Below are 72,089 nucleotides of genomic sequence, written 5' to 3'. Positions count from 1 at the left end.
AATTATGACCTCCTTCAATAGGGCGCTGAGTAGGCTTTGGAAAGCCATGTGGTAGTCACTCATTATTTTGTATTCTCTCTTGGAAAACATCCTTGACTTGTTCCAAATCTTATGATGGGTCTTTTAATGGTGGTTATTATACTTTCTCATTAGGGGAGAAATGGGGTCTCAAAAGGGCCTCCAATTAGTGTTTCCTAATTTCAAGGGATTAGAGAGGGATTTGAGGTGTACCAATGAGAGTTCTTCTTTGTGTGGGACACTGGTATGTTGCGTTGTACAAGAGGACATTTTGAGCATTTATGGTTGGGGAGACCTCTCACCCATGATTTGGACCCATGGTCCTCACTCCTAGCCATTGATCTCATCTCCAATCCAAGGTTTTCATTCAAATTTATGGTAGAGCACTCCCAGCCATTAGATTAATGGGTAGATCCAAGGAAGGGGATGAGGGGAAAGGGTGCTTCAATCTGGTCCATGGATCAAGGGGTGGATCCAAGGGAGGAGATGAGAGTAAAATGCACTCCAATCTGGTCCATAGATCAAGATGTGGATCCAAGGGAGGGGATGAGTGCAAAAGGCGCCTCAATCTAGTCCATAGATCCAGGTTTCTTAATCAATTCCTTATGAGGCCCTTTTGAGACCCCAATCCTCCCCTAATGTAAATGTGCTAAGAATTGACCTTCTAGCATTTATATGGGACAATGCTTTTCATTGGTCTAAGATGATATCCATTTTGGGAGGTCCTCTGGTGCATGGAAAAGGCTAATCGTTCATCCATGTTTAGCATCCATCTCTGAGACATGTTATATATATTAATTTTTATATATTTTTCATGTAGTTGTATTGTACTCAAAGGTTCAATGGGTAGAGACATTTTTTGATGCCACGATGTGGTGCAATTATTTGTATATCACCCTTCTTTTTCCCACACATCTTTTGCTAGGTGTTAACTTTATGTCAACATAGACTCAAGCAGTACTAAATGTGTGTGTGGAGTAGTGGCAAAGCTTCGCTTATACTTGCATATGGCTAATGTGTCAGTATGAGGCCGTTGCCTTGCTGTTTTACATAGAGATGCTTGTAGCAATTCGATACTATTTGCTAACTCTATGCATACCGCTATTTCATGATCACATGGTAGTGCCATTTAGTGGTGAAGTTTACAAAGAATGCTGCCAATAGCACTTGGAATAGATGGAGAGGTCATGACTTCCTATAGAGCTGGTAAAGAGTACTTATTGTTGTTTTGATCAAGGCAGGAACAACTATTTTGTATAGGATTTTGCTACCTTGGCCAAGTACTACATGCAACTCCTTTATGCAAGGGTTTAGGGGAAGCATAGGAGTGAAAGAGGAAGAAGGTGTAAGAGCATGGGGGTGGGGGAGAGAGAGGAGGAGGAGAGGGAGAGGAGAAGTTGCAAGGCTGGAGGAGAGGGGAGAAGGAGACAAGGTTTGGAGGTTTAGGGGAAGCATAGGAGTGGGAGAGAAAGAAGATGTAAGAGAATGGGGGTGGGGAAGAGAGAGGAGAAGGGAGGAGGAGAGGGGGAGGAGAATTTAGAAGGTTGGAGGAGAGAGGAGAAGGAGACAAGGTTAGGACATGCTTTTGAACGTGGAGTGCAAGGACATATGGACACTTGGAGACAATTGCATAGAGCACCAAAATAGAACTCTACACAATGCCTCAAAGAGTGTGGGCATTCCATCATGAGGTATTTATGGACAAAAAGCCTTGGAACCCTACACATCCTACTCATCTTGCAGAAGCTATAGGATAGAGCCAACATTTGGTGCCGTTGTCGGGGAGACTCATGTTTTAAGTAAAAAGTAGACATACGCAAGTATGTGTAAAACAAAAATACCACGAAATATCAAGGACATATCATGCAAAGGCTAGGAGAGTAATTTTTTTTCCAACTTAGCCAAAAATAAGAATCCCAAGTAGAAACCTTTGATTAGTAGCTTAAGCAATTTCATATTTCTTAAAAAATAGCCACTTAAAGAACAAATCAGGCCATGTAATGGACACCAAGTGTAGAGCTCAAAATTCTAATCATTTTTTCTTTCTACAGAAAAGCAATTTGAGAGAACCATGGATAGTTATGCACATGGGAAGGTTCTAGGGTTTAACCCTAACCCTAAACCCCTCCCGCCTCCATTCCTATAAAAACCCTCTCCACCCCTTCATTTTGCTTCCTCCACATCTAGCATCGATCCTCTTGCAACGTCCGAGTCCCACGAAGACCCTCCTCCCTCTCCATCAAACGGCATCCTACTCCCATCCTCATTGTCAAGTTTGCTTTGAGCCCCTCTCACTGCGATAACCTAGCCATCCACCCACCATCCATTGTCACCCTCAACAATCCCGTTACACCAACAAAGATTTGGGAGAGAGTTGTAGGTGATCATCTCCTCCTCCCTTTCAAATTTTGTTCAGTTTTTAGTCTACCAAGTTTCCCTTCCCCCCCCCCCCACCCCCCCAAAAAAAACCCTTTTTTCTAGCACCCCCCTCTCTCCACCCCGCCTCCCTTTTTCGTCACCCCCCTCCACAACCCTCTCCTTCACCTCGACCCTGACTTTCACCCCCTCCACCACCCTCCCTCCACTACCCCCACCCTTCCTCTCCATCCCCAACCCCCACCCCTCCTCTCCACCCCACCCTCCCACCACCCTTCTCCATCCCATTCCAACCACCCTCCCCCCCTCCCCTCTCCCCCCCCTTCAGGCCCTCCCCACTGTTCAAGCCTCTCCCCCCCTTTCAAGCCCTCCTCTCCCCCCCCTCCCCTCCCCCTTCAAGCCACCCCCCCCAGTAGTGCGAGAACTATCTTACCATCCCTTCTCTCTCCTCTCCCTCTCCCCCTTTCCTCCCCTCTCTTACCCCCCCACCCTCTCTCTCGAAACAACTACAAAAATTAGCGCTCATAGATTGGCAAAAAATCTTATCTCGCAAGCTCTTCACTATTGGTTGAAGACCTGCAAGCAAAGAGACCTCTCCACAGTTAGTTCAAGACACAAACAATTTCCAATTATATAGATTTATGAGAAAGCACTTGTATGCTTTTTTTTAATGTAATACTTTTGGAGAAAATTTAGCTATTGCTTTTGCACTTGCATCATAAAATAAAGCTAAATAAATTCACAACTTTAGACATTCACGATTGTGACAAATAAATTCAGGTTGACAATTATTTGAGCTCACCGTATAAAGCCACCATGTCAAATGAGAAGAGTAGAAAAACAAGTTTGATGCTGATTGATATTAGTAGGAGAACATTCAGCACATAAAATAATACAAGCACCCAGACGTCTTCGAGATGAGTGGAAGAGGGGCGGTGAGAAGTAGAAATCACGGCGTCAGCAGTATCATCCACCATCTCCTATTAAGCTGCACTTCGCAACTCCACGTCTTATTGCATCGCCTATCTTTTCTTCTTCTTTTCTGTATCGAGAATGTTGGTGCAATTTAAATTTCCTCAGTTCCACAATCAGCTGATTGTTAACGCGCGCAATCACCAGATTCGTAGGCTAATCGTCCGATCTACTTGAGTCGCATGGCTGCAGGAGTAAGGTGCGCTGGGTTGTCCATTTTCCCTCGTACTTGTTTCCGACGTTATATGTGAGAGGGTTAGTACAGCGTTGTCTAAACTGACCAAAGTTTGTCTCCGCAGTGCTAGCGCAATTGACATCCAAGAAGAGATACGTCGAGTTCAGGATGACGTTCAGGTCCACGTCACTGCGTTGGACGAGGTAGTGAGCGTGAACTCCTTTTTCACTGTTGCCGTGTTCATCGGACTGTCTTCGAGTCATCAGATCAGTCTCGTGTCCCAGGGAGCAGATGATCCTTGCAACGCATCTGTGAATGTCGTCAGGCGACTCGTGCTTTTCGAAGTGATCTCCTTCAGTTGCTTCCTCATGTCCAGTCTCATAGCACAAGGCTTAAAGCTTCAATTGATCATCTCATGCAGCGCCAGGAAAGGCCTCAAGAAACAAGGGTCACTTGCATCAACAAGCCCAAGGTCGCTTCGCCTGGGAATGCTTGCGACTGCGTTCGGATCTGTGGCAGGGTCGGTGTTCCTCATGATTTCTATAATCAACATAATCCAGCTGCGGCTTGGGGTACTGGTTTGCGGAAGCATTTGGTCGAAAGTGGCCATTGTCCCTCTCGTCGTCTTGGTCCCCATTGGTGTGGCAGTTTTTATCTCTACAGTCGTCGTCGCTTTCCTACGCTAGAGTTAGCATTCAATTAATAGATAATAAGATTCAGATTTTCCAAATAGCCGGGCAGTTAGTTGAGCATGTTTATGAATTATTTTCTTATTTATTTTCTGCATTAGGTGCTATCCTTTTTGCTTGAAATACCTCAGCATGTAAGCATTGAAACTATGAGCATGCACATTATAGTGATCATAGCTAGTGTTTGCTAGCAAATTATTACAAGTACAATCCAAATTGACTAGTAAGACGCTCACATGAAGATCGCATCCTCTTGTGAGCTCCCACTCACATTCACTTGTTGTCTTTCCAGTGCTCTCAACTTTGATGAAGTGTTGAGATTTAGACATAAGGATGATTAGAGGCCCGAGGGTCAACGTTTGCTAGGGTGTAGCCAATCGCGAAACTATTTTTGGGGCCACTTTGGGGTTGCGACGTCGCTATGGTTATGATTCTAGGCGCATTATTCTTCTGAAGTACTATGCAGAGATGCTATAGGAAGCGCTAATTCTTGCCTTTAAGTTGCTTAAGGACTTTATTTGACTTCTTTATTGTCATGAGGCTTTACTCATATACTGTTAAGAAGGATGTTGAGAGCATGCTATTTTGATTACTCTAGAAGAAGTAAAATGCCAAGCTTTTATTAGTGCTCATCTAGATAGCCTTGATTTAATGATTTACACTCAAGATTTCAAAGCATAATCTCCTTCTCTTAATTGGATTAAACATGTATTCCTTATCAATACTTTACTTAGTGGCCTTTGACCATAGTCTTAGATAAATTCCTTATATTGCTTTCCATGGTGGCCTTTTGGCCATTGGAATTTAGAGAGATGTTGGACTATTTATAGTTGGTAATTTTATTACTCATCATATGATCATTGCCTTTGATTATCCCTTGGTCTATTTTTTGATGCATAATATGTTAGTCATTGTATTTCTCTCAATTTATGATGACTATACATTTTATTTTGATCATTTTTTAGACAAGGGCCCTTCAATGGTAATTATGTCCATACAAGAGAACACAATAGGCCCTTTGCTAATGATTAATCATTTGAACATAGTTTACTTTAGGCATGACAATAGAAAAGAGTATAATGGTCCCTTTTCTTAGGATGGGTTTGGAATTTAAATTTTTTTGGTGGAGGGAGATATTGCATATGCTATCAAGATAAGTGGTACTAACAGTTATTGATGAACCTCTTGTAAAAAAGGAAAAGCAAGAGGCTTTCCCCAAGACATTCTTTACATTCACTAAGACATTTTATGGGATTTTGTATGACATTTCATGTGGTCCCCCATTGAATCCCACTTAGGAGAATTCAAATAATTGAAAGGATAGAGAAATGAACATACTTTATGCCCTTTTCTCCTTTGCATAAATGGATTTAAATGCAAGTTGCTAATGATAACATTTCACAAGTACCCATGGAAGTTTGAACAAATGGCCATTAAGATGACATCACAATGTATTATGAGTAGAACAATCTTAGACCATTTCTTTTAAAAGTAAATTTGTGCCCTATATTATAGATTGTCCACGTGAATCATAGGATTGTCTTTGGTATGACAAGAGTGAAGACATGTTTTATCCTTTGGTTCTATATAATGGTTCTTATGCATCAATTTGGGTTCTGGTTTGTAGGCCTATTATGCTTCAATACCATGGTTAGTGGAGAATCGATCAAAGGGCAACATGGCCTTTGATTAGTCTATTTATTCCATTGAGAATTACTCTAACATTTTATAAGCATTTCATTATCTGACTGAATGCTAACTGCTGATTATTTTCAAACACTAGATTGCCAAGATTTAATTATGCTAATCTAGATAGAGTGACATGAATAACAACTGTGTGTCAGCATTGAAGCCTGGTTACCACAGATTGGATAAATTATTCTAACTTTAATTTGGTTGTGATGGTGCCAGGTGAGTCAGCATACCTCTCCATCGGATTTGCACTTTTAAAATCTTTGGTGTGTCTTGATGGACTTAAGATATGGCATTGGCAATTACGACAAGTACTTTGCGATGGGTTTTCTCTAGCTACTGTATAACAGGATTGAATGTATTGTTAGAGAATAATCTTGACTATCTTGGTGTAATTTAGACACTTTATTAATATCTCATTAATATGATTGGGGATATTCATGTTGATTATCACTTTGATGTTCTGTTTGAAGGGGTTGAATAAGAATGGATTACTCCCATTTGTTGTTTGAAAAGGGAAATGACATATGATTGCATTTGATGTACTTGACCATTTGAAACTGGTCTAGTAGTATAAGTTTACATTTTTTGATAGGAAAAACACACATTGGTATATCCATTATAAGCTAACAAAAATCTTGCATCTAGACTCTAATGGCTATACTTGATTTGAATTGTTTAAGTTTTAGGCCTGTTTATGGCATGGGGATCATAGGACATGGTATGTAATTGAGAGGATCCATACCCTTTTGAGATCTTTGTTATTCGAGAAAAGGCTCAATTTATCAAGGATGTTCTAGTTGTATAGCCAGAGCTTTAATTTTAATTTGAATATCAAGGATGTTCTTTGGATACTTTGTACTAATATCCTAAGCAATCTGGGTGACAGACTATCACTTGATACACTTTACTAATATCCCCAACCAACTGTTCTAAGGGCTTTTCCATGATTATGGATACTTGGCTACCCTCCACCAACTGGTGGGAGAGGGTTGATACTTTCATTACTTTTCAATTATTGGCTAGAATTAACTACCAAGGATAATGGGTATAAAGATCACCCATAAGAAATGGCTATTATACTTGCTTTGTGATTGTGACTGATAATTTATCATTTCATTTTTTCTTAATGAATATTACTTAAACTAGGGCAGTAGTTCGACCCAATCCATTGTGATGGGTAGACTGCTACCCTCACTTAGATTGTGTGTCAGACCTGCAGGAATCCAGTCGATGGGAAACACACACACACACACACACTTCCCCTTGGGGTCCCTTCTGATTTTTGGACCATGTACTATGCTATGGTTTATATAAAGAAAGTGAGATATATGGACTTAAAAACCCATGTGGATGTAGGCATTTTATATATGTGACTTGTTTGGCCATGAATTGACAACTTGTAAGTCTTGATACAAATTCTTTTATACCCTTTTAGGAGAGGATGCACATGTTATGGATTTACAATTATGCATTAGATCACTAAAACATGTCTCTAGACTTGATACTCTTATGCTTACCTGATTGGTGGCCACATATCTAAAGGACCACCATATGTTTTAGAAAGGAACTCATGAGAGAATGAACCTTTATACATATGGCACATGTGGAGTGAAAGGACCCCTTGCTCCTTGGGAATCCCTATGATCCTAAGGTGTGAAAAGGCCACTAGGGTCATCTAATGGACTATCGGGAGTCACAAGACTATATATGGACCACCAGGTTCATCTAATGATGGGGGATATTATGCAAGAGGACGCCATGAAATCAATAGAATTTCATGAAATCGATAGAATTTCTAATCCTATGGTTTAGCCATTACTATTTATATGCTTGATAACTTGGGGTTCCCTAGAATTAATATTGATTGGGAAACCAAGACTTAATATTGACTTCTCCGAGAAGGGGTAGATTTTTCCTAAGAAGAAAGATGTAACTATGCTATTTTGGTCAAGATTTTCTTTATTTGCTATATTGGATGAGATTTACTATGAGTTAGACTTAAGAGATCTACATGGGTTGGTCTACTCTCTCTCTCTCTCTCTCTCTCTCTCTCTCTCTCTCTCTCTCTACACATGCACACACACACACCTCTACTTATGATGACGTTGTCATACGTCAAAATTATGGACGTGATATATAAGCAATAGAAGCTTGGCTGGATGTTAAGAGCGGGAGAAATATGGATGCCATGTTTTTTAAGTTATGAATGGGCACCATATAAGGCATGTAAAAGGCCTTAATGAACCTTATAGAGGATGGGATAGAGGGATAAGTATAGATGACTAGATGATTTTACAAAATCCTTTATATAGAGGGTTTAACTCACACAAGGAATGAGGACAAGTTCTTGTACTTTATATAATCAAGGGTGGATGAAACTATGGTTTTGAGGACCATGGTTACCTTATTGTGAATAAAATGAAGAGTATGGTGAAAATATATTGACTATAGTTGGCTATTATGGTGCTATACAAAGCTTGCCATGCAAACCTTCCCACAAACTGGTAGAATCAATTTTCTCAGATGTCTACCTTGTCTCACGCATCCTGTCTTGTTTCCTCTCTCAGCACGGCCCATGCAATGTTGGCAATTCGACCAAGAGAATATATATATATATATTAATAGACTTAATAACCACTACAAAGAGAATATATATATATATATATATATATAAATTTAAAAGAGACGCCCTTTTTTATTACCTTAATTTATAAGTTTTCTTACCCATGCAACGTTGACCAAGGTATAGCATGCATCACCGACTGGTCTCATGAAATGGCTAAGTATTTGCAATCAGAATAATTGACCAAGTCATCCTCAGCTTGACGGATCTAGTATATAAGGCCATTGTGCTATTTGTCTCCTGAACTCGCTCGTTCATCTCTTGATTTGAGGATCGTCTACTTTTTATGAGGTAATCTATGCTACATAGCTCCTTGGATCCTTGGCTGCCACACAATACACTCTGAGTGTTAAACGTGTGATGGATTCTTCCTCTACGACTCATATGAGGATCAGCTGCCATATTCGGGACCAGTCTAATGAACAGCTTCCCGTATTCACTACTATCATTGGTAGAGGAGAGTTTGATGTCTTTAGCAAAGTTTATTGTCACTAAGGTACTAAGCTATGATCGGTGTTGACTCCACTTATACATCCTGTGGAATATGATGCCAGGGATGATTGTCTTAGAGTGGCCTTTTTAAAGGAGCATACATTTTGCATATATATGATGCCTGCAAATCAACGCTTACAAAAGAATTCACATTACAAAGTCGATGCCAAATCAATCTATTGGTTGTAGAAAGATCCAAATCGACTCTCGCAAAGCAATTCATCTTACAAGGTAGGGTATGCTTATATAATGCATATTTTCATACACATATGCATGTGTTGAATAAGACCTTTTATACGTGGCAAGCTATTTTATCCTCCTTAAAAAGATGATCCATCGAGGCTCTTGTATACCAAGGCTCGTCTATAACTAGGCCATAAATTTTAAATGACCTTGCATCTTTATAGATATATGTATGGATGTTTAAAAAGGACATAACTACCTTCATAGAAGAAGGCAAGGATGACTTTTTGAGAAGAAGCCACTATGATTTGGACTTATGAGGATAATCCTATTGCTACCAAAAGCATGATGATCATAGGATAGGATTTTTATTCTCCACTTTCCATTGTTGATGGATGATAAGTTTCTTTTGACCCCGTACTTGGGGTAACTTGTAAAATTTTGATTCAGGAAAGAAGAAAATTTTGCACCATATACATGGTGCATTTGGAAACCTATAACTCAAATTTTGGGGTGCCACATGATGCACCACCATCCAAGACTAATAAGATTTGCTATTATAAATAGCTTATGTTGTTGTCACATCGATAACAAGTGAAGCTGTGCTTTGAAGCCTACAATACCACAATTAAAGGTTCTTGTTCTAACTTTCCTTGTTGTGGACGGATGCAGGTGAGTGGAGCTCCTTCCACATCATGTCGTAATTTTGTATTGCAAATTGGGTTTTTATATAAGTTTGTCTTGTGGCTTCTCATCTTGAAAGGATTAAAATGGATTATGTTTGTCTTGAAATATCCACACACACACATGGGGGGATGGAGAAGGGAGGATAACCCTCGTCTATTTCCATCCATAATATTTATCATTTTTTCCTTTTATGTCCAATTTATAGGACTATATATGGATGGGAAATTTGGACCTCGTACTAGCTCCATCAACTGGAATCCAAGCCTTTATACAAAGGCTTTCAAAAGTCATTTAATTTCATATCTAATGGCAAGTCACAAGACGATGATTGTAAAAGGAAGTCTGATGGTGAGTCACAACACGTTGACTCTTATGGATTCTACAGAAATAATAATGCCAAAAACAACATATTTTTTGATCCCCAGCTAGTTCATCCATGTTGGATAGAATGAGACATGGAACACAAGGTATAACTTTGAAGAAGGAAGTAGGGTTTCCTATAGGACTACTCCTATTGAGTAAGATGATCTTGTTATTTAGGTATTTTTTTGAATACCAAGTCACAAATGTATCACTCTATCAATAGCCTGCAAGGAGGATAGACCTGTTTTATGTGTATATATTCTGATCATCTACTTTGGTAATGACACAAACCACAATTGTATCACTCTATCAAAGCATGGAAGGGAGATAAACCTTCAAAGCTATACTTTATTTGTATGCTCTTAGTTTATTCCAATCACCTACAATAGTAATGATGCAACAGAAGCTTTGATCAAGATATAGGATTTATTAATGGTTGTCTAGTTATTGCTCCTCTATGTGTACTAGTGGGCACCATGATATCCTCCCTACAAGGGGACATGGTGACCCTTGTAGGTGTGTACTTGTGTGCAGGTGGATGGTTGGGTGCACACACACACACACATGTGTATGATGATGTTGTCATACGCCAAAATTATGGACGTGATATATAAGCAATAGAAGCTTGATTGGATGCTAAGAGTGGGAGAAATATTGATACCATTGTTTTTTAAGTTGTGAATGGGAACCATAAGGCATGTAAAAGGCCTTGATGAACCTTATAGAGCATGGGATAAAGGGATAAGTATAGATGACTAGATGATTTTACAAAATCCTTTATATAGAGGGTTTAACTTCACACAAGGAATGAGGACAATTTCTCTTACTTTATATAATCAAGGGTGGATGAAACTATGGTTTTGAGGGCCATGGTTAACTTATTGTAAATAAAATGAAGAGTCAAGTGGAAATATATCAACTATAGTTGGCTATTATGGTGCTATACAAAGCTTGCCATGCAAACCTTCACACTAGACCAGTAGAAGCAATTTTCTCAATGTCTACCTTGGCTCAAGCATCCCATCTTGTTTCCACTCTTAGCACAACCCATGGAATGTTGGCAATTCGACCAAGAGAATATATATATATGTATACATACATACATACATATATATATATATATATATATATATATATATACATATATATATATATATATATATATAAAAACCTTAATAACCACTACAAAGAGAATATATATATTTATTTATTTTAAAAAATTTAAAAGAGAGCCCCTTTTTTATTACCTAATTGAATTCTTACCCATGCAATGTTGACTAAGGTATAGCATGCATCACTGATTGGTCTCACGAAATGGCTAAGTATTTGCAATTGGAATAACCGACTAAGTCGGCCTGAGCTTGATAGATCTATGTAAGGCCAGTGTGCTATTTGTCTCATGAACTCGCTCGTTCATCTCTTGATCTAGACTACTTTTTATAAGCTAATCTATGCTACATAGCTCCTTGGATCCTCAACAGCCACACAATACACTTTGAGTGTTAGATGGGTGGCAGATTCTTCCTCTATGACTCATATGAGGATCGGCTGCCATATTAAGGACCATTCTAATGAATAGCTTCCTTTATTCACTACTATCATTGGCAGAGGAGAGCCTTTAGCAAACTCTATTCTCTGTGTGTGTGTGTGTGTGTGTGTGTTTAGATTTAATAATCCCATCAATAAATGAACCATACAATTAATTCAATCATTTGGATAGTTATTAAAAAAAGCGTATGAGAAATGGATTGAAAATCTTTAAAAAAACTAAATTGAAATAACTTTTGACAACATTATAATCCATAAAAATGGGTATGGAAAACAAGAGGATTGGTAATAGAATTCTTATTTATATTGAATTTGCAAACTTAAGCAAAGAATCAGTACAATAGTGTTGAATCTATCAGGTAGTCCAGGCTCCGAGGTCAGGGTCTACTTACCTTACCACTATCCAAACCAACCATTTGTTAGAGCAATATAGTTGAATTTGGGAAGACAGGTAATGCCTATATTCCCTAGCTTGTTATCGCTTTACCTAAGAGTTTGAATAAACCTTTAGGATTCTAGAAGGAAAGTGAAACAACTTCTTAGAATACCAAAAAATTTAACAAAATTTAAGATCAACAAAAAGGATTATTTTAGAGAGAGGAGTAAATAGTGAGGGTACTAAAATATACATAAATTAATTGAGAAAGAATTAGAAAAGGGGTTAGTCCATACCTTTAACCAAATAATTATTTAAGAATTAAATGGAATAGACAAGGGGGATTCCATACCCTTAGAAAATTTCCATATACATGACAAAGGAAACTAATAAATTTCATGAAAATTTGATTGAACTCATAAGAAGTATTAAGTAAACAAAAAAGGGGGGTTGGATAATTATGAAATGTTAAAAAAAAAAAAACAAGAAGTTTAGTTGTGCTACATAGAGTTTCATATGTTTATATATATATATAATGAGAAATAAAAAGCTAGAGAGACATAATATATTAAAGCAATCTTAAATTAATGAAATAAAAAAAAGGGGGGGCTAAGAGACAATTTTATATTAGAAAAATACACTTAAAGGCAAAAGCAAATAATGAGAAAATAAAAGAGGTAATTGAAATAACTTAGCAAGGAAATGCTTACTCATTGAGAGAGAAGTGCAGAGATGCATATAAACAATGAGACAATTTAAAACTTAAGCAAATAGATTGAATCAAGAACCATGAAAAGTGAATGTCCTAGAAACAATGTAAACAAGTTACTAATCTAAGAAAGGCAAATAGATACATATATATAATGCCAAGAAGAAATTTATTTAATCAAGTTATTAAGAGACTGTGCAACAAAGCCCATCAAGGCACCAAAGCCATCAACAAAGCCCGTCAAGACTATACAACAAATATAAAAGCTTGTCTAGGCAACAAAGTTTTCAAGAGACTGTGTAAATGTTTTAACGGATCAATCATAGGGAATGCATCGAGCTGGTAACAAAGCCATCACGAGACATTGATAGGAGGCAAAATTGAACGGAGGGGAAGTTTACATAAACCAAGGGAGACGGGTAAACAAATAAATTTTGCATGCACTATCAAACTGGCACGACGTATGAAAGACACATGAAAGGGCACACATCTAACTAGAAGATCAAAGAGAAGCTTGCAATCACATCGCACTCACAAAACTACAAAAAATAAAGCAAGCTCAAGAGGTGGTGATGAAACTTGAAGGATGGAAGCATCAAGCACAAATATACTTACCTTAAGTTGTACAAAAATATCATTTATCTTTATTTTATAACATAGATACGTATATTTTTAAATAATATTAAACATATTTGTCACTATAGAAGTGATAATTGTTGAGATGGGTTAGAATATACTCCTTGTGCAGATTGTGGCATATATATATATATATATTTCTTTATTTTTAAGAGGGAAAATCCTATGGTATATGCCACTATTTGAGTTAAGACAGAGGTATGAATCCTAGGGAAAGCTATAGCATGTCGAGGGAAACAGGCATTAGCTATCTACCCTTCTAAAACCAAGTTGCTCTAACACCTGGTCTTATTTGGATGTGGCAAGTAAGTTAAACCCAACCTTGGAGCTTGGATTATCGGTTGTGTACTCAGCACGTGAAATGATTGGAAAATATTTCTATACCTGACTTGTGTGATTTTCAATGACCATTGCTTAGCATACTTATACTTGGAATCATTATAAATTCTACCACTACTTTCTATGGGATATTATTTTCCACCTTTATTTTCTAAGCAATTTGGAATGGAATCAATATTATATGTTCTACCTTTATTTTCTAAGTAAGTATATTATTTGATAATTGTTGTGTAATCCAATTGATTAAATTGACTATATGGTTCAAGTATCATGGGACAAGAAATTTAAACGCACACACACGCATGCATGCACACACATATATTAAACACTGTATTCATTGACTTTGGACTTGTGCACTCTCCAAATTCAATTTTATAGTAAAAAGACCAAAAAAATAAGTTTTTTGAGGCTTCAAACATTTGATATTATGAAATTTAATGTAACATTACATCCTGCCTTGTTATATGCAAGAGTAAAAACAAGTTTGCGATGTTACTTATGCCTCATTATATGCCATAAGAATAACTCATAATTCATTTAGATTTATAGCTTGTAATCATGTGCAAACTTCCTCCATGGTATTTTTCTTATTGCTAAGTATATGAGATAGGAGGGAGTTAAGCATATATGCATGGCTTTGCACTGCTCTAGAAAATTGAGATATAACCATACTGAACCAAAAAATAAATGAGCATTAGTTCATTACAGTCAATGAAAATAATAAAGTCAGAAACCAAGAGAAAGTATGTATCAAACCTGAGTATGACCATCATTACTTTATCACTAACCTCTCTCATGGGGTTAGAGAGGATCTGTATCTCATCTGTACCAAGTGGGAAGTATTGATGCTACTGTGCAAGGACAAACATAATGTCAAATGGGCTCCCCATTTTCTCTAATGAAATTGAGTTGGTTGAATTGATCTTAGTGATAGCTAAACTTCTGTCCCTTTCTTTCCCTCCCTCTTCCTTTGTTGTAGTAATAAAGGAGGTGGCAATAATTGATTTTGGAGTTGAAGACAAATTATGTAAAAGTGTAAGAGAGACTGAAGTAGCTACATAGTCTAACATTTCCAAGGGCTCTTCTATAGTCTCTCAAAGAAGTCTTAAATATTTTTGCAATGATTTCTTCATCCTCATCCTTGTTCTTGTCCTCATCCTCATTCACCTACAAACCAATAGAAAAATGCTTTACATATTAATTATCTTAAAAGAAAATTCAAGAGATAGCAAAATATAACATAAAGTAAAAGGCTTTATACTCGTAGACAATTTCGTGGTCTTTCTTTCATCCCATATGATGCAGCATCACCCTCTTCATAATTGTCCTCATCCTCACCTTCCTCTCCACCTTGTTCATCAACCTCTAATCATTAACAACACCCACCTTGAGTCCTTCACCATCCTCTGGCTCCTCATCATTAGCATTGCCTTGCAATGCTGTATTGAATCAGATTGTCACATGAACAAGCACTTCAACGTGTGGCATGCATGCTATTTGGTCAATAATATTCATGTGATGTCCTTTCCTTATCAAGGCTTCCCATAGATATACCAACATATAGTGACCTCCCATCTTGGCAGCTATAAAAATTATATCATATCTAATATAAGACCTGTGGGGGTTAAAGGTCACTGTGCCTTAACCCTGGTTATGTACAATACTCAAACACATATATAAATGAATGAAAAAGAAGATTAGGGTGGTTCTACACCCACCAAACTTGTGTGGCTCTTTGTCTCTCTCTCTCCTTCTTCCGTTCTTGCTTCCGTTGAGAGCACTCTCAACTGGTATCAGAGCCCGGATGATCTAGCTAAGCGTGCGTGAATGCTTAGAAGCTCAGCAGCTCTGTGGGAGGAAGGAGAAGCTTTGTGGGAAGCTTTGTGGGCGACTTTACTTGCATCCGAGTGTGTAGAGACCTTGGAGGAACATTTGGAAAAGTCACTTTGGCTTTGCGAAGTGGTTTTGAGAGCCTGTTAAGAGCTTTCAAAGAAAAAGTCGTTTTTTGAGCTTTTCCATGTTCCGTTCGATGACAGAGACTCCATATTGACTTGTAGAGGCAACTATTGCTTGCTTTTGGTGTCCACATTACTTCAGGAGCTTGGAAACACCTTCATTCTTGAATCTGGGATCATTTCATTGGATTTCTGACTCACTGTGTCAGTTCCTGCGTTTTTTGCCCGAGTGTTGGAACTCCAGTTTGGAGCAACCATTTGCAGATCTGTCAGTTCCGGTGGACTCAGGAGGTCCTAAAACTTCTATGTTGCTCATCATTCGCACTCCGATGGAGTTTACAGATAGCTCTGTTTCCAAAAACGTTTTTTCAGTCCGTGTGTTGGACCCAGTGATTGAGACCACGGTTTCCAAAACCGTCTGTCCCATTGCGTTCCGGACGCCCAAAAACCCCTACCTATCAGTTCTTGTGTGATTCGGTGGAGGAATTTCAGAGTTATAAATCTCTGTGTATTCGATTTCGTCTCTCTGTTATGCATTTTTTTCATACTAAGGTTTTGAAACCTTAGATTTATGCCACATGGCAGTGGATAAGTGTTGACTCCCATTTCTCACTCATCGGTTGGGATTTTGGAGTTCTGGCAGAAGAGAGATATTTGCAAATTTTCTTGTTGAGTCCGATTATGCAATGGCGCCCATGTTTTGAGGCATCTCAGGTTCTATTTTCAGTAGCGCTCATTACCGTGGGACTATGATTTCTTGAGCATACCTTATGCAGATCACTCTGGTTGCAGTTTGAGCAGTGTTGTGCGCTCATTCGTGGTATGCATTGGGTTGTAGTGGATGATTTATAGGCCATTTGGATGCATTGCGGTCGTTATTGGATGCGCTGATAGGCCTAAATTGCCTTGCGGGATGCTATTTTTATGGATGCTTTGCACATGGATGCTATTTTAAGCTGAGGGACAGCTTTGACACATTGCAGGTGATGCACTGATAGTGCTATGCTCTCTTGGATGAGATATTATTGATGCATATGCCAGTGGACGGTGTTTATGCTTGAGTCATTTGGCACTTATTGGCATTTTCTTTTGGGCCAGATTTGCTCATATGGATGCATAGTATATGCACATGAGTCACATGCATCTTTTGATGCTTTGAGCTTTGAGTTTTGGTAATATTTCACTCTATTGTGGCATACACATTTGGGTGCACCTGGTATTTGGTGTAATTCTCTCTTGCAGGCACTAGCATTTGGGATTTTGTTTTATTTGCATCATGGCATCCTCTTCCATGTCTGAAAAGGAGTTTTTCAGCATTAAAAAGTTTGATGGGACAAACTTTTCTTTGTGGAAAGAGCAGATAAGGGATGTGCTTATTCAAAAGAAGCAGCTTAAACCCTTGGCAGGGATTGAAGCTAAGCCTGCAAATATGTCTGAGGATGATTGGAATGAGTTGGATGCATTAGCAAAGTCTACTATTAGACTTCATCTTGCAGAGTCAGTTTATTTCACAGTAGTAAATGAGCAGACTACGGAAGATTTGTGGAAGAAACTGTGTGCCACTTATGAGAAGGAAACTGCCTCTAATAAAGTTTACCTCATGAAGAGGTTGTTTGAGCTGCAAATGAAGGAAGGGGTCTCCATTGCTTCTCACTTGAATGAATTCAATATTATTTTCAGCCAGCTTCAGGCTCAGAAAATGAATTTTGATGCGGAGACTAAGGCAATATTTCTCTTATGTTCATTACCATCCTCATGGGATACCTTCCGTACAGCTGTCAGTAACTCTGCACCTGGTGGAGTACTGAAATTTGATGATGTTGTGGGTAGCTTGTTGGCCGAGGAGATTAGACGGAAGTCTATGGATGGCAACAAGCAGGATGCAGCCTTAAATGTGCAAAGGGGCAGATCACAGTTCAGGGGGAAGTCCCAAGAAAGAGTGAAGTCACGTAGCAAATCCAGGGCACGGAACATTGAGTGTTACCATTGTGGCAAGAAGGGCCATATGAAAAAGGATTGCTACAAGCTGAAAAGAGAGCAAAAGGATAAGAAAAAGAATGCAAATTGGGGTGCAAATCAAAAGGAAGAGAGTCCAAGGGAGGACAAAGGAAAAGTGAAGATCGAGGAGATCAGTGCAGTCACACGTGATAGTGACAATGATGTTCTCTTCATGTCTAGTTTATCTGCAGAGTTGCTTACCACTTCAGATGATGCATATTCCCAAGATTGGATTTTGGATTCTGGTGCTTCATTCCATGTTACTCCCCATAGGGAATGGTTCTCCACTTATGATAGTGGAAAGACAGGTTGTGTGCATCTTGGAAATGACTATGCATGTGACATAGTGGGAGCAGGTGACATAAAGTTTTCTTTTGCAAATGGGTCTACATTTGTTTTGAAACATGTGAGACATGTGCCTAAGCTAACCAAGAGTCTTATTTCAGTGGGTCAGCTAGATGATGCTGGTTTTCACACCACTTTTGGCTTTCAAAGTTGGAAAATTCAAAAGGGCTCTATGCTTTTGGCCAGGGGTGCCAAGTGTGGGACTTTGTATCCCTTACATGTATCAGGGGTATTTGATCATGTTGTTGCAATAACCGAGCAGCCGAGCACTTCTTTGTGGCATTGCAGGTTGGGGCACATGAGCCAGAATGGAATGAAACTCTTATGCTGTTTGGGTTATGTACCGCATTTGAGTTTCTCTGATTTTGAATTTTGTGAGCATTGTCTCTATGGGAAGCAGACTAAATCAGCCCATAAAAGAAGGGGAAAGAAAGAGTTTGAAAAGCTTGATTTGGTGCATTCAGACGTATGTGGTCCCATGCCTACACGGTCATTAGGCGGGGCTGAATACTATGTGACATTCATTGATGATGCAACTAGGAAAGTGTGGGCTTATGCTATAGCTCGGAAGAGTGATGTGTTCGAGGTATTTCAGAAATGGCTGGCCTTGGTTGAGAATCAGTCAGGTAGAATGCTTAAATGCCTACGGACTGACAATGGTGGAGAGTATCTCTCTCATGACTTTCAGCATTTCTGTGATACACGTGGGATTAAGAGGGAGCTCACATCCCCTCATACTCCAGAGAAAAATCCAGTTGCAGAAAAGATGAATCGTACCATTCAAGAAAGGTTGCAATGCATGCTTTCCAATGCAAGTCTTTCTGGTGGTTTTTGGGCTGAGGCAATCAAGACTGCAGTGCATGTGATCAATAGATCACCTAGTAAGAGTTTGGATGGTGGTATTCCTGAAGAGGCATGGAGTGGCAAGAAGCCCTCTTACTCTCATTTGCGTATATTTGGGTGTGAGGCATATGCACATGTGCCAAAAGAGCTTCGAAAGAAGCTAGATCCTAAGTCTAGGAAATGCATCTTTCTGGGTTATGGTGAAAGTGGAGAGATGGGCTATCGTCTCTGGGATCCAGAAGTAAAGAAGATCATACGCAGCCATGATGTGGTCTTCAATGAGAAGAAGATGCATAAGGCACCCATGAGGGATGTGGAAATGAGGAGAATCACTTTCCAGGATGTGAATCCACCTGCATATGTTGATAGACAGCAAGCTATCCATGCACCAAATGTGCAAGAAATGGTGCCACCAAGTACTCCCACAGGTATACAATCAAGGGTAGATGATGGATCATCTATTGGTGGAAATGATGAGCCAAATGTGGCTGATATACAAATGGGACAGCAAGCTGAAATGCCCTTGAGAAGATCATCTAGAGTGTCTAGACTGCCTAATAGGTTTGTTCCAGGGGTAGACTATGTGATGCTTACTGATTGCGGGGAGCCTTCTTGCTACAAAGAGGCTATGATGCGTGAGGATCAACGCAAGTGGGAGTATGCTATGCAATCAGAGATGAGTTCACTTATGAAGAATAAGACTTGGGACTTGGTTTCTTTGCCACATGGAAAGAAAGCATTGCCATGTAAATGGGTCTACAAAATGAAGGTCACGGGTGATGATGTGCCTAGGTACAAGGCCCGATTGGTTGCTAAAGGGTTCAAGCAAGAGAAGGGTGTGGACTTTGATGAGATATTCTCTCCGGTTGTGAAGATGACCACACTTAGATGCATGCTTGGACTAGTGGCATTAGAGGGATATGGAGCTTATGCAAATGGATGTCAAGACAGCTTTCTTGCATGGGGATTTGCATGAGGAAATTTACATGGTGCAGCCGGAAGGCTTTGAAGAAAAGGGCAAAGAGCATTTAGTTTGCAAGCTGAAAAAGAGTCTCTATGGTCTTAAGCAAGCACCTAGAGAATGGTATCAGAAGTTTGATGCTTTCATTCGGTCCCAGGGTTTTAGAAGGAGTGAAATTGATCACTGCCTCTACACTAAAAGGGCTAAGGATAATAGCCTGATAATCTTGGCACTATATGTGGATGATATGCTATTGGCTAGCAAGAATACTTATGAGCTAGATGCATTAAAGGCCAAGTTGCATGAGGCCTTTGATATGAAGGATTTGGAACTTGCAGGTCATATTCTTGGTATGCGCATCACGCGTGATCGGAGTACAAAACTCCTTTGGCTTTCACAAAAAGAGTATGTTACAAAAGTATTGCAGCGTTTCAATATGGAGGGGGGGAAGGCAGTGAGTACTCCATTGCCTCCATATGTGAAACTGAGTCATACAGATAGTCCCAAATCAGATGAGGAGAGGGCCATGATGGCCAAGGTTCCTTATGCATCAGCAGTTGGGAGTCTTATGTATGCTATGATAGCTACCTGACCAGACATTGCATTTGCAGTGGGAGTTGTTAGCCGGTATATGGCTAATCCAGGAAAGAGGCATTGGGAGGCAGTTAAGTGCATCATGAGGTACATGAAGGGTACCAAGGAGATGTGCATTTGCTTTGGTAAAGGAGACATGCGTGTACTTGGGTACACAGATTCAGACTATGCAGGGCATGTGGATAGTAGGAGATCCACTTCTGGTTATGTGTTCACCTTTGCAGGTGGTGCAGTGTCGTGGATGTCTCGTGCACAGAAGTGTGTTGCTTTGTCTACCACAGAGGCTAAGTATGTTGCAGCCACAGAGGGTTGCAAGGAGGCTATATGGCTTGATCGGCTAGTGGGAGATTTGGGGATTCATACAGGTGTACCAACATTGCATAGTGATTCCATGAGTGCTATTTAGCTAGCACGGAATCCGGTCTTTCATGCAAAGACCAAACACATTGAGGTCAGGTACCATTTCATCAGGGAGGTACTTGAGGACAAGCGCATAGAGCTTGTCAAGGTTCATACAGATGATAACCCTACAGATATGCTGACGAAGAGTCTACCGAGTCAGCGGTTTGAGTATTGTCATGTATTGATGGGCATTGGATAGTATGCTCACTAGTTGTTCTCTCTTAAAGGCACATTGTCCTTTAAGTGGGAGGTTGTGGGGGTTAAAGGTCACTGTGCCTTAACCCCGGTTATGTACAATACTCAAACACATATATAAATGAATGAAAAAGAAGATTAGGGTGGTTCTGCACCCACCAAACTTATGTGGCTCTTTGTCTCTCTCTCTCCTTCTTCCGTTCTTGCTTCCGTTGAGAGCACTCTCAAGACCACCACTTTTGCATGGGCTTACATGGACATTTGGTGTATTTAATGTTATTTCTAGGGAATTCTTGCTCTTCTAGCATGAGGCACAGCCTCTTATCTGGTCCTCATATATTTCTCTTTAGATTAGGGTGTGAACTCTGCATCAACAAGATGGACTCAAGATTTCTAATCTTTAAGCAGCCCTCTCACTTGTCTCTCTTTGTTGCATAAACACCCTTCTAGAGCTTCAGTTCTTTGTCATCAAGACGTCCCTTTAAGGAAAGAAGCATGTCTTCTTTTACCTCTTTACTAACAAAAATGACAATATTATAGAGTTATACTCTAGTAATGGTGGTATCCAATATTTTATTGATGAAAACTAAAATATCAATAGGATGTATTTCATCGATAAAAAAGAGTTGTGGCCTCTCCCACATTGTATTATCATGTAGAAAGTCATCATATGAAACTCCCCTAGAGCTTGTATACTTTTCACCTTCTAAAATTATCTCAATATTGAATTTGAAGCCATTGTGGAGTCCACTGAGAGTCCACTTTGTATTCTCATTTGATAGTCATTGATTAACTTTTGTGCATATGTCTACACCAGTTGTGGGATGTCTTCACACATGCTCAAAGTGACCTCCCCCCAACCCTCACCCACTTGTGTTGTGTCCATGCCTTCTTGCATGCTCAAAGTGACCTTCTTCTTGCGCCCTCACCCACTTCTGTGCCCATGCTTTTTCTTTAGTTGAGGATAAACCCGTTATTATCTACTTCACAAAAGTATTGTCAATATTGTATAGATTTAAGAGCAAAAGTTTGATTACGCTCTCTACTACATCGTGCTTCACTTGCCAGTTGATGCAATCCTCCATGTTGTCATCTCTATACATTTTTCCAAAGAGCCATTCATTCTTTAGAATCTTCTTGGCTACCATGGTTACATAGTTATTTGGCAAGTGCCTCATTGGCCTCCACATCTTGGTAGTCACCTCTTTTTTTTTAGCCTTCTTGACCTTTTTTGGAATGAACAAAGGGTCTTCATATGTGATGTCTCCCTTCTCACATGTAGTGCATATAGCTATGACCCATTCAAGCACTTCATCAAGATGAAAAATGAGACTTGTGTAATCTTGATACCTATCTCTTACCACCTTGAAAGTAGTCAGCATCTTAGCCCGTTCTTTCTTTGCCCTTGGAAGAACCGCACTTAAGCAAGTGTAGAATCGAACGAGATTTTTTGCCTCTTCTATTGTGGTGATTCTTTGTAAAGTCCTTGCGGGTTGCCCACATGTTTTCCATATGGTCCTCACTTTCTTCAACATCTCAAAAATAGAGCTAATCTTTTGAAGAGCAACTTGATCATGATTGAATCTTTTACACTCAATCAGATATTCGTGCTCACTTTTGAAGATGCATATCCTTGTAGTGTAGTATTGAAATTGGGGTATCCTATAGAAGATCTCCCTCTCAATTATTTTCTATTTGATTTCCCCTCTGGCAAGTTCATCGCAAGCACATGCAAAGTGATGACCATATATAGGATCAAATATGTAGTCGAGTAAGAAATCTCTCCTTGCATCTTTCAATATGTGCCCTTGTTCCCCAATATTGGTTCCTTGTCCCATGGCTGACACTTGTTCCAACGAAGTTAGTGAACTCTTTCTGAAACTCGAGGCCCATGGAGCATGACCATATCCTTCCAACTACGTTTGTTCTATAGATATCTGATTGGATGGAGCACTACATATAATTGTACTGGCTTCTTTCCATCCACCAAGGTGTCAAAAATCTAGTTCGTATAGTTAACATCCAATTGTCTGCTATTTGTGAAGATGCTTGCTTTGTCTATAGAGGCAACTTCCAGAGGATAAGGCTTATACCTCCAAACATATCTCGGGTTATCTTTTGTGACAACCTCATTAAGACAAAGAGTCAGGCTTTTTAGTAAAGTTATTTCTTCTTCTTGTATAATCTAATCTTCTTATTCTTCCTCTTCCTCTTCTTCTTCTTCCAATTTTTCTTCTTGGGGACCTTTTTTTGTAGAGAGTTGACCTCTTTTTTGTGTACTTGCAAGTGGAGCCATGGCTCTTGAAGTACTCACCCATTGCATTTGACGTCTTGGTTTTATTGGGAGGGGTTGTATGATGAGCGCATTGGATCATCCTTCTTCTTCTTTGTCTGTCCTATGCAATTGATGTGTAGACATGGCTTTCTCATCTTGATGTTTGTGGGTGGCATCATCCATTTTTATAGGTCCTTGTGGCAACGCTACATGTATTGTTTCACATACAGGTTCTTGTGAGCATGCATTGATCTCAAAGTATTCAAGCATAACCTTTGAGTCCATTCTTGATGCTTCCATGATGGGAACTCTTTCCATAGATCATTAAGAGCCACCAATGCAGGCATCAAGTCAAAAAATTTCAAGGGTTTCTAGAGGCAGAGTCACAAAGTGTTTGGCATTCTTCACTCACAAAGCAAATTTAAAACATTCCATGGAAGGCTGGGTATAGTTTGTGAGAATTGATAATTCTGCACTCATTTAGCACAATTTTGTTCAATTAGTATTCCCATCACAAGGGTTCCATTCACATCCTCTTTTGAGAAGGGCACATTCCATAGCTCATCATCTCTCTCTTTAAAATTACTAAAAATAGAGTCTATTTCTTGCCTACTAAGAACTAAGCTTTCTTCTTGGCATTAACAAAAGTCCATTGTGTGAAGTTTGTCACGGCATACTCAGTCTTACATAAAGTCAAGGTGGCATTATACTCAAATCAACATTGTTGCCAGAGTGCTCCATAGTTTATATTCCTACAAGAAAATATAATAAGGATTTGAGATAGATACAATTCATTTTATATGAACATAATAGAAAAGCATAAGGTCTTGTTTAAAAATTTAAGAAACACAGGGTTAGGATGAGTTTTGTTAATAGATGGTGTCCATTGACAAGGTAAGAAAGATTAGATTGTAGTTGTCTAAAATAGTGGAACCACCATCGGCATTGCCTAGTGCAATGACTCCTACCCCATGGTGGTGGTAATCTGTAAGTATTGGGAAAGGATTTATCCAAAGGTTGGGATTCCTTACTGATAGAAGAGCATCAACAAGGCACTCTCAATCTCTAGGGTCGAGATGAGTTTCATGATAGAATGATTGGTTGACCCAGTATGGTTTCCATATAGGGAAGGTCTTTATCCGAAGGGTTCTAGTCTAGTGGTTGAGACAAGTTAACAATGTCTAGAGTTCGTAGAAATATACTTAAGGTTACGGAGTGGTTTCTATTGTAGTGGTTGTCGGAAATAGAAAGTAATAGTGTTTAAAGTTTAAAGAAATGTACTTAACGTTACGACCTCGGTTCTAGCTTGTTGTTCCTAACAAGTTAACAATGTCTTCAGTTTATAGAAATCTACTTAAGGTTACAGAGTAGGTTCTATAATAGTGGTTGTGTAAACAAGAAAGTAATAATGTCTAAAGTCTAAATAAATGTACTTAACATTAAAGAAATGTTTGAGACAAGTTAACAATGTCTAGAGTTTATAGAAATATACCAAAGGTTACGTATTGTAGTGGTTGTCTAAACCGAAAAGTAATAATGTCTAAAGTTCAAATAAATGTATTTAACATTACAATTATAGTTCTAGCTTGTTGTTCCAAGCAAGTTAGCAATGTCTAGAGTTTATAGAAATACACTTAAGGTTATGGAGTGGGTTCTATCATAGTGGTAGTGGGTACCAGAAAGTAGTCATGTCTAAATTTTAAAGAAATGTACTTAAGGTTATGATCTTAGTTCTAGCTTGTTGTTCTAGACAAGTTAACAGTGTCTAACACACACACACATGCGTGCACATACATAGTTTAAAAGTTTAATTATGAAAATTTTAATTAAAATTAAATTAAATTTACTTTTTAAAAATAAAAAAGTTTAGTTTTTTCTCTCTCTTCTCCTTCCCCTTATTGTAGTCTCCCTTCTCTCTCTATACTTGGCTACCATAGTAGCAACCCCTCTCTCTTATCTCCCTTATCTCTATTCCTTCCCCCCTTCTCTCTCTCTCATCATTCCCCTCACCTTACTCTTTCTTCTCTCTCTATACTCAACTTTCACAGCCGCAACCAACCTCTCTCTCCTCTCTCCCTTCTCTCTCTTCTCCTTCCCCTCACTCAACCCTCTCTTCTGTTTGTACACTCTGCACTCAACCCTCTCTTCTCTTTACATTTGGTTGTTGTAGGTAGCCAAGCCCTTTCTCCTCTCTCCCTTTTCTCTCTCCACCTTCCCCTCACTCAATCCTCCCTTCTCTCTCTACAATCAACTGTCGTGGCAGCCAACTCCTCTCTCCCTTCTCTCTGTCCTCCTTCCTATCACTCAACCCTATCTTCTCTCTCTACACTCAGCCGCCGTGGCAACCAACCCCTCTCTCCTCTTACCAACCCCACCTTCCCCCTTCCATGTCCTCTCCTCTCCTACTCTCTTCTCCTACTCCCCCTTCCATATCCGTCTCTCCTCCTCCTCCTCTTCTTACTTCTCTCATCCTCCTCCTCCTTCCCCTTCCCTCTCTCTTGGCTTCCCTTTAGCCTCATGGCTCCTCCTCTCTTCCTCCTCTAATCCTCTTGGTTGTGCAACCTAGCTGCTCCTCCTCCTCCTCTAATCCTCACCGCTTCTCCTCCTGGCCGTGCAGCCTTGTTGCTCCTCCTCTAATCCCCCTTCTATCCTCCTCCTCCTCCTCCCTCTTCCCTCTCTCATGTCCGCCCTTCATCATGATGTCTCCTCCTCCTGTAATCCTCTTGGCCACATAGCCTCGTAGCTCCTCCTCCTCTAATCCTTGCCACTCCTCCTCACTATGTAGCCTTGTTGCTCTTCCTCCTCTAATCCTCATTGCTCCTCCTGCTGATCATGTAGTCTTGCTGATCCTTCTCCTGTAATCCCCCTTCTCTCCTCCTCTTCCTCCCCCTTCCCTCTCTCCTAGATGCCCTTCACCATGGTGGCTCATCGTCCTCTCTACCTCCTCTAATACTCCTAACCACATAGCCTCACTACTCCTCCTCCTCTAATCATGACTACTCCTCCTCCTAGCCATGTAACCTCATCGCTCCTCCTCTAATCATCCCTCTCTCCTCCTCCTCCTCCCCCTACCCTCTCTCCCAACCACTACACAACATTCCTCTCCCCTCGTCCTCCCCCTCTTCCCTCTCCATTCCTCCTTTCCTCTCCACTCCTCCTGACTATTTCCTCTCTTTCATTCCTTAATCAAAAGCATAAATTTCTAGCAATCAAGCTTAAAAAATTTTAGAGAAAGATAGATGCTTGGACTAAGTGGAATGGTGAAAAGTGTGTAAGAAAATAATACGTCTGTGCTCAATAGATAACAGGATCTCATATGCAAGAGAGAAAAACAGATAGTATGGAGAATAAAAAATTTGATTACTATAGAACTGATACAATAGATGGCGCTGCCTCCCAACCATGCGCTCCTGTGAGAGAAGCTTCGATGGCATGCTGGAAACAGTAGAGGACGGAGGCTGAATGCTAAGGAATCAGGGTTGCTATAGCCAGTGATGAAATGGGCTTCACGGGCTTGCTCTTATATAGCCACTAGTTGTAGTCGGTTAGACCCAATGTGGTGACCGACCCAGTCTACCCAAAATGGTCGACTGGGGTTCAGTCTCAAAATAGGCCATCGACCACACGATAGAACCGGTGTGCAACATAGAGCAACTAACCTACGTTGTCCGTTCGGCCCACAACCATCTGGGATCATCTGGGACTCCAAACGAGCCCCATAACCTGAGAGTGTGCTACCTTGGGAAATGCTCTGTCTACCCTTAGTGCGGTCAGTCATGGGATGCCTTCCCGCACTTGCATGTAGCCTAGTTGGTAGTGTGCCAACTCCATCCAGCCATCAGGCCACACATGGCCCCCAGCTGGTTCCCACGTAGTTACATGAGAGTGGAGCATTGATATCTAACACCCCCCTCAATGTCCACCCGCAAGTGAACTTACTTTTTTGGCCCAATGCCAAGTCGATGAAGATGCCTCTCCAGCAAGTCTCTTCCAAGAGCCTTCATGAAGATGTCCGCAGCATTCTCTGTAGTCGAACAGTACACCAAGTCAACCTCTCCATCCATGATGAGCTCGCGTACAAAGTGATATTGAACCTCAATGTGTTTTGTGCGAGTGTGGAACACAGGGTTCTTTGCAATCACCATGCAACTCTGATTGTAACATGATAACTGCGTGGACTTGTTTTGCACTGCACCCATGTCCCCCAAAATCCTCCTCAACCACACTACCTCGCAAGAAGCAAAGCATGCTAATTTGTACTCAGCCTCGGTGGAAGAAAGAGCAACTGTAGGTTGCTTCTTGTTGACCCATGACATAGCTCCAGATCTAAGTGAGAAACAGTAACTTGTCACTGATCTCCTATTGTCCACGTCTCTTGCCCAATCTGAGTCACAGAATCCGGTCAAGATGTTGCCCTTGGTATAGGTGATGCCATAATCAAGTGTGCCTTTGATGTATTTCAGCACCCACATCCCTACCCTCCAATGGTTCCCCCGGTACACCAGTCGCAAAGCTGATGTCCAGCCGTGTGCTGCACAAGTAAATCAAACTGCCCACAAGCCTTTTGTACTTCGCTTCGTCCACCAGTGATGATGAATCCTCTTTTGAGAGCTTCACGTCAACCTCCATAGGGGTACCAACTATCTTACACTCAACCATGCCAAATGCCTTCAGTATCTCTCCAGCATACTTTAGCTATGAAATGAAGATCTATTTCGGCTCTTGCCAAACTTCAATCCCCAACAGAAATGCATCAATCCGAGGTCTATCATTTCAAACTCTCTTCCTAGCAAATGCTTCGTCTGCGAGATCTTCTCTTCATGGTTCCCTATTATGACAAGGTCGTCCACATAAAGGACCACGATCATACATCTACCTCCTTCTCTGAAGATATACAAATTTGCATCTGATGGGCTCCTCCTGAACCCATTTTGCAGAAAGTAGGCATCAATTCGTTGATACCATGCTCGTGGGGCCTGTTTCAGCCCGTAAAGTGCCTTCTTCAGTTTACAGACTTTACCTTCTGAACCGGGGATCACAAAACCTAGTGGTTGTTCCACGTATACCTCCTCCTTGAGATCCCCATTCAAAAAGGTGGATTTTACATCCATCTAAAACATGGGCCAACTTCCCTAGGCAGCTAAAGCCAAAACACTGTGAATTGTGGTTAGTCGAGCTATGGGAGCAAAAGTATCTTGATAATCAAAACCATGTACCTATGTGAATCCTTTTGCCACAAGCCGAGCCTTGTACTTATCCAACATGCTGTCTTAAAAGAGGCAAAGAAAATTTCTTGCTGCATTGTAAATTTGAGCCGATTGATGGTCAACATTGTGTTTATGCTTGTATTCAACCTGCTAGACAATCAAGGGACTCCAAAAGACTATGCATGTGGATTCTAGATCATGACCACTCCCTACAACATAACATAAGGGGGACTTACAAGAGTTTGCATCTCATGCTAGAGGAGAAAGAAATCCACAGGTCCTCTCATCATCAATTGCACTCCAAAATCTAAGAATGTCCAGCAAAAAGTGGAAGTCTTTTGATTACTATTTTGGAATACTTGCAACTGCCTAATTGGGAGGTCACCTTATTACAGATGGGATATCTTTTTTGAAGATCTTCTCAGAAAAGGATATTCCACTAATATTATTGAAGGAAAGGCTTGCATGGCACACTTTCACTTGTAAGCTGATCTAACTATCGGCTACGAGAAAGAGGTGGAACATAAGAGGATTGGAGATGATGACATGGATGATCTTTATGGCTCCTAGGATAAAGACAAAGGGGATGCACAGATGATTGCAGATGATGACATGGATGAACTTCATGGCTCATAGGATTACGCAAAGAAATTACGGACATATATCCTGGTATGACAATTTACTTTTCTTTTACAAGCATTAGATTTAACTATAATCTATCAATCTCACAAGCTTTTGTATTTTTTTATAGACAATAGAGGGGAAGGAAGAAGAAATGATTTCACGTGGATCTGAAGTCAGGAAGAAGGCCACATTATTTCCTTCAAGTTTAATCGATATGGTGATTGTTGGAAAAACTGAAAAGGAAATATTTGAGACAATAAAAGTATCACCAAAAGACTTTCCTAACATAGAGAGTCAACTACTTGGCTTATATGGGAACTCAGAGCTTATGATGATGGCGCAGCTCATGCTGAAGAACTCTGAAGATTTGTCTAAGCTACAAGAAATGGGAAGCAACTTTGATGTTCAAGTTCTCATTGGATAGCAACCTCAATGTTTATCATTTGGTGAAGAAGACATTCAAATCCTTAGATTTCGAGAGAAAGAGATTAATGAGATAAAGATATAATGGCCACCCTTAGGTTTGATACAAACTTTATCTTAGCTTAGTATTTATATTTTGATAATGAGCTAATGTTTGCTTATTTTTTGATTCAGTATCATTATATCTTGGTTTCCTATAGTTTTTGGAAAGTGTGTATATGTCATAGATTCCTTGCTTTCTACATGGCTCAATAATAGTAAAAAGTCAATATAAAAGAGCATGAAACACATAAAGGTACATTATCATTATATCAAAGAGAGATGTCATGCAGGAGAGATCAGTTTCATCTATTGTCCTTACACACTTGAATGTGGTAGATCTTTTAACTAAGGCACTACCTAAGAAAAGTTTGAAAAGCTTTCTGCAAACTTCCAAAAAGCTTGGTTTAGAAGGCTTCTATTAGAGATTGAGATTCAATCTGGAGAGCCTACAATGCTTGGTGATTGATCCATTTCTCTTTGCATGTTCACACTACCACTACATGGGGGGTGCGTTAGATTATGAGTAGTAGCTATGAAGAGGATATATATCCTTATTCTGATCTTTCTCTAAATGGCACCCTAGGTTGACTCTTTATGGTTTCCAATGCCACCCACATAAAACTACAAATTTTTTACAAACTACATTAAAGTAGCATTAAATAATACAATACAAACATCTAAATAATCATTGTTAAGGACTTGAAGTTTGATATGTTGAAACAAAACACATTAATCTCAATAATTTTCAAAATATAATGTGACCTTTGCAATTCAAAGAGTGCGCTATAGTATAACTCATAACTAAAGTACATTTGGTCTAACACCTCTACCAATAATAACAAAGTGGCAAGACAACTATAACCATGTGAGGGCATAATATAAGTTCATCACATAGCTCAAAAAAAAAAAAGAATAAACTACTTTATTTATTTAAGAAAGGCGCAAAGGGGAGGGGAGAAAAGGGAGGAGAACCCAAAGGATTAGGGGGTGGGGTGGGGGTGGGGGTGGGGGTGGGTTGGCATGGATTTAATGTGAGAGGGGAAAGGGCCACCATCACATAAAGAGGAGAGAGATGGGGCCTCTCACTATGCACACCCTAGAAGGCTCCCAATGTTTGTTATTTTGACTCTAAAAAAGGTTAGCAAGATGAATTACATTCATGGGTCCTACCCATGTGGAGGTAGACAAATGGAAATATCATGTAGTTGGCATTGTGGTGTACACCTAGGAGTGATTTGTCTAGTAAATGTAGTTTGTGCCGTGCATGTCATGTGTTTTTGTGCCTCCACGAGCCCAAACATGGTCAATATTTGACCCATGAATTGTTGTTGGTTGGGAGATTAGTTGGTGCATGTTGTTTTTTTGCATGAAGTGTCAAAGTGCTGTGGCTAGGCTTGTTGTAGCAAATGTTGAAGTCGCCAACAATGTACACCAACTTGTTTTGACCACTTGGAGCATTAGTCATTATAAACTGTATGTGAGGGCATCAACATTATCTTTAGGCTATTTGTAGATGTTGATGATCTCGCGACATCATTGGATTGCAAGTTATTGAAAGTGGTTACAAAAACTCCACACCTTGCTCATGGTAGAATTCGTTCTTCACCAACATAGTGCTGTCCTTGTAGTATGTGGCTATGCCAAGGCTTGCTACATGTGAATATCCTTGAATGGAAGTCAAACTTACTTGTTTTGTGTGGAGCTCTTGCAAGCACAAAACACTTGCAGCAAGGCTGATAAGGGATGACACAATGTCCACCCTATGTGCTAAGAGAGATCTAGTGTTCAAAGATTGCAAGGACAATACACCAGTGCTCAGGGAACTAAAATCTAGTTATTGTGTGTGCACCATGCACATGTTCCTTATAGTCACTCGAGCTTTTGAAGGACAATGCAATCAACTTTGATGTGCGATTGCTACAAAGGTTTCAAGATGTACAGGTTACTTGGGTCACGGATGTGAGAGAGCACTATGTAAACAAGCCCGTGTGCCATTATGCCTGAAGGGTCGAATGCATATGAGTCCATTGAAAGCCCTTGCATGCAGTGGATCCTTGCTGCAGCTGGTTGAATTGGGAGTTGGTGCTTACGAAGGGTGTTGAGGGGATTCTTTCCAATATGAAATTCACATGCAATATCGGGGTCCATGGCATTGGAATTCCTTGTTTGTAGAGGTGGAAGTGTGTTGTGCAAGCACGTTTCCCTACGTTTGGATTTACAAACTCAAACTAGACAATTTGAGGGCATTTGTCCAGAGATGCGTCTTTGAAGATAGCATTGGCTCCATTCACAAGGCCATCCTTATTGTTTTGCTACATATCTTATGTCTAATGTCCTTGCTTGTATGCAATGAGGATTTGTAGGAAACTTTAGAAAGACTTCATGTTTATGCATGTCTTTTGCTGAATTTGTGTAGAAAGATGAGGTAGTTCCTCTGCAGAAGCTAGCTGGCGGCAATACAAGTGATCGATTGTTTCAACGTCGGCGAAAGTGTGAGTGCCCGTCCGAAGGTGATTTAGATGGCCAAGGAACATAGTGTTTTGTTGCTGTATTGGAATGCTGAGCTCGTAGTACAAGGCATTGTCTTTCCACACACAGAAGGAGACATTGTTGACGTAGAAGGTTTGCATGAGTATCTTTCCTTCACAAGGTACCTTCACAAGTACCTTCACAAGGTACCTTCACAAAGTACCTTCACAAATGAAGGGATCCTCATGTATAAATCTCTCTCGATGGAATGAAGCTCCCACTCTTGAGTGGCATTGTGTTCAGTACTACTTTGCTGTTCTTGCACAAATAGTCTCCAAGTGACCATGCTTTCACACGTGATTGTGTTCAAGCATGCTCTCACCCTTGCACTCCTCCTCCTTCTCCCTCCCCCTCTTTCCTTCTCCCTCCTCCTCCCTCCTCTTCCTTCCTCCTCCCTTCTCCTCCTCCCTCCTCCTCTTTCCTCCTCCCTCCTCTTCCCTTCTCCTCCTTTCTCCTCCCTTCTCCTCCCACCTCCTCCTTTCTCCTCCTCCCTCCTCCTCCTCATTCCTCACTCCTCCTCCTCCCTTATTCCTCCCTTCCTCCTCCTAAAACCTGGAACCTCCTTCTAAACCCTTAACCCCATGAATCAGTGAAGGAGACTAGCTCTGCACTCCTTAGCCCTCCTACAACCCTGTCTCAACCATGGAATCCTTCCAAACCCTTTTTGAAATCCTTGAACTCCATGGAGGTGAAAACCTCCACAATCTATGTGGTCAAATCTTCTTCCTTGCCTAGCGCACGCTAGAACCGATTTCATGCTTTAGACCACACCATTCACTGGAATACAACCCCGGACCTATGCTACACTTGTGAAACCTATGCTACAACAAGCGACGACAAGACTGTAGGTGACCAACACCCTTGGACCTTGGAAATGAGATAAACGAGAAAACAATATCCAATTATCCTTCAGAGGGCTTGCTTGGCACAAATCTCCATAGAAGAGGATGTCCACTCCTTCGAAGGGTTGCAAGTGATTGTGCTTGATCTCACGCATACGCATGTCTATTGCGATGAATGTGTTTTGGCCTAACAATGAAATCTCATCAAACACAATTAATTGCACGTCCTTGTAGAGCTGAGATAATGTTTGTAGTTTGTCTCCAGCAAGGCTCATGTTGGTTGAGGTGAGCAAAGGCAAGTGTAGAGTGTATGGTTGTCACTCCTATGTTGTACGCAACTTTTCCAATATAGGCTAGTAGCAAAACTTTGGGCAGCTCAATGTTGGTTCTTTGGTCCAGTGAGTAGTGCCATAGCAAGGCTTGTACCATGAGTAGTAGTGTGAATGTTTTGCTTGTCCCAACATAGCAAGACAAGAATGGGACAAGAACAAGCAAAAAGGAGTGTTCTTGCATTCAATAATTTTTTTAGCAAAATGTCTTCAAGGAGTAGCCATTGCATAGCATTCAATTTGCACAATTCTTGGTGGTATTGGCAATTAGGCATGCATACAAATGTCAGGTCACTCACTTTGTTGTAGTGATATGGTTTGTCAAGGCCATCTAGCTCAAGCTGGAAGTCAAAATCGTTGTTGACAGCTTTTTGGTTGTCTTGTGTTTGCTACTAAACACAAATTGTCTAGATCGCTTGGCCTATTTTTGTACTTGCCAATTATGTCAAGGAAGAAAATATCATTGCTTTTTGGATCCATCTTCTCAAGTTGAAAGTGTTGTTTGAGAAGCATAGTGCACTCCTCAAGGGAGGGGGGGGGGGAGAGTTGTGTTTATGTAGCAAAACTCCCTCATCATACTTGTCAACGTTAGAGACAATGACAAGTATGCTGCTTGTTGCGAGCTGATGTGTTGTGTGTTCAAGATGGCATTGACAATCTTGAGAATGCGCTCGTTTGCCAATGCATTAGAGTGCAAGCACTAGTGTGAATCTTGCTTCATGCTTCAATTGTGACAGGATCAACCTTTGCAATGTACGAAGTGTAATAGGATGTAGCTCCGTGGGGATCATAGTGAATTGCACATCACTATTTGCATTCCATATTCTAGAAATAGTGATATTGAAATTGTTTGTGTAGATGTCTTTTGGGTGCCTTTGCAAGAAAAGCATTGGTTGGGTAATGGGTTGCAATGCTGAACGTACTCTCCCTCCGACATGGAGAGCGCATTTAGGAAGCTGTCAAAGTCACAGCTTTTGATACATTTTTCTTCCATAAAGAGTTGATTATTTTGTAGTTTTCTTTATGCTTGAGTAGTATCTTACTATAAGCCTACACAAAATCCACCAAAAAGCCAAGTGTAAGCCCCTAATCTAGGATTTCTTAAACCTCCCCAATTGCTATAAAGAAGACAACTAATTTGGTCCAATCGATCTTGGCCCTTGAGGCTAAACAATATGTCTTTAGGGCTCTTTAAACCCCCTTGAGACTTTGTGTCATGCCCTCCACAAGAGTGCCATGTCATCTATGAACTGTGAGTTTAGTAGCTCCTCTTGCTAATGAATCCAGAGACACATCGAGGGGGCGACCTTGACATAGGAAAGTCCAAAGGATTCTTTTATGTGACCTCGATGAGCCTCTAGGTGAAACTCCCTGCATACATGGCCAAAACCCCTTGAATCCATTTGTTTAAATATCCAACTTCTACATGGTGCCCTCCAAGAAAAACCACTCCACCCTATCATAACCCTTTTTAAAATCCAAAAGAAGGATTACAATAGATGAAGACTCCTTCAAAGTGCATTGAGTTACCTCCCAAAGGTGAAGATATTGTCCAGAATACTATACTCCTAAACAAAACTTGTTTGCTTGTCACGAATGATATTTGCAAGGTAAGGGCTTCAATTGCAAGCTCAAGACCTTATCTATGATATTGTAAGTGGTGTCCAATAGACTAGCCAATCTTCACAAGAAAATGTACTATCCATCCTCTATTTTGGGATCAAAAAAATCCTGCTTGTGGGCAAAGGCCGACTGTTGAACAAGGGTCTTGGTGTGGTGAGGCGTCTAGTCCCCCACCCCTCTTGTGACTACCAAAGGCTTCATGCTTCTCATCGCCGAACGTTTTGACCATTTCCATGCATGCCTGTCTTGTGAGATTGGGCATGGTCTGTGCAACCGATGATCTAGTAGGTGATGAGGGACTACGAGTAGTGTCTAACTTCCTTAGAAGCCCAAAACTACAGTATTTTTTGAAGCCGTGCCTGATTAGCTTGTTTATTTTGAGGATTGTGATAGATTGCTGCCAGCTTAGAGTCCAAAACTGGCTGAAATGCCAATGCCTCATTCTCAAGTTCCTTCAAAATGAGACATCTCTGCAGACTACAATCGAACAAAGCCTAACAAATTAACATCTCAGGCAACAATCATACTTGAAGCAAAAAATCATTTACTTTATCTTTGCTTATCACAACCCCACACAGATAAGCCTCCATATATGAGATGACTATAAGAACTTGCTTTTGCAAAACTCGTTATTGTCAAGAACATTCATTCAACTCGCTCAAGCAATCAGGAACTCAAGAAAAATAGCAACATAACGGGCATAATAAGAGGCGAGGAACCCTAACCTGTCAAAGAGAATAGAGGGTGGTGAGCCTTGTGCGATAGATCATCGAGCAGGGTTCCAGCTCTGTGAGGACTTGATCCTGGGGGTTGTGAGCTACTCTAGATGGGTGCATTCCGAAGCAGGTTATCCGACCATAAATGACATCGAGTCCTGCCTTAGCTCAGCCACGGAGTGTATAGGCAAGGCAACGTGAATGGTGCCTGGGGTGCCATTCGTGACCCTCATGTACCGATGGATCTGCTTTGTGTAGTGCCCAAGCATACATGGGTGACACGTTTTGTGGGCAAGCGGAACACTTTTGGATGGTGGGGCATGCCTCGGCCCGTGTCGGTGAGCATGGTCTGCCCTCTCGAGGTGGGTTGCTTCCCACGGCCACACGCCATGTCATGTGCAAAGACGAAACACACGTGACATGGTGTATTCAAGGATAGCTACCTGGTTGATCCTACCAGTAGTCATATGCTTGTCTCAAAGATTAAGCCATGCATGTGTAAGTATAAACTCTCTTGCTCTTGTATTGTGAAACTGCGAATGGCTCATTAAATCAACTATAGTTTCTTTGATGGTACCTTGCTACTCGGATAACCATAGTAATTCTAGAGCTAATACGTGCACCAACTCCGGACTTCAGAAGGGATGCATTGATTAGATAAAAGGGCAATGCGGGCTTGCCCAGTAACACAATGAATCATGATAACTTCCCGAATCGCATGACCTTTGCGCCGGCGATGCTTCATTCAAAATTTTGCCCTATCAACGTTCGATGGTAGGATAGAAGCCTACCATGGAGGTGATGGGTGACAAAGAATTAGAGTTCGATTCCAGAGAGGGAGCCTGAGAAATGGCTACCACATCCAAGGAAGGCAGCAAGTGCGCAAATTACCCAATCCCGACACGGGAAGGTAGTGATAATAAATAACAATACTGGGCTTTTACAAGTCTGGTAATTGGAATGAGTACAATCTAAATCCCTTAGCGAGGATCCATTGGAGGGCAAGTCTGGTGCTAGCAATCACAGTAATTCCAGCTCCAATAGCGTATATTTAAGTTGTTGCAGTTAAAAAGCTTGTAGTTGGATCTCGAGGTGGGGCGAACAGTCCGCCTCTTCTTGTGTGCACCAGTCGCTCCATTCTTTCTGCCGGGGGACACACTCCTGGCCTTAGTTAGTTGGGAGGTGGATTCGGCGATGTTACTTTGAAAAAATTAGAGTGTTCAAAGCAAGCCTATGCTCTGAATACATTAGCATGGAATAACGTGATAGGACTATGGTTCTATTGTGTTGGTCTTCGGGACTAGAGTAATGATTAATAGGGACAGTTGGGGGCATTCGTATTTCATTGTCAAAGGTGAAATTCTTGGATTTATGAAAGACAAACTACTATGAAAGCATTTGCCAAGGATGTTTTCATTAATCAAGAATGAAAGTTGGGGGCTCGAAGACAATCAGATACCGTCCTAGTCTCAACCATAAATGATGCCGACTAGGGATTGGCGGATGTTACTTGGATGACTCCGCCAACACCTTATGAGAAATCAAAGTTTTTGGGTTTCAGGGGAAGTATGGTTGCAACAAGGCTGAAACTTAAAGGAATTGATGGAAGGGCACCACTAGGATTGGAGCTTGCGGATTAATTTGACTCAACACAAGATAACTTACCAGGTCCAGACATAGTAAAGATTGACAGATTGAGAGCTCTTTCTTGATTCTATGGGTGGTGGTGCATGGTCATTCTTAGTTGGTGGAGTGATTTGTTTGGTTAATTCCGTTAACGAACGAGACCTCAGCCTGCTAACTAGTTACACAAAGGATCCTCTTTGTGGCCAACTTCTTAGAGGGACTATGGCCATCTAAGCCATGCAAGTTTGAGGCAATAACGGGTCTGTGATGCCCTTAGATGTTCTGGGCTGCACGTGCACTACAATGATGAATTCAACGAGTTTACCACTTGGATCGAGAGGCCCAGGTTATCTTTTAAAATTTCAACGTGATGGGGATAGATCATTGCAATTATTGATCTTCAACGAGGAATTCCTAGTAAGCGCGAGTCATTAGCTCGTGTTGACTACATCCCTGCCCTTTGTACACACCACGTGTCACTCCTACCGATTGAATGGTCCGATGAAGTTTTTGGATTGCAGTGACGCCGATGGTTCGCCGCCGGTGACGTTGTGAGAAGTTCATTAAGCCTTATCATTTAGAGGAAGGAGAAGTCATAACAAGGTTTTCGTAGGTGAACCTGTGAAAGGATCATTGACACACGTCCGTGAGAAACACCATGAACCGTGGATGTAACATTGAGGGGCCACGCTTAGAGGCGTGGTTGTCGGTGCCACGCTCCCCATCGGAGCCGAGTGAAAGTGAGTGTGGCATTAAGTCAAGGCGAGCGTGGGGATCTTCCCCCGTCCGCCACACGGGCAACCCCCTTCCTCCGTGCCTCGACATGGGGCCGCATGATAAACCTTCCACCCCCCTCACGAGCGATTTGAGGCACCAAAGAAATGCAACAGTCTGACCTCTCTTCCTCGTGGAGGACGTAACACAAGTAAGAACAACTCTCAGCAACGAATATCTTGGCTCTTGCAATGATGAAGAACGCAACGAAATGCGATACGTAATGTGAATTGCAAAATTCCATGAATCATCAAGTCTTTGAACACAACTTGTGCCCGTGGCTTGTCCAAGGGTACCGCACCCCCAAACCCCACCCCCCTTGCGCGCCTCCCCCCAACCCCCCCTTGCCCCCCCCTTGTGTGCATGCGCAACCCCCCTCCCCCTTCCCTCATCCCCCCTTGTGTGCATGCACCCTCCCCCCCCCCCAAATCCCCCATTGCCTCCCCCCCCTTCCCTTGCGCCCATGCGCACCCCCCCCACCCGCCCATCCCCCCCCTTTCCCTCATCCCACTTGTGCGCACACCCTCATCCCCCATCGCCCCCCCCCCCCTTTCCCTCATCCCACTTGTGTGCACACCCCCCCCATCCCCCATTGCCCCCCCCAACCCCACCCACCCGCCCATCCCCCCCCTTCCCTCATCCCACTTGTGCGCACCCCCCCATCATCCCCCATTGCCCCCCCCCCGCCCATCCCCCCTTCCCTTATCCCACTTGTGCACACACCCCCATCCCCCATTGCCCCCCCCTCCTCATCCCCCCATGCGCGCACCCCCTCCCCCCACCCACCCATCCAACCCCCCTTCCTTCATCCCACTTGTGCGCACCCCCCCCCCCCCCCCCCTCATCCCCCCCTTCCTTCATCCCACTTGTGCGCAACCCCCACTCCTCATCCCCCATTGCTTTCCCCCCCCATCCCCCATTGCCCCCCCCCCTTCATCCCCCATTTCGCCCCCCCCATCCCCCCCTTGTGTGCAACTCGGCCCCCTCGACTCCCCCCCCCCCCCCCGCATCCACCTTTACAAAATAAGAGAGTACTAACTTCTCACAGCTATTTAACGTGGTGCGGTCACACCAATGCTAATACACCGGATCACATCAGAACTCCACAGGTAAGCACGCTTGGGCCAGAACAGTATTGGGATGGGTGACCTCCCAAGAAGTCCTGGTGCTGCACCCTTTTTGCCGTCGAGGTTGCCACGCCATGGTATCCCTGACCACCAAGCTTACCAAGTGTGCTCGGCCCACGCCCTCCCGTGCCTCGAGCACCCATGTCAATCCCAAACCCCATCACGTGCGTTGTTGTCGAACCCTTGCAGCGGCCCCCCGAGCTGTCGCATCGGGCCGAGACCTCATCACCCACACCCCGATCGCCCTCGATACTCACGCACACGTGTCGCTCCTGGCCCCCCTCATCCCCCGATACCGCTAGCGAATCGGTCCCAAACCCATCTTGCACCCGCGTCGACCCTGTGCCTCCGAGCAACCCCGTCATCCTAATGCCCTACGCACCCAAACCCGTACTACCCTCGACAATGCCGACCCCTCGATGTCCCGCATCGGTCCCGACCCCCGTTGTGCCCCTCACGCCCGGAGCATTTCGTTCCCCGTCGTTCTCCCAATGCCCAAGCACTCGGAGTGTCCCGTCCCTCATCGTGTGCCTGATGCCTGAGCACCCGTAGCGTCCCGGCCCTCATCGTGCACCTGCGTCGCCCTCCGTCCCCCGAGTTGTCACATAAGTCCCGACCCCGTCGCACACCTACATTGCGCCCAACCTTGACGTGCCTCTGCCCACGTCGGTGCCTTGGGTTCTCACATTGATCCCGACCCCATCGCCGTGCACCCGCATCGTGCCCGACCCCCGATGTGCCCTCGACGCCCCACGAGTTGTCCCGTCCCTCGTCGCGCCATCGACCCCCTGATCACCTGCAGCGCCTCAACCTCGATCGTGCCCGAGACGCCCTACGCACCCGTAGTGTCTCGACCCCCCATCGCACCCCCTACATCCTGCTCACCTACACAACAATGTTAAGCTCTTTTCATTTGCCAAAGAAAAAATTTTGGGAGTAAGAAAATGCACATTAATCTTGCACTCGGTTCACTCTAGAGGGAAAGAATGCATTGGTTCATGTTTCCGATGGGTTGGCAATACACTATATTTTGAATGTCATTCAATATGTATCAAACACTATGAAGATGAATCTGCATGCAATTTTTGGCTTACTAATGAAGTAAAAACGAAAAGTTAATAAGAAGTTCTTATACCATAGGATCTGCAAGAACATGAGAGGTAGAGAATCTACTATCATGCCTTCAATTTTTGTTCGGATAGAACTATAGATGTGTCACCAAAAAGCCATTTCTTATTTCATGGAAATAATTTACGTGGTTGTTAAAGGAAAACTCAAATCCACACATCTGAAAATGACACACAATCGAATTTCATTCCAAAGCCACAACAACAATATTACAATAGGTTGTTCAAGTCACAACGAATATCGAAACACTTGAAGAAAATCACCAATATTCCTAAAGTAGAGCAAGCGACTAAAATAGCGCATCATTCCTTTGCTATTGGAAATGCTCACACTGATGGATTAACTTCAACGCAAACCTATAGATGCCAACAAACAACAAAATGCCTGGCAAGAAAACCGAATGGCCAAGTAATTCTTAACACTAGTTGGTAACATAACATTAAAGTGTCCTCAGACATAAAAATGTCTTGCTAAGTGGCCATGGTTGAGGAATTTTCACAAGCTACATGCAATGATTTTTCGTATCCTATCTTCATCATGTCCTTTCTTATGATCCGAATCTTATTTTAAAAACATTTTAAGCTATAATTATATGTCCTAGGATTAAAATTTATAGAATTTTCTCCACCCCAAATTCTTACTGGTCAAAACAATATCCAAAAATATTAACTTCGGGTTTTGTGAAAAGTGGGTCCTACAAGGTTCTAATGAATAATTTTTTAGATCTATGAAATTATAATCATTCCTATATGGTCGAATGTATCTTCTTTGAATAAAAAAGTCCAAATTTTAGGGATGTATCTAGGATTTGATTGCTATTTTCTCATATGTTTGTTGTCTACAGGCTAAAAATGACTTGTAATCAATTATTTTTTTCTCAAAATAGGTATTTATATTTTGACATTTCTATACATGGATGTAAATTTCTTTGTATGTCAAAGATAATGTTAGATTCTTTAAGTCCTTAAATTGGTTGAATGTGGGGGTTTTATCATCTTTTTTTTGGTCTATGCAAATGATGAATTATCGTAAGTGCGCCTGGAGAGTAATATAGTGTAAAGATAAAGGTGATATATTCCTTTAAGCCTAAGTGCATGTAAAGGTAATGTATGAAGAGACTTGTAAGGTGTATCTACCCACTTATAACGTCATGCATGGTTATACATAGTAATATGGGTTATATAAGCTTTATTCCCACACTTTTATAGTAATATAAGGCCATTAGATGAGATATAGAAGGTTTCAATGGTAGATAAGCTCCAGTGAATTAGACTATGAGCTTTTGAAACCCAATTGAATGGTCAAAAGTGATTACTCGTAAATTGATGTTATATTATATCATGTAAAACAAAATTTCAAGGTTTACACTTTGTTTATGTGTAAAAGATGTAGGTTTCATATGTATATAACATTGAGTACGATATAGCAAACAATGACATACACATTTTTATTCAATTTTAAAGACCATAATATATATTTTAGTATTGAAAGTTACACCCAAATTTGTTTTCTAAACTAAAACTATGTTCAAAATAATTAATACCAATAGTAGTATATTTCTTAAAGGAGCTATAAGCTTGAAATTCATTCATCCGATAGTTTGCACGAGTCAAACCAACAACCATGCAAGTTTTACAAAGAAAATGGAGGCTTTGTCATAGCTTTTTCTCTATGGATGTATTTTTACCATGTTCTTGAACAAGTCAAAAATATATGTCTTGAAGGGTACTTACATTGGATAGAGATTCAAACCACTAAAAAATAAATTGGGAACCCTAAAAAGGACACTTTTATGTCTTGTTGAGCTATGAGACTAGTGTTAATAACAATGTCTAAGTAGTGTTGACAAAAGATCACAACCTATCTACAAATAGTCTGGCGAGTAGGTTGCTTGAGATTTTCTACTGGTTTCAATCTCTAAATGGATTCATCAAAATAGAGGACAACTTCTCTGCACGTGCCGTACGTCCAACAGTAGTGACAAAGACTAATTCCCATGCAAGGTATTTGAAAACAGACGTAAGCACACACATGTTGGTGAATAAAAAAGCAAAACACAAAATGCAACACCTTCAGCGTACTCCTGAGTTGTAGCTTGAAATGCCTTGTGAAGTGAACATTTCGTATCCTTGTTGATTGGAGAATTCTTGAGCAACTTTGACTTCTTAGGAGGCCTATTCCCACTTGAAAACATAAGAGGTGAACCGACGGATACAGTTTCTCTTCACACTTATTGTCTGCCTCTTGCTTTAAATATGCATGGACAAATATTACTAGTAGAACTTCGTAGGTCTTATTAGATATGCGAGCATGAACCTTTAGGGGCGAGCACATCTTTGATCGAAGACATTGAGTCGTCGTCTATCTCCATCGCTGCAGTCCTGTTCAAAGCATCAAAAATCAACCTCACAAGTTCAAATGGAATAAGAATGAGGAATCTAGAAGGATGAACACAATGAAATCCAACCCCTTTGGATGTCTTGTTTCATGTGTCCATGAACATAGGAGAGCCTTCTCATGCAGCAACATACCCTTCTCCTATGTGTCGATCAGTAGTCAACTCGTTGACGGCCTCACAGTCAGCCATATCCCAATCGAAAACAACACGAGCAAACAGGCTCAACTTGACTCCTCAACGACCACCCTTGCTCGCTTTATAAATGACTGTAACCACCAGAAGAACCTCCCTAAGAAAATCCTTGCATATGCAAAACATATCTCTTCAATTTAAAAGCGAAATCTTCCCTCTCCTCCACTTGATACTAGGCGCAGATCCTCTTGAAGGCCATTCTGCACAACCATGAAGAATTCCTCCTACACCGTCCACTCGATACTCTGACAGCACGGCAGCCGAACCCATTCTCAACCAAATCTTGCATCACCATGAAGAACTATGTTGGAAGCACCATCAAATGCATAGCCACAACATCAACAAAAGACCCGCAAATTTCTCGACTACAAACACCATCCACCTTACATGAATCTCTAAACTTAGAAAAGTAGACGTGGATGTCAATTTAGTTTGGCGGCTGACATTCATTAGGTGCAAGACGTGGGCGAATCATGCATTTCCCAGTTAACAAAGCACCCAAAAAATACTAAATTTATAATTTTCCCATCTCCCGACTAGAGCCTTCACTAAGGTGTACCCATGGCAGGCCAACAACCAGAGCCTTCACTAAGGCCGATCCATGGCATGTCAAAAAATTTAAAGATCACACTCCATGGAGTATATGTATTTATTTTTAGTACTTTGAAACTTTATCCCTAGGGTGTGGGACTTGTAGTGATCTTGCCTCCTTTCTTTAGTCATATAAGACATACTATATTGGTGTACATCGGGAAATTGCATTGAATAATTTGTGGGTATTGCCCATGGAAATGGTAAGGTGGGTTGTTATGCTCATTGGAAAACCATGGGGATGTGTGGCATAGCCCACTAAGTAGCCAATTTGGTGCTTAGAGTTTGATCTCTTAGATCCCTTGAACATGGGCTATGCTATGCGTTGCTCAAGGGACTCAACATCATTAGCCCAATGATTCTTGACATGAGGGGAAGGGATTTGTTCACTCGGCCTTTACAAAGGTGAAAATGTAGATGATGCTCTCCCCGCATGTGACCAAACCCCAAGGAGGCGGTAGGGGGAAATGCAAATTTTGCCTTGGGCTCAAAAAATCTTTTTGGGGGTGTGTGGTATACAATCCTCCATCCATCCCGCCCTAGCTTAGCTCTTCACATTCTCTATTCTCACTAGTCTAATTAATTCCCCTATCCCGCATTTCGTAGCCACTTGTGCTGCCGAATTGTGGGAGCTGCTGTGCTGTTTCATTGAACAGTGCACCTCTGGCGGTCAGGGGCACTTTGCGAGGGTTCTATCAGTGAGAGTAAGCGGAAGCGGAAATGGCTCTCAGAGCAGATGACAGGCTCTGGGAAAGCGACACCGACAGCTCAGAGTTGGGAATTGGAGCTATGGAGGAGTCCGAGGAGTTTGACGAGGGAAATAGTTTACTGACCTCTTCTTTGGTGAGCAGTGAGACGGGGCAGCCAAGCAGGCGTTTAGAGATGTTGTTACACTCTAGTCCGTGTGGTCTAATTGTAACCGATGCATTGGAGCCAGACCTACCCATCATTTACGTCAATACCGTGTTCGAGTTCATCACTGGGTACAAGGCTGAAGAAATCCTCGGAAGGAATTGGTGAGTGCTGTGCCCTTTACTATTTTTGACCCTTGCGAATTATTTCTCGAATACTTTCTTGTTGAACAGGCCTCTCGTTTGCGTGTGCTTGACTGGCGTTAATTTGTCCGTGGTGGCTGGGATATCATCCGACTACACGTTGTCCTCGGAAAACAATAGTTCCGTTCTTCTTTTTATCCTCACGCACTCGAGCTTGGTCGTGTGTCGACGCATCATCTGAAGTACTAAAGAGCCTCTCTGAAGTATTGTATGTGCTTTACTGTCTTTTTGTTGACTCCTGTTCCAAAACCATAACGATATTCTTTGGCCATGAGCAAACCAAAGGACTCACCTTTCTGTGGTAGTTTATGCACCCCTCCTCCGTGGCTGTTAAGCCATGTAGGCCATGGAGGGAACTGAAGGTTTCTTCTACTGAACGCCGTTGCGGTATTTTCTGTTATTTTGGTCGATGGCACTCATGATGATGTCGCCACACTGCAGATGCGTATATTGTTTTTTTAGCACTTTGATGGCTTGCAAAATGCCGTAGATTGGTCACATTTTCAGCTTCCAGCCTAGGCCTACAGGCAGTCTTATTCAATAAATTGCTTTTTGAAATCTCCTTGCCATCTCCATTGGCAGCTGCGGCTTTTATAATCAATCACCCATCTTTAGCTTTCTGCCATTGCTTTCGTTTATCTATAATCCGGTTTGTGTTGACGTACTGTGCTGCACTTTGCTTTGCCTCTGAAAACAAGGTGAATGATATAGCCTGCCTGAAAGAAATGGGTAATTCAATAAAGGATATGTGTGAAGCTGTATTTTAATTTGTTTAGCATTGGATGGTTTTGTGGTTTTAGATTTGGTCAAGAATGCCTTTCATTGCACATTGTTGTGAAGTGTAGTGTAAAGCAGCGAAAGATCAGACTCATATGTGGATTTTGTTCCATATTGCACTATTGTTTTTGGTGCGTTGGTCCAAATGTGGTCCAAAGTTACCCATGGATTGTTGTGGGTGTGATAATGAGTTGATCCAATATTGTGATTTACATGAATTAATAGACTTGTGATGCTTGGGCTTGTTGTGCTGTAGTTGATGTAGAAGTCTCCCAAGATACATATTGGAGTCCTTGGGGTTATTGTGATGAGCATTTGCTACAAGGTGCAAAGGAGAATGTGTGCTTTTGTCACTAGTGATTTTAAAAATTAATTACTACTAGGTTGTGCATTTTTTGGGATTGAAATATGGAGAGCAAGCATTCAACCCCTTGTTCAAAGCAGCAATCTTCTTTAACCAATTGCAGACCCTCTTTGTAATATGTTGGAACTCCTAGCCTTTGTGATGTGGAAATGCTACGGAATTGGGGAAGACATGGTATGTGTGGGTGTCACATGCATTTCTTATAGTAAGAGGATCGTTGCAGCTAGAATGCGCTTACTCGAAGGACGTCGAGTTCGTGAGAAGGAAATGAAATAGTATGAAGTGATATTAAGGTTGGCCTATAGCTTCTTTGAATCGAGAAGTCAATTTGGTGTAGTGGCCAAGCACATTGTGACTTGAGGCATTGCATTGTGTTTGAGTTTTTTTAAAAGGAAAAGTTTTGATGGATCACGAATTCGGCAGATGCTTATAAGTGATAGAAATGACAATAGAGGGTATACACACAGCGGAAGAGTAATAGAATAGCCATGTTGGGGTTGGGGTGGAATCACAAAATTCTTTGCTCTTTGTGCTTATCAAACATATATGCAAGCCAGTAAATAGATGATGCTCTAGGATAATTCCTTCTATCTTAAGTGGTGCGTTGCCCTATTAGCTAGACTTAGATGCTCGTCTGGGAGAGACTAAAACGAAATCGTTTAGTCTTCACAAGCACCTGTAGCTTGAATGATGAGATTTTGGACTACTTTTTGATTAACCTTCTCCTTTAGTGCTAGCTTGAGTTTGCCCCTCACCTCCGGAGTGCCGTTAGAAACTCAGTACGAAGACTTTGTATAATAGGTAATCAAGTATGTGTGGGTGCATGGATTTGTATGTGTAAGAGCATATGTATATACTATGGCCTACACCCATTGTTTGGCTCTTATGACTTCAGTGGGGATGTCATAGTAGCTAGTCCTTGTCATGCGTGATGAATTTTATGGTTTTTAACTTTATGAGTGACTATCATGAGTTTGAAAATCCACTATGTTGTATTTTTAGAGGATGAGCTTGGGCATGTTCCTGGATTCATCTACATATATGCTTCTGCTATATTAGCGGACATGCAAGATCACCTTAGTGAAATATTTGTCCATGTTGCGGCCTGCTGGTATTGCGATAATTCTTTCTATCTTAAGCGGTGTGTTGCCCTATCAGCTAGATTTAGATGCTCTTTTGGGAGAGACTAAAATGAATTGTTTGGTCTTCACAAGCAGTTGTAGCTTGAATGAAGAAAATTTTGACTACTTTTTGATTAGCCTTCTCCTTTATTGCTAGCCTTCGTCATGGCTGAGTCTACCCTTCACCTCCGGAATGCTGACAAAAACTCAGTACAAAGACTTTGTATATATGGATGCTCAAGTATGTGTGGGTGTGTGGATTTGTATGTGTAAGAGCATATGTTTATACTATGGTCTACATTCACTGTTGCGCGCTTATGACGTCAGTGGGGATGTCATGGTAGCTAGTCCTTGCTATGCGCGATGGAGTTCATGGTTTTCAACCTTATGAGTGGCTATCATAAGATTGAAAATCCTATACCGTATTAGCGGACATGCAAATTTCACCTTAGGTCCATGTTGCGGTCTGCTGGTATTGCGATAATTCTTCGGTGCATTGTCCTATCAGGTTGATTTAGATGCTCCTCTGGGAGAGACTAAAATGAAATTGTTTTGTCTTCACAAGCAGTTGTAGCTTGAATGAAGAGATTTTGGACTACTTTTTGATTAGCCTTTTCCTTTAGTGCTAGCCTTCATCATGGCTGAGTCTGCCCTTCACCTCCGGAGTGCCGACAGAAACTCAGTACGAAGACTTTGTATAAATGGGTGCTCAAGTATTGTAGGTGTGTGAATTTGTATGTGTAAGAGCACATGTTCATACTATGGTCTACACCCACTGTTGGGCGTTGATGACGTCAGTGGGGATGTCATACTAGCTAGTCCCTGCAATGCGTGATGAAGTTTATGGTTTTCAACCTTATGAGTTGACTATCATGAGATTGAAACAGTGCTATGTTGTTTTTTTAGAGGATGAGTTTGGGCATGTTTCTGGATTCATCTAGATAAATGCTCCAGCAGAGATATAGAACCAACAATATATATTTCCATCTGAAAGGACACAATAATCGTGGTCCTCTGTCCTTACCAAAAGGATGCTATCCTATTACTACTACTACCTACGTGGCACGCCTAGATCCGTAGGCCTGCGTGCTTCTCGCTGAGCTTTAATAGGCTTTGTCTCCGTGCCTTGATCCCTGCTCCTTGCTGCTCTGGAAGACAGCCAAGGATGCTGCCCTGCCTTGAGCTCTGTCTGCAGCACCCAACTGCCTCTAGGTTCTCCTAGTAGGCCCAAATCTTGCTGGTCTGCGGCTCCACACTGCTCACTGTTTGCTGCTGCAGTGGATGAATGAGCCCCCAATGGTCCCCTTTTATAGGGGCTGGAAGTCCCAAAGCAGCCGACTGGCCAGCCCTTGTGGGCCAACCCTGTAAACTGACCCACAGCCCTTTTTATGGGTCTATGGTCTGTGTGCTGCCCTTCACCTCCGGAGTGCCGACAGAAACTCAGTACAAAGACTTTGTATAAATGGATGCTCAAGTATGTGTGGGTGTGTGGATTTGTATGTGTGAGAGCATATTTTTATACTATGGTCTACACCCACTGTTGGGCGCTGATGATGTCAGTGGGGATGTCATAGTAGCTAGTCCCTGCTATGCATGATGGAGTTTATGGTTTTCAACCTTGTGAGTGACTATCATGAGATTGAAACTGCACTATGTTGTGTTTTTAGAGGATGAGTTTGGGAATGTTCCTGGATTCATCTAGGTATGTGTGCTGGCCTACCTGGTTGGTCAGCCAAACAGCCAGTCCAGGCCCTATATAAGGGCAAGGGGACTGCCCATTGCAGCCCTTTCCCTGCTCCTTCTGGCCTGCAGGCTTCCCTGCCTCTGTCCTCTTCTGGCCGATCTGATCCAGAGCCTTTCTCTTGCCCTGATCTGCTCCAAACAGTCTGTCACCTGTGCGCCCCTGTCCTGGGACTTGTTCCAAACTTTGGACACTTGTCCTAGGCCCGTACCACAAGCTTCTCACTGTTACTGCAGGCCTTCAAATAGCCATGTGGCAGATCCATACTGTCCTAGGCCTCCAAAGAGACCCTGCCTTGCCAAGTAGGAGGACCTGAGGTGTGCTGCCCATGTGGCAGCCCCTTCTCTTCTCTTTTTTCTCGTGAGTTTCACGATAGCCAATAAGTTGCCCATGTGGTAGCCCTAACCCTGAGTCTACCTCCCCCATGGTTGAAATCAACACCAATTAGCCTAAATCCTTGCTTGCCCTTAGGTGCATCCATAGTACCCAGCTCCAGCATGCTCTCTATCTCCACAAAAGAACTGCAATATATTGTCATCTCGTGCCTACGTGCAGAACCCTCATCTGTATATCGCTTCGTAGAAACACGAGTACCAACTAACTGACCTTCCATGGTTGAGGTTCGATTAAAAAGATATCACGATGGTTGAAATTGTATTAGAAGAAAGCATGCCTATCTTACGTGATGAGCTGCCCTATCAGTTATTATAAGATGCTCGTCTGGGAGATGAAATCGTTTAGTCTTCACAAGCAGTTCTAGCTTGAATGAAGAGATTTTGGACTACTTTTTGATTAGCCTTCTCCTTTATTGCTAGCCTTCGTCATGGCTGAGTCTGCCCTTCACCTTCGGAGTGCCGACGGAAACCTAGTACAAAGACTTTTTATAAATGGATGCTCAAGTATGTGTGGGTGTGTGAATTTGTATGTGTGAAAGCATATGTTTATACTATGGTCTACACCCACTTTTGCGCGTTGATGACGTCAGTGGGGATGTCATAGTAGCTATTCCTTGCTATGCGTGATGGAGTTTATGGTTTTCAATCTTATGAGTGACTATCATGAGATTTAAACTGCACTATGTTGTGTTTTTGGAGGGTGAGTTTGGGCTTGTTCCTAGATTCATCTAGATATATGCCTATTTGGCATGCTTAACTGTGACTAGGTTGCATTGTGCTTGCATGCCCCTATATGCTGTTCGCATGCTTCTGATTGCATCTCTTTCAGATTGGTTTGCGCCCTAGCTAAGCCCACGACGCAGTTTGGGCCAATGCCCGAAGAAGATCCATAGGCGCTATATTCTGAGTCAAGTGTGGAGCTGAGCAAGATGCATTTGACGTTGTCGTCCAAGAGCTTTCAAGTCCCTGAGACTAACTTTTCCACTTTGAGTGAATTTTCTGCATCTAGTACTTGTGTAGAACTCGTGCCTCGCCGTGCTCCATCGACATGTTTTTGCTTTTGCCAAAGTAGTCGCTCATGGGTGTCTGTCGATATGGGTTTGCCTTCGCCAAAGCATTAGCTCGTGGGTGTGTGTCCCGTAATTACTTCCAATGAAGGATGCCATAGCTGTAAACATTTCCTTTGGTGTTTGGTCTCCTAGGACCCATATTCTGTACACGAAACCAATCCTCAACTTCCAAGGGAGAAGCAGTATCTGCATGGACAAGAATTGATTGAACTGACAATATTGAAATCTTGAACCTAAGGTACATGAGGCAATGTATCCAATGGATCCTTTGAATATCGCCGTGTCTAAAAGAATGTTCTTGGGCTTGAGGTTGTAGTGCACGTTACTTTATTGTTTAAATTCGTGGTGGAGGTAGACAGCCCGAGTGGCTATTAGTCAATCTCTGGTTCCAATTGAGCTACTTGTATTCGTCGCTATGCACTCAAGTATTTTAAGCTACCATTAGAAATGAACTGAAGAATCATAGCTATTGTGTCCGGATTTAGCAGTACCCTAGAATTCGTGCCAAGTTGTGATGTCATAAATGGGGTGAAGTCCGCACCTCTGCCAAGAAAGACTAATCCCCTGTGATGTTGTTGTTCTTCTTGTTGATAATTTTATGTCCACCTCTCGACCACCTCTCAAAATGGCCTTGTAAATGGTGTTGAAACTGCCAGTACCAATGATGTTTTGACCCAGTGACGACGTTTGTTGCTTCCTTGATTTGATCTGCACATCATCCCATATGTTGGGCACCCTCCAAGGCCAAAATACTAGCTAAATGTTTTTGTTGGTAGCAACGTCTAGAGTACAACAAAATACCACAATCGTAACTATGGCCAATTCTACAGAAAACCCAGTCACGACCGATTCGAGCACCCCACAGGAGGATGCTGATTCTCCCACGCATTGAATTATAGGCACCGCCCGCACAGCCCTTTGGTTATCTAGGAATTAGAAACCTGCAATTGATTATGTGATAACTTGAAGGACATAAGCTTTGGTAAGTCCGCAATAGCGAGTGAGATCTCTCGAGATAAATGGTTCTCTGAGAGGTCTAGCTCCTAGAGTGGCTTTAAGCTCCAAAGATTGGGGAATGATACCTTTCGAGGAATTTTGAGATAGGTTGAGTGTCAAAGGGTTGACAATGTCCCAAGAGTTTGAAGAATGTCAGCAACCAAATCTAGTTTGGAGCATGACATAGCCATTAACATCTGGAATGCTTCTAGAAGGTCGAATAAAAGTACCAACTGCTTGGCTCTAAGCTCAGATGGGATGGATCTACCTAGTGAACTATGCAAATGGTTTATAATTTTGGCAAGGTTCGTGAGTCTAGCCGTTGTAGAATGAACGCTCCCATTCAGTGTGTTACAGTAGACAGTAAACAAGCAGAGAGCCGCACAATCTTCAAGCTCTTTGATGATGTTCCCTGTGAGGCCATTATCCCATAACAGTAACCCCTTTAAAGATTTGAGTTTCCCAAGTGTTGGATGTATCAGGCCACTCATTGTCGGGTGTATGCCCTAGCACATGGAACCCATGCACGGATTTAGAAATCCTAAGGATGAACATTGTGCGCCCATATCTGAGAAGCATTGCCCAATTGTGATCCCAGACGAGCAGCATTCACGCTTGCAACCACAGCTTGTTGCTGCCGTTGCTGAAGATGAAGTTGGGGATGCTGGAGGTGCTACTACTAATGAGGGGAAAATTGACGTCATCTAAAATCGTTGAAAAGCTGCTCATTAGCGCCTTGCTCAAATGACGGCATGGAGCTTCTATTCATGAGTCGTCTCTGGTGAGTAGGAGGCCTTTCTCATTCGAGCTATACTCAATCGAGCTACCATGATGTGCATGGAATTAATGCTTATTAAATAGAGACCATGTGCCCTCTCCTATATCAACATCCCTGCACGCTACAGGCTATCAGTCGAATGGAAGTAATGGCTATCAGTCCCAATTGCAAGTTAATAAGCCACACTCTGTGCTTGAACTGTCACGATCTGTGACGTATTCCTTTCTCTATATCTTAGACTTATGGATGGTTTGAGGAATGGACACTTGTGGAAGGGTATGCCCTTTCGACGGGACACTTCCTATGAGGCACAACCCTTCACAAGAGACATTCTATTGAAGAGACACTCCCATTGTAATGTACCCTCTCATCAAGGGTCACACCCTTCACAAGGGGTACACACCTCTTCACTTTGGAGTACACACCTTTTCATGTGTGACTCTTCACTCTCTATATAAGAGAGGCCGAATTGTATGGATGACACACTACAGACACTACAAGCACTCAAGCAATACAAATATTCCTTGTTCTCTGCTATTTTCAGTCTTCTTTTTGTTCCTTAGCACATTTCTAAATATAGTAAATCTAGGATTTCTTACAGTGGTATCAGAGCAAATTTCGCTCTTGCCTGTAGGAAATGCCCCCCACCTTCTAGCGCCTATCTGATACATCTTTTTCCGCTAGAAGGATATCCACGCACGTTGTGCATGGAAGAGATGGAGAGAATGAGCGTAAAATTTTTTAGCGCCAACCCCACCTAAAGTCATCAGTGGCCTCTTTGTCTCCCTCACATCATGAGTTGATGTGAATGGACATGACAAAAATCGTGTCTTTTGATGTGCTTGGGCTGTCCCAAAACCAAGGGACACACCTTTTCCACCATTGGACACACCTTTTGATGAAGAGTTTCTGACTCCTCACCCAAGGGACACACCCCATCGTGGAAAAAAGGACATCTTTTCATGTGGGGACACCCCTTTTTAAAACAGGGTCACACCCCTTCACAAAAAGGTACACCTATTCCAAGGGTCACACCCCTTAGAATAGGCACACCCTTTGGCACCAAGCACCACCCTACAAAAGGGTACCTAGAGGGCCTAAAAAGGGCAACCAGCCCTAAACCTAAGGCCCAACTCAAGACTAACCTTATGTTCAAGTAACCCAGCCTTTAATTTTTGGGAAAAGCAATGCCTAGTAGTTATTGCAACCTTCGTAAATCGGTTTTTGGCGTCTCATAAGTCGCGCCTTCTTCTCGAAAGTCGCGCCTGCTGTTCCGTAAAGTCTATTCATGTCGATTCTGCCCCTTTCTTGCCGATTTCTTCTTGCCAGCCCACGCCAAGCCCACTTCAAGCTTGCCGTTTTCTGTTTGCAGCCTTGTGCTCAGCCTTTGGCGGCCTTCCATAGTCACGCCAATCATGCCCTCAGCCTTCTATCTGTTCGCCAGCCTTTGCTCAGCCATGGATGTGTTCCATCGCCCTGAAGAGTGACAGCCTGACGCCCATCTCTGCACAGCCTGCCAGATCTCTTCACCTCACCATCTCAGCCTGCGAACAGAGGCCTTGTTGTTCAGCAAATTCCCTCAGCCGGCCCCTCTTGTACAAGAAAACCTCGCCTCTACACAACAGATCGAGATCCTGTGTGGTTCGTGGTTTTGCTGGCAACATCTTTCTGCCCACAACCGGACTGTTTGGTCGCTGAATCGCCTCCCTCTACAGCAAACCCTAATTTCGAAACTTGAAGCCTGACATCAGGACCTCCTTCAACTCGCAATTGATGCTGTACTTTTTCCAGCCCGAAGCCCACGGCTGGTACACGCTTTTCAGCACAGTTGGGCAGCTCTAATCTATTCCAGGTGGATTCTTTCCATTCTATTTCTAAGGATTCTTTTTCATATTGTTATTTGCCGCTCATTATCAAATTACAGCAAATGAAAGCCTCCTCCTTAAAGCATGGAAACCCCTGGTAATGCCCCAGTCCCTTCAAGGACACCTCAGGGATCATCTATCACACAATATCTGTAAGAAAACAATACAACGTCTGTGCTCAACAGATAACAGGATCTCGTATGCAAGAGAGAAAAGCAGATAGTATGGAGAATAAAAAATTTGATTACTGTAAAACTGATACAATAGATGGCGCTGCCTCCCAGCCGTGCGCTCATGTGTGAGAAGCTTCGATGGCGTGCTGGAAATAGTAGAGGACGAAGGTTGGATGCTAAGGAATCAGGGTTGCTGTAGCCAGTGATGATATTGGGCTTCACGGGCTTGCTCTTATATAGCCACTAGTCGTAGTTGGTTAGACCCAGTTGGGTGACCGACCCAGTCCGCCCAAAATGGCCGATTGGAGGTCGGTCCCGAAATAGGTCACCGACCACACGTTAGAACTGTTTGGCTCAGAGCCATTCGGGATCATCTGGGGCTCCAAACAGGTCCCGCAACTTGAGAGTGGGCTCCCCCGAGAAATGCTCCATCTACCCTCAGTGCGGTCAGTGATGGGATGCCTTCCCACACTTGCATGTAGCCTAGTTGGCAGTGTGCCAACTCTATCTGAAGCCGTCCAGCCATCAGGCCACACATGGCCCCCATCTGGTGTCCATACCAGGACCTACTGGATAACCGAGCTACTCAAATGCCTTCTCCTCATATGGGGGCTTACAAGTAAAATTCGCATACGAGAAGGCGATGAGTATAAGACAGCTTTTTGAACAAAGTATGGACACTATGAATGCTTGGTCATGCCTTTTGGGTTAAACAATGCCCCGGCCACATTCATTCTTCTCTACATCAACGTTGAGAAGAGTGAGTTCTTCAAGACCCAACTCAAATATTTGGGACATGTTATTTCAGCTCAAGGCATCTCTATGGATCCTAAGAAAGTCGAGGTTATCCGAAACTGGCCTACTCCTAAGAATGTTCATGATGTCCGCTCTTTTCTTGGATTGGCAAACTTCTACCATACAAAGGTCTATCAGTTTTCCAAAATTGCAGCTCCTATGTCCGAATTATTGAAAAGCACAGCAATTTTTCAGTGGCTTCCCGAAACAGAGTATAGTTTCCAACAACTCAAGCAAGCACTCACTACCACACCAGTTATGGCTATTGCTGACCCAAACCTTCCTTTTGAGGTCATGACCCACGCTTCCGACATCGCTACATGAGCAGTGTTGATGCAAGAAGGCAGAGTTATTGCTTTTGACAGCCATAAACATTCTGATATCGAAACTTGATACCTGGTGTATGATAAGGAGTTTTTTGCCGTTGTACATGCTTATCGCTCTTGGAAACATTATCTCATGGGAGCCGACTCGGTGGTTAAGACAGACCATCACTCTCTAAAGTATATCTTTACTCAGCTAGTCATGAACGCTCGATAAGTACGCTGGGTTGAGTTTCTGGCCAACTTTCACATGACCATTGAGTACTTGCCAGGACTACGCAATGTAGTTGCAGATGCTCTCAGCAGGTTAACTTTAGCATTAGCTATGGTAATCTCTACATTATCTGTGGATGTTCTGAATTCATTCAAAGGGAAGTATTTCAATGATAAAGACTTCGGCACAGCAGTACAAGTTCTTTCAAAAGATCAACCTTCGACTTCCGAATAGAAGATTTTCTCATCCTATTCTTATACGGACGACCTTTTGTATTATCAAGATTGCGTCTGTGTACCACATGACAAGGATGTTCGACGTCTTTTGTTAAAAGAGCATCATGTAGTTCCTTATGTTGCCCATCCAGGCATCAACAAGACTTATAGGTTACTCAGTGCAACATATTACTGGCCTTAGATGAAAAGCGACATCATCAAAATGGTTACATCTTGCTTATCTTATCAACAAATGAAAGCAAGCCGACGACCTCCAGTAGGACTTCTTCAGCCTCTTCCAGTTCCAACTGAAAGGTGGGAAAGTATTTCCATGGATTTCATTACAACACTACCACGATCCTCCAGAGGTAACACTTAGATTATGGTAATTGTTGATCGATTGTCCAAATGGCACACTTTGTTGCTTGCAAAAGCAGTGCACAGGCTACTGACATCGCCAAACTCTTCATACAACACATCTTCCGACACCATGGATTGCCCAAGAATATCATATCCGACAGAGACCCTAAGTTTACCAGTCACTATTGGATTTCACTGTTCGAATCTTTGGGTACAACTCTACTGTTCAGTTTAGCCTACCATCCAGAGTCAGATGGCCAGACTGAAAGAGTCAACCTAGTTCTGGAAGACATGCTTCGATATTATATTCAGTCACGCCTAGCAGCTTGGGAAGAGTATCTACCACTCCTTGAGTTTGCTTATAATAACTCTTTTCATAGTGTCCATTCATCAAACCATCCATAAGTCTAAGATATAGAGAAAGGAATACATCACAGATTGTGACATCCCCTCCCACTCAAAATAAGACCATGGTGGAGATAATGAACTAATGTAGAAAATATCACGGTAAATTCTGAAGATACTGCTGTAAAATGTCAGGGTACTGCTGTAAGTCTTCATCAAATTGCCAAGTAGCGTCGGAGTCGTCCAGATCTTGCCAAAGAATTTCGTGATAAGTTGATGTCGAGTCTCTCCCTGTCAATGGTCCAGAATACGCTCAAGAATAAGGAGAACATAATCGTCTTCAATTTCTGGGACATAATCACCTACAGGAGGAATTGCTTCATCGCCTGGAATGTACGTCTTTGGCCAAGAAATATGAAATGTCGGATGGATTTTACCCCATGATGGTGGTAATTCCAATTTGTAACTTAAAGTGAATTTTTCTTGACGATCCAGAAAGGTCCATAGTATCTTGGTTGCAACTTAGGAAACACAGACTTAGCCGTCTTATAGCGATGTACATGAACATTGTGATCTCTAGAGCCAAGAAGAGAGGCACACATATCGAAAAAATAAAAAACTAGCTAATTACATTTCAGTAAAATAGAAAATATAAAATAAGCCTAATTTTTCCTAATTCCAACTATCGCTTAGATCTTCTTCCCTAGGGCAGGCCAAAAAGCAAATGCTATCTTTACAATTTTCATGAAGTTGGAAACATTGTCCACCAAACATGAGATGTTCTTGACATTTCAAGCCAAGAGGGGTTGATTTTGACTGATCTCAAAGTTACTATAGGTGTTTCTGCATTGCTCTGCACTCTAGGCTCATATTTTGCTCTAGTAAATCCCCCACATTTTCTTCTTTTGAGTGATGACTCTAGAGCTTCAGCTGTTTTTCTTGGGATTTCCATGTAACCTGGTTGATGAAGAAGAGGACAAGGCACTCTCTTCTACTCTCTTCTAGAGCCTTTGGCGAAATGCAAAAGCTGAGAAAAAGAATTGTCACCCTCTTTGAGAGAGTTCTGTGAATTTCAGAATCCCTTTAAGCTAGTTGGGTTGTGCTCCTTTAATATGATGCGTAACAAGTAGAGGACTTGGGAGTACGCACCCTTATCTCATACTTGTTTTATGAGCAATGGAAGCACTCTTGCCACTTGCATACACGTTAGCATAAAACTTAATGCATCAAAGAGAGAACATTAAGTCACTTGTATAGCCAGTTTGGTCGACCTTGATCAACTGTCAGATGATTGTGGGATTGATCAAGGTTCTTGTCTTGCCATCCCTGCTATGACCCTTGACTGGTCCCAAGTGCTTTGCACCGGGCCGTTCAAATGGTTTTTCTTATTGCCTAATAAGATTGGCCTTGACCTTCCATCTTGGGGACTAGGCTTGCTATGCAATTGGGGACAACAAAGTATCGGCTGAATGGGGCTTATAGAATGAGGGACGCCCTTTGACTAAGTTTGGCTAGACTAGCGTAGTCTTGTTGCATGCAATCTTATTGAGGATGCATATGAAACTATGTTTGGAGTAGGCCTAAGGATGTATGATATTTGGTGAAGAGCAAAAAACAAGCAAGCTCAAGAATTGTTTTTGGGCACAAATCTTCCATGGAGGGTCAATTGAACACTTTGGAGATGTAGAGTCAAAGATTACACTTTGAAATGTAGAATATAGGATTTTCTAGTCAGCAGGAAGGTGTGCGAGACGTGCACCCAAGGCGAGGGTTAGCTAGTCCAAGTTTATCCATGGTAGCACACTTCTCATGGCTGCTGAGGCAAAATAAATATCAAATCAACCATCTTCAATGGTTGAACAGGAGGTCGCAGATGCCTATACATGCATGGATTGAGATGTGCACCCAAGGCGAGGGTTAGCTAGTCCAAGTTTATCCATGGCAGCACACTTCTCATGGCCGCTGAGGCAAAATAAATATCAAATCAACCATCTTCAATGGTTGAACAGGAGGTCGCAGATGCCTATACATGCATGGATTGATAGATATTATGTTGATGATTGGGCTCTGGACAAGACAGAGGTGGCCACTGGGGTCTCTCCTTGAGATCACTTTCCTGTGGTATTGATGATTTCCATGCCTCTTTTGAGATGACGCTCTGCCAGTATCAGGATTCCAGAGGCCTTTATGTAGAGGAGGACCTTTACAGAGGTAGTTTTGCAGGTCTGTGTGTCATATATGCAGGGTGGAGTGCTGTCTCCTTTAATTTTGGCTGCAGCCCTGACTAATATAAGTGACTTTTATCACTCGGTCCGTAGTGCCAAGAGTCGAGACATTCCCAGACGTGAAATTGGTATTCACCAGCAGTTGGCAGCTCTACAGAAGGAAGAGCAGAACAGCCTATAGATGCTTGGATTAGGAGCGCTTTGAGCATGGTATGCCTTTCATGCCCATGAGTCATAGAGGGGGAATAGAGTCAATAAACACTTTTCCTCTACTCTTGGCCCAAGATATAGTAGACTAGATTTGGGTCTCGGCAGTGTCCTGGGTGAACGTGGTAATAACTTGCGCGGTATGTCTGGAAAAAGTCTGTGGTCATGCTCTGAGAGGACTCTACAAGTGCATCTTGTCCCTATCTCTGTGATTTCAGTAGGCGCTCTAGATGTAGTACTCCCTCAGCTCGCCCATTGCCTACGAAGTCGGCGTGAAGAAACCCGAAACTACCCAATAGAGATCCTCAGTGAATGGGGGGTGTGAACCCAGGCATATCTAGGAGGATCAATAAAACCCTTGTCAGAAATGTAGGTAGGGATCATTGCAGAAGCTAAGCTTCACTGAGAGTTCTTGTGGTCCCAACTAGGTTCGGAATGTGTGTAGTTGTAGAGGGTCCTCGTGTATGACCTGGTTAACCTCGCGATACCTAAGTGGGAGAAATGACGCATCAATTCCGTATTGGAAGGGTGAAAGTCTATCCATGTGGAGTCCCAATCTCTCGAACCACCTGCATGTGTGCACGTACAAGCATCTATGGTCGCCCTCAGCTGCTAAATCCATAGAGGACAATGCTTGCCATGGCAATCTGCGTCGTCCTGAATGTGCAGTCCCCATACCCCCTTCCGCAATATAGATACGTGATGACCTAGAATGCTAGCATCAAGTTGTAGTAGGGGTCATCCAAACTCGGCATGAATAGTATGATGAGGTACTGATGGCTTGCTGCGAAACATATGTGACAACATGAGGATCTGGAGATGCTCCACACTCTGCATTTGAAAGATTTGGCCCCCAACTAGGGCTGCCATACATCCCATCTGGTCGGACCAAGGATTCGAATAAGAGGGCCTTGGTCTGGGGGTCTTAAAAGTGTGAGTGGAAGCACTGCCTCTCCAATCTGGCTAGAGAAGCTTACCCTCTGCTGAGATAGGCATACGTAGCTTGTCTTGTCAAAAAGTAGGGCTTGAAAACAGAACCCCTAGGTATGTGTAAGACCATACAATCTCAACCGGTGATCCATCAAATGTGAACTGCTCTCTATGCATGGCTGTTCGAGAGGAATTGAAGATCATAACCTTGGTTTGGCCAAGGTTGACCTTCAATCATGTGACTCACAAAAGCACTATTGTGCATCTAAATGTCTATGAAGGCTCTGTGCAGAGGAGGATAAAAGCACCACCTCCTCTGCATACAACAAGATGTGAATCAAAGTACCAGCGAGAGAGCAGCCAGCCCCAGTGAGAGTCTGCATAAAGGTCTCGAGCCCATCTATGTAGAGGCCGAACAAGGGTTGGCCAATAGGTGTTGGAATGGTCACCTCCCCATCTATAAGCCCCCATATGAGGAGAGCGTGGGGGAGGGAGACCTTGGGCAGGATGTGCCCCAAAAGAAGAGAGGAGGGTACGTGGCTGATCTGCAGGAGCATAAGGCGGAGCAGAGGACAGCAGCAGGGACCCAAGAGAAGGGGCGATGAGCTCACGGATGACGTCAGCAACAGTACGGAACAGTACGGAGCTGAGGCGCACACGTGTGGGCAGATCAGGGAGCCAAGAAATAGCCCAGCATAGTGGGGGTCTATGGGCAGGTATACAGCCTGCAGCAGGGTCTCCAGCAGCAGCAAAGGGGAGCCTAGCAGCAGCCCAAAAGGGCCTGGCTAGGGCCCTTATATAGGGCTGGTTGGGCTGAGCCAACCAGGTCGGTTGGGCCAGCCAACCAGGTCTGTCCAGTCGGCCCATTTAGGGCTGGCTGGTCGGTCCATTTGAAAGGGCCTTGAGCCCTATAAAGGAGAGGCACTTGCCTCATTTTATCATCCAGCATAGCCAGCAGTTCCAGGGCAGAAAGGAGCAGCAGGAAGCCTACTCTCTGGGCCTATCTACAAGAGGTGAGAGAGTGCAACAAGGGCTGCAGACTTAGCCAGGAAGGGCTGGACCTTGGCTGTCTTCTAGAGCAGCAAGGTGCTGAGATCATCATCACTTGCAGCAGCAAACAGCCAGCAGATAGGAGCAGCAAAGGAGCGTCCCTTGGGCCTATGTTCAGGAGGTAAAGGGAGCACAAGGAGCTGCAGACTAAGAGCTGAGAGAGCTGCCCACCTAGGCTGGTGCAAAGACAGCAAGGTGGAAGGGATCTGGACGGATAGTCTACAGAAGCTCGAGGTGGAGCACGTGGACTCGAGTCTAGAGATAACTGGCTGATAGGAGGACCTTGTCGTAAGATCAGAGGACCACACCATTGGTGGGACTCTGGATCTATATCTTTTGTATTGTTTCCATAGTTTTGGACGGAAATTTATTTTGGTGGTTTCTCTATTTGGCTGGTTCATTGTCTATTGATGAGTCTGCACATCTAATCTATGTGACGCACATTAAGTAAAGAGTTTGTGATTCCACACCCCACACGCACACTGTGTGAGCTCCTGGGCATTACTATATAAGTCTTCCGCTGTGCATACCCTCTGTTGGGTCATTTCTAACAATAGGCCCATAAAGGTTAAAGGCTGGGTTTTTGGCAAGATTCTGTACGGGGTTCAACGAGGAATGCCTCCATACTTATGCAAAAGTTGGTATACATAGGTCGTATCCAAGTGTTACTATTGTGGCATGTCTTCCTTACGGTGAGCTCATTTAGTGGAGAATGACACGGCGATATATTGGATGAAGGTAGTCTGAGCTACACCTGTGGTTTGGAGTAATAAGTGAGGGAAAGCTTGGACATCACATGGCAGTCATGTGACCATTTGTAAACTAATTTTGGTAATATATCTTCTATTATGAAAAAGAAAAAAAGAGGGATTTATTGCAAAGAGTTACAACATGTCAAAGGTTTCCTACTCTCCCTTTGAGTGTCTGCCCAAAGTTAAGGATGTGAGAGAGAGAGAGAGAGAGAGAGAGAGAGAGAGAGAGAGAGAGTTTTTTCCCAGTAAAAGGGTTCCTCTTTGTAACAAAGACATTGCTGGGTGGGGGGTCAGTGGGTTGAAGGTCATGGATGAAGGCATTGCATGATTCTTACTGTCAATTGTTTTTTGTGCATTAGCCGTTTTTTGCAGTACAGGGGCTCTTTTGCTCAGCGAAGACATCCTTTGGTTGATTCAGCTGTTGTTTCTGAGATGAGGAGGTGTATCAGGGAAGGATTAGAGTTTAGGGGCGAGCTGCTGAACTTCAGGAAGGATGGAACTCCTTTAACAAACAAGTTGTGTCTGACGCCTATTTTTGGAGATGATGGCATCATGACACATGTGATTGGGATTCAGTCCTTCACAGAGGCAAAGCTTGATCTGGGTCCCTTACCAGGGCCTCCATGGAAAGCATCTTTCTGCCGAACCTTTGATAAAGCAGACGATGGAAGCTTTTACAAATCTTCACCTTGTGGTCTTGGTCAGTCTATGAGGGATTTTTGTGGGCTCCTTTGTTTGAGTGATGAGGTTCTCACATTAAACATTTTGGCACGCTTGTCACCCAGAGATGTTGCTTCACTTGGCATGGTTTGCAGGCATCTTTACAGGTTAACAAAAAGTGAAGACCTTTGGAAGCTTGTTTGTCAGAATGCTTGGGGCATGGCAACAATGGCACTACTTGAGAGTGTGCCAGATGCAAGGAATCAGGGTTGGGGACAGCTTGCAAGGGAATTAACAACACTTGAAGCTGCTGCCTGGAGGAAGCTCACAGTTGGAGGTTCTGTTGAACCATCCCGGTGTAATTTTAGTGCTTGTGCCGTTGGTACTAAAGTGGTGCTCTTTGGGGGAGAAGGTGTCAACATGCAGCCTATGAATGACACATTTGTGTTGGACTTGAGTGCAGCTCATCCTGAATGGCGTAATGTACCAGTGAGTTCTGCTCCTCCAGGTCGTTGGGGCCATACCCTCTCATGCTTGAACGGTTCTTCACTAGTGGTCTTTGGAGGATGTGGGAAGGAGGGTCTGCTAAATGATGTTTTCGTTCTTAACTTAGATGAGCCAATGCCAACCTGGCGTGAAGTTACGAGTGCAGCGCCTCCGATCCCAAGGTCATGGCATAGTTCATGCACTCTTGATGGTACAACGCTAGTGGTGTCAGGGGGATGTGCAGATTCGGGTGTCCTTCTGAGTGATACTTTCTTGCTAGACCTGATGATGGAAAAGCCTATCTGGCGTGAAATTACAGTAACATATAGCCCTCCGTCTCGATTGGGTCACACTCTATCTGTGTATGGAAATAAGAAAATTTTGATGTTTGGCGGATTGGCAAAGAGTGGACCTTTAAAGCTGAGGTCAAGTGATGTTTATATAATTGACCTGAATGAAGAAGAGCCTAGATGGAGATATGTTACTGGCAGCTCCATGCCAGGAGGGTCCACTCCAGGGGGGACTGTTCCCCCTCCTAGACTTGATCATGTTGATGTTACTCTACCAGGTGGACGGGTCCTGGTTTTTGGAGGTTCCATTGCTGGTTTGCATTCAGCTTCAGAACTCTTTCTGCTGGACCCGACTGAATACAAGCCTACGTGGAGGATTTTGGATGTGCCAGGTCAAAAACCAAAGTTTGCGTGGGGTCATAGTACATGTGTAGTGGGAGGAACAAGAGCAGTTGTTCTAGGGGGGCACACAGGGGAGGAATGGGTTCTCAATGAGCTTCATGAGCTCTCCTTTGCAAGCCATCCTGCTCCAGACTAGTGCAACTTGTGACATCTAGATGAGAGAAGGTTTTAGGTGCTTGGGGGAGCAAATTTGTGAGCAAGTTGGTGAGATGTTGATGTCCTTCGTCTCTAGACAGTTGAGACGATAGGAATGTAAGGTGTTTGAATCCACTGCTTGCATTCAGGCATGGACAAGGCTTTCAATTACTGTGGAAAGAGTGAGTCAAGAAGCGGTGATCAATGCAGCTGGCCTCTATACAAACAATGGCATTATAGATCTGCTTCATTATCTCTTCCCATGTACCAGGATTGTGCTCATCTTCCAAATGCTTGCATGTGCTTGTCAATAGTGACATATGATTAGTGCTCTACTATATGCTGAGGTGTCTATACTACATTTATTTTTTATTTCTGGGTACCTTCACCAATAGATAGCTGCTGCCTTGTTGGTGCGCTCCCTTGACTATGCAAGGTTCTGCCAGGTAAATTGTTCAGACACAAGGGCTACATATTGTCAGAAGTGCATCTATTGAAAGTGAATCTTTGTTGCTCATTAGGCTATGTAAAAGGATATTCAAGCTGGAATGCCGCTTTGGCAATTCCCTCTGGAAGTTCAGCAACATCACATATGAACACTCCTCGATGTGTGCTATGCTAATCTGCTATGTATTTTCTCAATGGTTTTAGACTTTTCACTCATCTTGCGAAAGGTATTTTGCTTCAATGAGAAGACAGCCACATTTTCACTGTGTATTGGGATAGCTGTATCATGGCAAAGAAGGGCTATATTGCATTTAGGAAGAGAGGATGTTCTACGGTGCAGCCAGGTTGGGATTGCTTGTTAGAGGTTGAGGGGTCTTGATAATATCTGGTTTGTTTCGTCTCTCCCACGCAAGCTCCCAATTCATACTTTTGCTAGTGGCTACCAGTGATAAAAGCAAGGCTATGTTGAGACAGTAAAACAGTGTCTTTCCAGAAAATCTCAATCACGTTTATGTGCATCTTCAGATTTGACTGTGCTTAACAATGGAAGGTCTGCTTGCCTTTTTGAAATAACAATTCATTGCAATCATCTTTGATGGTTGCCTGATGTTTTTTGAGGCAATGTTCGCTTGAAAAAATCACTTTGATTTTAATTTTTGGGTTGATGGTTGAAAGAAGATGTTAGGTGTGTGCACACATAAAAGATGCTGCTGCAAATGTCTCCTTTATGTTTAGATGCTTATTTTGTACAAATAGGTACTTCGAAGATTGCTTAATATTGTTTCATTTGTCAATCAAAGCAATATATTGTGAGTTTTTTACAGTTGTATCTTGCGATTGTTGTCCTCCAATATCCTCCTCCCCCCATTCCCTTTTTTTGATGGTGATGTTTTGGTACTCGCTAACATGGCTTGCTTCCTACTCACCCTTATCTAGCTAGTGTAGGCCCTCAAGAAAGTGCATGTGCTTGAGAGCTTGGGAGTTTGAGAGTCCCCTCATGGAGACCTTGAAGGTTGGTGCCTCCATGGCTTGAACCAGTGATCAAAGGTTGAAACTAGTCTTACCTATGAATGACATTGTTAGAGCTCCAACCACAGCCGCTATTACTAACCTTTCCTCGAGTAAGACTACTTTATTGGTATAGTCCCCTCATGGAGACCTTGAAGGTTTGTGCCTCCATGGCTTGAACCAATGCCTCGATTTGAGAAGTTTCTTTTGTTTGGGAGAGTGTATCACATTTGTTAGGGTGGGGCTTTAAATGATTGATTTCCTCTTAGGGTTGCATTGGTTGTTTCTAGTGTATGGTTCCAAACTCATTCTGCATGATTGAGATAATATATCCTCATGTATTCTTAATCACATTCTTTTTTCAAGAGGTCGATGTAGAACTTTAATAATAAGCTAGAAGAGCTGGAAATGCAAGTTTCTATTTGGGATATACTAATTGTAATAAAAAGTAGTTAACATATGCATGTCCTAGTGGTTGGTAAGGGGTACATGAATGGGGACTCTTTACTCAATCTCTTATTCGGAAATATTGAATAGACTATCACAACCAAGTCCCTAACCATAATGTTGGCTAGCAAAGCCTTATTTTGTAGCTTTGGAACCAAGATACGCTTTTGAGGTGGGATACCTTGGCCGTTGTGTTAGTCATCCTTATGTAACATGTGAGGGGAAGTTTGTTGTTATCCATGCGTAACATGTGAGGGAAATTTATCCTACATCTTTGGCAATGAGTTGCCCCCATCAAGTTCTAGCGTCTTGTTGTTGAGACTCCTGCCTTCTTCGCTTACGTGGCTTATGCCATGTACCCCTTTATATCAACACCTCGAGAAGCAAAAGACAAGTCTTGTTTAAAAATGTTAAAATAGTATTTTAGTTTTTGGTTCCTCCAAGGTTGCATAGTTAAGCACTCATTGTGCTAAGGTAGAGTAACATTTAGGTGGTGAATGAGAGACAAGATCAAATTAGTCATCTTGATATTTACTATGGGATCAAAGATTGAAACTAGGCTTACATATGAATGACATTGTTAGAGCTCCACCAACCATAGCCGCTATTACTAACCTTTCCTCGAGCAAGACTACTTTATTGGTAGACATCATCCTTTCATAGTCATCATAACTATACTTAGATAGCACCTTGTCCAAAAATAAATCATAGATTGAGTACAAACTACCACCTCTACCTCTTGCACTTGTTCATGTAGAAAAATCTTGCTTCTTTATTCATAAGGCCACAACTTTTCCATTGAGTGAATATTCACCATAGATCTTGCTTAGAGCTTTTTGAACTTGTTCATGTAGAAAAATCTTGCTTCTTTTATTCATAAGGCCACAACCTTTCCATGGAGTGAATAATCACCATAGGTCTTGCTTGGAGCTATTTGAATTCTAGCCTTAGTAGAATTGTAGATTGTTCACCCTTAGTGCAATCTAGTCGTCGTCTTGCTTTCAAGGTGCATGAACAAAAAACAATCTCAGGATCTCCCTCAAAGCAAATCAAGATCAATTACGAGTACAATAGCTTTTTATTTTTAGACCTAGGTAGTTGTCACTAGATCATCATTTGTGTAACCATCTCTTTATTTTTCACTTTTTGAAGGGCCTAGGTTAGTTGTCGCACCATTGTTTTCTTGTTTACCACATAGGAAGTTATTTGTTTTTCTTTAGGAGCATTCATCATGAAGGAGAGATGTGATTTGATAGTTGGAGGAGGTTCATTGTGGTGTTAGTGAGAGCTACGTTATTATTATTACTTTCTTAAAGCGAGAGCTACTTAAGGCTAGTTAACTCTTTTGTGTGCTTGCTAGACCTGATGACTACTTAATGCAAAATAGATAATGCTAGGTTGTATTAATTCGTATTTATTGCGAATAGTGGTAATTATCTTACTTTTTATTAATCATTTTTAGCTAGTCACCTCTAGTTCCTCTTGGTTATTACTACTTAGTACTTCTTTATATCCCAGATATTGGTAATTGCTAGCTACTACCATTTGTGCTAATTATCACCTAGACGCCAAATAATTGGTGCTAGTTAGTGCTTTCAAAAGAAAAAGTTGGTAATTATATTTACAGTTTACTTTTATTTTTTTAACACTTCTAATTAATGCTAGTTAATAAGGTTATTATTGCCACTAAGCCTTCATACAAGATATTTAGTGCTAGCTAGTGCTAAATTATGCCAATTATGTGTGACAAAGTGCTAAAAAGTGCAATTAAGCATTGCTTTGGGGTGTTTTTAGTGTAGCGAGTACTCCGTACTAGTGGTTATTACTTTGTAGCACTTAGTGCTGTCAAGATTTATGTTTGCTACTACAAAGTTAATCTCTAGACTATAAGTCATGTTTTGAGATAAGAGGAGAGATTAGGGTTGCTAAGCACCTACTTGAATTGAGTTTCATTATGTTACTAAATTCTTATCACACAACATCCAACTTGCTATGAAAAAGGCATCACGACATCCAACTTGCTATGAAAAAGGTATCATGACTTTTTGTGTTAATGGATTTTAGGTGCCATGCCAATTAAGCCTTACTAGCAAAGACAATTAGAACTTTGTAACTTCTTGTGCACTTACCAAATCTTGTTGATTTGAGGTAAACATCCACATTCTACAATGCTAACCTACCACAAAAAAACTCTCAAAGCACATAAAGCTTAAATGGAAATAAATCTTTCAAAAGGTAAAGATAATCAATATTATATAAAACCATTGAGATTGGTGTTGGAATCAAAGCACAAAATGTACCATTACATTGGATTTTGTGATTGTGAAATCACTAGCATGCCTTACATAGCAAAGAAGTAGCTTTTGAGAGAATGTTAGAACATTGCATGATGGTTTGAGTGTTCTGATAGAGTTGCCACTTAAGTAGCAATCCATCATGAGGTGAGTATTGTATGGATTCCCCCTATTTGAGAAAAATCAACAAGTCATTTATTAGATCACCTCCAAAAAAGTGAATTAGTTGTAACTTGTGATGAGGTGACATTTCGGTCCTCATAATTTAAAAAAATTAACAAATAATTAATTAGATGACCACCAAAGGGGTGAAGCAACTTGTGGTAAGGTGACATTCAGCATTGACTGGAATTTGACATTTTATTGCTTGCTTGGTTCTATAAAGAAATCATAGCATGCAACAACCATTTTTTGTGCATTCAATTAGATTTGTGGTAACGGCTAACAAAAGGTGTTGCATAGCTAATAGTCATCTTTTGCATGTTTGTTGTGCTCAATGGGTCATTCTAGGCTTGTTTCTTTTGCATAAATATTCTAATTGGCTTTATCTATGCAAAGCTATTCTTCTCACTACATTCTCACATGTGGTAATGGAGTTGCAAGAAATATGTGGTGTTAGCATAGACTAGTATGTAGCTAGAAATAAGTGGTGTTATTGTAAACTGGGATGTGGCTAGAAATAATGGCAAAGAGCAGTAAGAGTAAAGATGCTAAGTGGGAAGACAAATGCCTAGTTGGGAAGACCAAGTTTAAGAATGCTAATTGGGAAGACAAATCTTTAGATGGAGTTGAGTTCATTTGGAATATGATCATAAGCTACTAATCTAAATGATGTAGGATGACTTATGAGCATAAGCTATTAATCCAAATACTATAGGATGGGTTATTATTGTCTGAATGACTATTTTGGTGTAATGTTCTATAAGAATTACGGGACATGTATCCAACACATATACCCCTAATGCCTCATATGGTTTGAGTACTTTCTTTTCATCTTGCATACAACTAGTTGAGTGTGCAAAAAACTATGTAATTTCTTTTTGTAATACCCGTTTTTGCTATTTATAACTCCAAAAAAGTTCCTTTTAATGCCATAATGTTTGTAAAATTATTTGAATTTATTTGATGTCTATTCCTATTATCAAACTTGAGAATATATATTTTTTGCTAGTTTGTGTTTCAACTAGAGCTTTGAAAAAGTGTCACATTTTTACTTTTATATTTTTTGGGGAGTTTTTGTTAATCAATGCAAAGAAATATAACATTTCATTTAATAGTTTTGATGAAGCATATCCCAAACTGCATCAATGAAGAATTTAAAAGATGCCATTGCTTCTTTGACTACTATGAGATTTTTTTAAATTCGTTACCCACATAACCAATTTCACATACTCTTTTAAAAGTAGCCTATAGTAGGCCTTTTACTATACTTTGATCTTTTCAAGTAGACCAAACAATTAGATGATGCTTATAGTAGGCCTTATCTAATTTTAAAGTAGGACTAAAGTAGGCCTTGTACCATGTTTGATCTTTTCAACTAGGCCAAACTTATAAAATTTGATGTCAATTTTTTTTGGGACCATACTATGTTGAAACATGCTACCTTATTTTGATGATTTCCATAATTGCTTATTAGATTGGTATAACTGAAATCATTTTAGTTAGTCTACTAAATTGGATCCTTTTTTAATGAATTTCTTACATTGTATGGTTTTTATTCATGCAGTACATTTTTGGAAGTTTATTTTAGTTATTACACCAATAGCAATAAATTATAAGAAATGCATACTAAAAAGGAAAGTTCATAATAGTGTGTGTGTTCCTTGTGTTGCTATGTAGTAGAATAGTACTTATGGACTCAATTTCATCCAAAGAATAGCCAAAGAATAGGACAAATGATCTTAGTTGTATGCAATTTGTAATCCCCATATTTGATGAAGTCTCATAATGATTACATAATTGGAAACTGTCAATCTTCTTTTGATTGGCTCGGATAGTATGTATGCCTTATACTCTTTTGAGTATCTTCACTTGATTAGATTTGCATCAAGCACATTTAGGAATGTTAAACCTTCAGTTAATCATCTAAAAGTATTTTGGCTCTCTAACATATAGATATTCCTCAGTGAATCTCCAAGGGGTAGACCTTACATATGGTGGGTACTCGAGCCAAGAGAAAAATGAAATAAGGAACTGTCAAATTAGTTCTTGAGAGCTCCAGTGAAGCTCTTTCCACAAATAGAAGATTGTACAAGATGATTGGATCAGGAAGAGAGTGGATCTCTCTCTCTTTTTTTTTTGGTCAAAAGAAAAGTGATTATATTTATCTCAAAATTATATTTACATCTTCAGAGTTCATATCCTTGTAGCTTTAGAGGTCCATAGCAAGACATACATCCTCAAAAAGGGATAATAGCAAAAGAGACCGTGTTCTCAGGACATGCTAGTCTCTTATGGTCCATTTAAAAGAGAAAAATTCAGTGTCTCTTGTAGACACAAGAGGGAACATGAAAAGAGAAACTTTTTGCACTCTCATCACTAACATCAGTTCTTTGTGAAGTAGAAGCAATAGCAGCATGCAAAGGAGCTCCCTGCTTGAGAAAGATTCTATAAGCCTATAGGTGGAGAAGAGTACTGTTCAGCAGCTCCCTAAGTAGAGCATCTAAATGAACAGCTACCTCATGATGTGGAGGTCTCTTGAGAAGATAGGGTGGCACATAAAACTGTTCATCATTAATGTCACACATACTCTTGTGCTCATCCAACTCAGTACACAACCTGGAATGTTCAAGATTGTAAGCACTTATTTGTAAATCAAGTCTCTTTTTTTCCTATTCCACCATTCAGCAAATAGGGCATCAATACACATTTCAACTTCATTAAACTGGAAGTTTCTCCTAGATGTGAAACCATAGATCCTCTTTGGTTTTGCATGCATCACCTAAGAGTATAGCCTTCCAACAATTAACTGGTTCCCCACACTCAAACTAAATGAACTTCCACACCTTCCTATCATGTGGGCAAGCAACAAACAAATGAAAAATATCCTCAAGAACTCCTAGGCATCTTCCATTGCCCAAATCCTCTGGCATTGCTTTGTGAAGTATAATTTAGGCTAGGCAAGACATTTTCTCAGGGACTTGTTTAATCCAAAGCTTGCCAAATCTCTCATAGAATTTTTTCCTATTGTCTTGCAATGAACATATGACATTTAGGGTGCTAAACATCTCCCCCATGTCATCTTCTGGTGTGGGGATAGGGAAAATAGATGAACTTCCTATCCAGCTAAAATCTCTGTGGAAAAGTAGAACAGTACCACCCTTCCAACTGATATCTCATTGCCAAAGCTCCAACCTGCTTAGAATAAGTATTTCAAATCCCGTGGGTATCCCCACCAATCTGAAAACAATGCCCTTTTTAATTCTATGACATCCAGATTCCTTAGGACAAGCTGTTCCTTTCCACTAAGGGTGTCATACCCTATTTTTGTGTGATTAATCTTTGAGCCAGATGCTTGACAGAAGATATTCAGACAATGCATTATGCATCCAACATCATGCTTAGTGTTTGTGGGGGTGAAGATTGTGTCATCAGCAAATTGTTGACACACCAACTACTTACCAAACATTAGTTCAATCCCTTTGCAATTCCCAGCCTATGTCTGACTCTTAAGAAGCTAGCCAAGGGAATCCACAGCAATTGCAAAAAGTAGAGGGGCAAGAGGATAGCCTTATCTAATTGACCTCCTCAAAGGAAAAGGAGGGCTCATGTCACCATTAACACAAACTTTGGCAGAAGCATTAGAAAGCAACAATTGTACATAGAAAACAAAAGAAGGTCCCAGCCCCATATCTTGCAAGGATTGTATAATGAAGTCCCACTCTAGCCTGTCATAAGCTTTCTCAAAGTCTATTTTTAGGAATCAGATGTCTTTTTTTGTCTCTTTGGCACATTCACACCCCTTCCAAATGTTTATGATGGCCTCCAGGAGATGACAACCCTTTATGGTTCCTTTCTGTTCTTGCAAGATCCAATCTTTCATCTTACCATGTATTCTGAGAGCTAGAGCTTTAGCAAAGATTTTATAGCTGCAAGTAAGCATTGTGAGGGGTCTCTAGTTCTTGAGATCTTCCTTGGAGCCCTCCTTAGGAATGAGCTTGATGATTCCTCCATTGACAAGAGAGGGTAGAGCTCCATTGTGTAAAATTTCTTGCCATAGTAACAACATATAAGGCCCAACAATATCCCAAAAAGCTTTATAAAAATCCATAGGTAGCCCATCCTCTCCTGGTGTTTTCCCATTAGCCAATACTATAATAGCTTCCTTTAGTTCTTTAGGGATAAGGGCTTCTCAAGATAAACCATATCAAACCTCTCAAAAGCTCTATTTCTAATCACATGGCACAATTCTCTGGCTCTCTAAACCTCCTCATCTGGGATCACTATTGAGGAAAGAAGTATCTGAAAATGATTATGAATCAGGTTGATATTTTCCTCTATAGAGGAAGCTAGAGTGTTATCAACCCTTTTAAGGAGGAAAGGGACATCT

At 41.8% G+C, this 72,089-nt stretch overlaps 2 protein-coding genes, 2 non-coding genes and 1 pseudogene across 7 annotated transcripts; all 5 read left to right on the top strand.

Moving 5' to 3' along the window:
* The first annotated feature begins 3,335 nt into the window (after nt 1–3,335).
* On the top strand, nt 3,336–6,216 carry LOC147899776 (uncharacterized). 3 transcript variants are annotated; one of them, XM_087377622.1, is made up of 3 exons: nt 3,336–3,565; nt 3,666–4,061; nt 6,142–6,216. In XM_087377622.1, the coding sequence occupies exons 1-3, from the start codon at nt 3,549–3,551 to the stop codon at nt 6,143–6,145; spliced, it is 417 nt and encodes a 138-aa protein (XP_087233748.1). In that variant the 5' UTR covers nt 3,336–3,548; the 3' UTR covers nt 6,146–6,216. The 3 variants fall into 3 exon arrangements, with proteins under 3 accessions (XP_087233748.1, XP_087233747.1, XP_087233746.1); XM_087377621.1 differs by lacking the exon at nt 6,142–6,216 and adding an exon at nt 5,858–6,016; XM_087377620.1 differs by lacking the exon at nt 6,142–6,216 and having other exon boundaries at nt 3,666–4,230.
* Nucleotides 6,217–36,224: 30,008 nt separating this feature from the next.
* On the top strand, nt 36,225–38,046 carry LOC147899775 (18S ribosomal RNA). The gene has a single exon (XR_015541362.1). It is a non-coding gene; the product is annotated as an 18S ribosomal RNA (ribosomal RNA).
* A 297-nt stretch (nt 38,047–38,343) lies between these two features.
* Nucleotides 38,344–38,496, top strand: LOC147899774 (5.8S ribosomal RNA). The gene has a single exon (XR_015541366.1). It is a non-coding gene; the product is annotated as a 5.8S ribosomal RNA (ribosomal RNA).
* A 746-nt stretch (nt 38,497–39,242) lies between these two features.
* Nucleotides 39,243–39,361, top strand: LOC147899773 (5S ribosomal RNA; annotated as a pseudogene).
* Nucleotides 39,362–44,295: 4,934 nt separating this feature from the next.
* Nucleotides 44,296–64,279, top strand: LOC147899772 (adagio protein 1-like). Of its 2 annotated transcripts, XR_015541309.1 has the most exons (3): nt 44,296–44,636; nt 61,731–63,413; nt 63,458–64,279. XR_015541309.1 is itself a non-coding variant. In XM_087377019.1 (2 exons), exons 1-2 carry the CDS (start codon nt 44,341–44,343, stop codon nt 63,343–63,345), a joined length of 1,911 nt encoding a protein of 636 aa, XP_087233145.1. In that variant the 5' UTR covers nt 44,296–44,340; the 3' UTR covers nt 63,346–64,279. The 2 variants fall into 2 exon arrangements, 1 of the variants encoding a protein (XP_087233145.1); XM_087377019.1 differs by having other exon boundaries at nt 61,731–64,279.
* Nucleotides 64,280–72,089: the final 7,810 nt, after the last annotated feature.

Source organism: Dipteris shenzhenensis, chromosome 7 (genome assembly GCF_047967505.1).
Source record: "Dipteris shenzhenensis isolate YYH24624 ecotype China chromosome 7, Dip_SZ_1.0, whole genome shotgun sequence".
Lineage (NCBI taxonomy): Eukaryota > Viridiplantae > Streptophyta > Polypodiopsida > Gleicheniales > Dipteridaceae > Dipteris > Dipteris shenzhenensis.
The sequence above is the reverse complement of the archived record's forward strand: the minus strand, read 5'-3'. Positions and strand labels throughout refer to the sequence as shown.

Excerpts from the sequence above, each read along its gene's own strand:
- LOC147899772 (XM_087377019.1), top strand. The coding sequence starts at position 44,341 with ATGGCTCTCAGAGCAGATGACAGGCTCTGGGAAAGCGACACCGACAGC. Across the intron at positions 44,637-61,730 it reads GAAATCCTCGGAAGGAATTG|CCGTTTTTTGCAGTACAGGG; the intron begins GTGAGTGCTGTG and ends TTTGTGCATTAG.